Source organism: Plectropomus leopardus, chromosome 19, assembly GCF_026936395.1.
Source record: "Plectropomus leopardus strain MGB_pleo_1.0 chromosome 19, ASM2693639v1, whole genome shotgun sequence".
In the NCBI taxonomy this organism is placed as follows: Eukaryota; Metazoa; Chordata; class Actinopteri; order Perciformes; family Serranidae; genus Plectropomus; species Plectropomus leopardus.
The window spans coordinates 8,137,267-8,192,711 of record NC_142194.1 but is presented as its reverse complement, the minus strand read 5'-3'; the positions used below and the strand labels follow the sequence as shown (position 1 = coordinate 8,192,711).

General features: G+C 38.7%; 5 protein-coding genes across 8 annotated transcripts; 1 reads left to right on the top strand and 4 right to left on the bottom strand.

Moving 5' to 3' along the window:
- Positions 1–319: 319 nt before the first annotated feature.
- On the bottom strand, positions 320–9,086 carry prph2a (peripherin 2a (retinal degeneration, slow)). Its single transcript, XM_042507727.2, has 3 exons — positions 8,118–9,086; positions 5,440–5,686; positions 320–1,702 (listed from the first exon to the last, which is right to left on the bottom strand). Exons 1-3 carry the CDS (start codon positions 8,696–8,698, stop codon positions 1,496–1,498), a joined length of 1,035 nt encoding a protein of 344 aa, XP_042363661.2. The 5' UTR covers positions 8,699–9,086; the 3' UTR covers positions 320–1,495.
- Positions 9,087–11,866: 2,780 nt separating this feature from the next.
- Positions 11,867–36,992, bottom strand: LOC121958648 (uncharacterized). Of its 4 annotated transcripts, none has more exons than XR_006106862.2 (8): positions 36,535–36,857; positions 33,647–34,936; positions 33,319–33,429; positions 33,042–33,158; positions 32,897–32,954; positions 31,782–31,861; positions 25,425–25,560; positions 11,867–11,937 (listed from the first exon to the last, which is right to left on the bottom strand). XR_006106862.2 is itself a non-coding variant. In XM_042507726.2 (6 exons), the coding sequence occupies exons 1-5, from the start codon at positions 36,542–36,544 to the stop codon at positions 32,926–32,928; spliced, it is 1,557 nt and encodes a 518-aa protein (XP_042363660.2). In that variant the 5' UTR covers positions 36,545–36,857; the 3' UTR covers positions 25,425–25,560; positions 32,897–32,925. The 4 variants fall into 4 exon arrangements, 2 of the variants coding, with proteins under 2 accessions (XP_042363660.2, XP_042363657.2); XR_015775058.1 differs by lacking the exon at positions 11,867–11,937 and adding an exon at positions 36,909–36,992 and having other exon boundaries at positions 36,535–36,626; XM_042507726.2 differs by lacking the exons at positions 11,867–11,937; positions 31,782–31,861.
- tbcc (tubulin folding cofactor C) lies at positions 13,026–21,262 on the bottom strand. Its single transcript, XM_088070367.1, has one exon. The coding sequence runs from the start codon at positions 15,233–15,235 to the stop codon at positions 14,213–14,215; it is 1,023 nt and encodes a 340-aa protein (XP_087926493.1). The 5' UTR covers positions 15,236–21,262; the 3' UTR covers positions 13,026–14,212.
- bicral (BICRA like chromatin remodeling complex associated protein) lies at positions 20,366–30,073 on the top strand. Its single transcript, XM_042507718.2, has 10 exons — positions 20,366–20,504; positions 20,628–20,693; positions 21,303–22,565; positions 22,651–22,699; positions 22,802–22,842; positions 23,032–23,081; positions 23,175–23,320; positions 23,460–23,554; positions 23,648–23,750; positions 24,504–30,073. The coding sequence occupies exons 3-10, from the start codon at positions 21,342–21,344 to the stop codon at positions 24,989–24,991; spliced, it is 2,196 nt and encodes a 731-aa protein (XP_042363652.2). The 5' UTR covers positions 20,366–20,504; positions 20,628–20,693; positions 21,303–21,341; the 3' UTR covers positions 24,992–30,073.
- A 1,204-nt stretch (positions 36,993–38,196) lies between the features above and the next one.
- Positions 38,197–54,150, bottom strand: LOC121958546 (guanine nucleotide-binding protein subunit alpha-13-like). The gene is made up of 5 exons (XM_042507536.2): positions 53,807–54,150; positions 50,941–51,167; positions 45,680–45,730; positions 43,870–44,070; positions 38,197–41,735 (listed from the first exon to the last, which is right to left on the bottom strand). The coding sequence occupies exons 1-5, from the start codon at positions 54,087–54,089 to the stop codon at positions 41,364–41,366; spliced, it is 1,134 nt and encodes a 377-aa protein (XP_042363470.1). The 5' UTR covers positions 54,090–54,150; the 3' UTR covers positions 38,197–41,363.
- Between the last annotated feature and the right edge of the window lie 1,295 nt (positions 54,151–55,445).

Below are 55,445 nucleotides of genomic sequence, written 5' to 3'. Positions count from 1 at the left end.
TCTTGCATCCTCAGAAGCTCATTTCAGAGCTGATTTAAGGCACAAAAATATCAACATGTGCAGGAAATAAATAAAATGTTGGCCAGAAAAGTCGCTTGCCAACACATATACATTATTTTGTTAGTGAATGCATTCTGGTGTTTGACCCCCCTCTTCCTCCCTTACACTGGACATGTGAAGAGTCATCCGATGTCCATGTGAAAGCAGTAATGCCATAATTGCCCTCATCCTATTGACTTAATCAGGAACCCCGTGGCACTCACAGCATGCCTCGCCTCTTGATCTCAGGTTTGTGTGACTGAAGGTCAAGACGTCCTCGTTTCTCTGTCGAATCTCTAAAATCTCTTTATTCATTTGTACAATCGTCATAATCTCTTTTCCTACACAGACTCACAAAAAAAAGAAAAATAGGAAAAACTTTACATGGATTTAAATAAAAGATTTAGCTTAATTACATTATTTTTTTAAAAAAGTTAAATTTTTTGTCATCATTTCTACACTATGTACAAAGACAGCAACCCAGCTGGTTATACATACATGTGTGTCAATATACAGATACTGAATGCACGAGGGAAACACCACAGAGGACCTGAGATTACAGTACCGGGGTCAGGAGCCAAGATTTAGCTGCCAATTTCAGTCATCCTCCACAGGTTTGGAGACGGCCCTGTCTTTCTCTCCAGGGCTCACATCCCAGTTCCCGTGCCTCGCTCTCCGACCACGTGCCGCAATATTCACATCTACTCATTCAAATCATAATTTGACTCCATTTCAGGAGCTTATCCTGTCTTCATTGGGGACAGCTGTGGGCTGGAGTACAAAAACAGCTGAGTATGGGGGTTAATTTGTTTGCTTTTTCTATACAATGTAAACATAAACTATTTGTTTTAACTTGAAAGAAGTTATTGTCCTGGCTGCCTTAAATTTTTAAGTTGATTGAATTTGAGAAGACAAGTTGAGTTATTTAAAAAAAAAACCTCAACCTGTCTTCTCGAATTCAGTCAACTTAAATATTTAAGGCGGCCCAGACACTTTTTTTTAATCACAACAAATAGTTTATTTTTAAAGTGTAAAAAAAAGCTACAAGCCAAAGTACTGCAGACAGATCAACGAGGATAAAACACTGCATTTCTTGATCTGTAAATTGGGCGGCGAAATCATCTGAAATTTATCAATATATTCACGTGTCACTTTGAAAAAATTCAAACCGCACCAAGTGTTAGAAACCGTTTGTTTGAGATGGATTTGTTTGGTTGGGGAGAAACCAAATTTAAAACCATAACATAACTCACCCTACACATCACCTCTCTCTATGTTTGAATACATACAGTTTAGGATTACAGTCCATTTGAAAGGTCCATTTAAAAGGCGTTCAGAGCCAAATATGTGTGTGTCTACATGACGAATGTTGGTAGAAAAACAGTAATCTCACACGTCCCCCGTCCTTTCCTCTTCAGGTGTGGGAATGGTGTCAGTTTTTGCAGGAGGGGCTCGCTCAGCTCACCGTGGCGACCGCTGCCTCGCCCCCCTCCTCCACCTTGCTGCCTTTGCCCATGGCCTTCATTTTGTCCATGATGTCGGTGAACGTCTCCTTCACCGTCTTCTCCAGGATCCAGCCCTCGCTCTCGCTCTCGGGGTCCTCCGGGTTGGCCAGGGTGGACTGAGAGCTGTCGACGTACTGCAGGCCGATGGTCACTGCAACCTGCAGTTTATCAATATCAATGTCAATCACTGAAAACATGATGAAGAGTCCTGTGTAATCATGACATAAGAAAAAGGGGAGTAAAACTCCAAAGGCAACAAAAATATTAACTGCTTATGGTGTCACATGACAAAATGAATTGCAACATATAGGTGGAAAAATACTCATAAACAATGCAATTTACTGATGTTTGACTAACTAAAATTCAATAATTTGTCAGAATATTAGTGCCAAATTGCAGAAAAAAATGGAGATATTGTGGATTTGAGAATAAAGTCATAATATTACAAGAAAAAAGTAATTATTATGAGTAAAAATCTGAATATTACAAGTAGTAATAGATGAAAATAAAGTCATACTATTTCAAGAAAAATAAACATAATATTACAAAAATAAATTCAGAATGTAATGATCATAAAGTTGCACTATTTCTAGAAGAAAATGCATAATTTAATAAAAATAAAAAAAGTCATAATGTAATGAGAATAAAGTCATACACTTAAAAAAAAGTTAATATTATGTTAACCAACCTTATTAGTCATAGCACAACTTTTCCCCCACATGTATTAATTTATTCTTGTAATACTATGACTTCCTCTCGCAAAATTATTATTATTATGATTTTGTTGTCTAAATCTAATATTTTTCATTTTTTTCAAAGAGATTAATTCAGGACAAATAAAATCATATACATGGTTTTCAAAGTAAAATATTTCAGTGTTATGAAGTCAATAGGGTTCATAACATTCAGGTCAATTTAAAAAAAGACTAAGATTAAAATTGCTCAGATTCGATTGAATGTTTAGCCAAAAATTCACCTTGAAAATGTTCACAGAGCAAAGTCTGAGCTTCCTGGAACAGGACAGGCAGTCGAGCCTTAATACAATAAAACTGACCTCTGTCCAATCTGTAAGTCATGTGACCCAAAAAAACATTGTCACCCAGTGATGAGAACCAGAGAGATTTATGGCGCTCCAGTAAGTCGTGCTGTATATGTACAATCTGACTGCTGTTCTATTCGATTTTTGCAACATTAATTTTTAAATCTGAATTTAAACAAATTTGAGCAATCTTTATCTATTTTTTTCTAAAAATTGGATTTAAATTTGTGATCAGTGACAAAAATATTTGCAAACTGAAAAATGTCATTTGCACAAGATTTTCAAAGTAAAATATTTCAATGCTGTGAATTCAGTGGTGCTTTAATTTCAATGTCAAATATTCAATGTGTGGGTGCAGAGCAAAAAGTAGAAAAAATTAAAATGCATACAAAAAAAAAACTTCTTTACTCATCATCTAAACTCATTATAAATGTTAAGAAGTAATTTAAGACTGGTGACTTCAGATCTGACTGAAAGCTCAAAGATCCAGGAAGTGGGTCTGTCCTCCTCACCTCCCGTATAGATTAACCCATTACTCCATCTCTGAGCCCACTATGTGTGTCAGCGTGGAGACGCTTGCATAACCGCCCCTAAATCTGGGATTCCTCCGACTGTACGTCTGATCAGCTTCCAGGCGTGTTGCCCTAATACAAGTTTTTTAGAGCAACAGTTGGATTGCTGGGAGATATTATCTAAAACCGTCTGCTCGGGGCGATGCAGGGACACACCGACACAATCGCAGACGTCAAAGAATTATCTGTACGTGTTTGTTGCTTTTCTGCGTAACGCTGCTCTGATTCTTGACAACAACAACAGCAGATGTTGGCAGTAGAGGCTCAGGAGAGAGTTGACGAGAGGCGAGGTGCCATTTGGCCGCTATAGGATTAACATTTGGGTAGAAAGTAGCAGGTGAGATGCAGCAGGTCGGCCGCACGTACGTACTTGCCAAAGGTTGTGCAGGGTAACCCGAAAGTAGGTAAAGAGGATCGAGTTGTTTGGGAAGAGGATGCGGAGGTGGAAAGGAGGGAGGTGATGGATGCGCCAACTGGGTCAAGGCTTTGCATGTTGATACACAAGCTCTTGACCGAGGCCATCACAGTCCTCACCTGACTCAAAGCTTTACCGAGCCCGCTCTGCATTTGTTAAAAAATAGACGAATATAATCAAAGTCTCCACTCATAAATGGTTGCTTTTTACTTTCATTGGCAGAAGGAAAAAAAACTTTCTAAGAGTTTAAGACATATGTGATCAATTTTGTAACACCATAAATAATTTAGAAAGATAATCACGATCCAAAACAAAAGTCATGTGGAAACTTAAAACTGTTTTTGTAAAGTATCCAGCATGTGTGTAAAAATATGTGAGCTTACTTAAAACCATGTCGGAAAAATATGTCTCAAATCAGAGTATTTCTATGTGTATTTATGTCTTAATAAATACTCTTAAACTGTCACATTTTACAGTAGATGACAATACCGGTTTTCTAACATGCTCAGTGCTCACTTTTTTGACACCACAAACCAAAAAACTACATCAACGCATTCGGTTGAATCCTTTCTCTCTGATAATAATTTTATGTTGATGACTGGATTCGTGGTTTTGGCGTAAAAAGGATTTGTAATTGTTCTGTAGAAAAGCTCAGGGTAACAATTGTGCCAAACCAACCAATTAGTCCTCATCCTTCAAGTCTTTCCTCTTGGAAAATCAGATAATACTGCTGGAAAACCCATTACTGTTCTGTGGTGGTTTGATGTGTTCACTGGAAAAGAAAAATTCTGGAGAAATTTATGGGGAAAACAATAATGAAAAAAGTGTGCTCCTTTTCCTCAAAACTGAGATAATGGTCTCCTTACCTCAGGAAAAAAAAACAAACAGTCTCTCTCGGGTTAACTTATGACCATTTGTAAAAGTCATCTTTAGTAAGTCTGTTTTTGAGTGTCGAATGGGCTCATGTTTGCCTCACTGGAGTAAATAAACAACCACTGCAACTCAAGTACAAGTGTCTTTCGCCTTCCGGACTCAGAGGGCTGAAAACGAGCCCATTACGACCATAACGTGCCAAAGAAGATGCCACACTGGAACCTCGTCTCAAGAAGTGACACAAATGTAAGATTTCTGCTTTGCAGGAAGGCTTTTCAAACAGCATCTTACAAGAAAAAATGCTTGAATTCACTGGTTTGTTTGGCCAATGTACATCTGGTTCCCCACCTCCATTAAAGTGCAGCCGGACTGTCTCTCATGAAGTGGATGGGACGGTCCTGAACAAGACTTAGTCATCTATTTCTAAAGTTCTCGACTGACTCGACTGAATCAGTCGGCCCGTTCAGATATGGGTTAGAAGCGGGCTGCTACACCTGCGAATATTTTCAGAAGTGCACCTGATTTCAGGTTTCACTTTAAGTTTTTCTGGGTTTTGGTACCAACAGTGTGTGGTTAAGTTAAGAAAAAAGATCATGTTTTAAGTTATAATAACTATGCTTGTGATGTGACAGACTTTTGTACATCAGTTAAAATAAGTCAATATTGACTTTTTGTTTCAAAATTGACACAAACTGCAGTCTCCTCGGTGAAAGTCCTGTGTTTGTTTGTTTGTTTCTCGCTCTTTACACTAATTTTATGTCACCTGACTTACTCCTTTGCTTCCGTCATAATTAATACAGCCACTAAATACTAGCAGGTACAGCAGGTCCCCTCTAATCCATATCTATGAGGCTGATAACCCTGATAACGCCCATTCAATCAAATGATAAAATTTAAAGTGATCGGGAGATGAATATTATTCTGAAACTTAAACTATGAGGTAGAAAACTATCACATTTGCATGATTATTTGTGTCGATGCATCGCCGGCTCTGACCTCCAGCATCGTGACCAGCACCACCAGTGCTCCGATGGTGTTCATCATCCCTCCGTAGTAGGACAGCATGGCGTCACGGCAGCCGCGCTTCCACACGTTGAGCTCCTCCGTGTAGTGGTCGTAGCTGTAGTGGGCGGAGTTGTTGGTCATCTGGAACTGGATGCAGGGTCGGGGGGAGCTGGGGTTACAGCAGCTGAATGGGACTCCATCCATCAGGTACTGGCCGTCCACGTTGCTCCCAATACGGCTAAGAGGATGAGGCAAAGTGTCACATTATGATGGGCTGAAGGTGAAAGTGAGCTAAGCTCAGAGGTCAACGACTATATTTGCAGCATGTGTAAGCTAAAATTACCTGAAGTATAATTAGAAATGTTACACTTTTCTTTTGGCATATTTTCAGTTACTTCATACAATCAAATCTAATCAAAATAAGCATGAAAACAGGACGTTTTTAGGCAGCATGTACAGGCGTTGAACTGTACAGTATTATGCAACATTGTTGCCTCAACAATAAGCAATATTGAAGCGATCAATCTAACAGAGACTGAGCATAAAGTGAACATTTTGGGCTTTACAAAGGTGGCATCATTGCAGAGCTGATGAAGTTGTATGAATTGCTTTTATTGCGTTACTTTGTTATTATTCTTTTTTATTGTGTAGAGCTTGGGGCAACACTCACTGCTGGTCAGTAACTATCAATAGTTTGCGGTGAGCTATTGCATTAAAACATAACTGATTATGCTTACGGAAAAATCTGTTATACATGGGTCTACACATCACACAAGCACGATAAAAGTGAAATCAGATTTTACTTAAAGGGCTTGACCCAAATCTTGAGATTGATTGATGGTTGTAGGTCAGTGGAAAGACACGATTGGATCAGTAAGCACCGAGGAAGTCAGATATGGATCTTTGATTTCTAGAAACATCAACATCTCATTAATCCCAAAATAACGCCCCAGATAAGACATTGGTCGACACACATATCAGACAGGAAATACTACAAGTCAGAGGATAAGGATCATTTCTGAATAATAATCAAGACATTATCAATTACAAAGGTGGTTGTATAGATATTTTAGGCTATTTAAGTAGGATTGTGGAAAAACTTCACTATTACCTCCCTACATTACTGTCCAGTATTGTTGTTATCACAACAGCCATTTTTTATTCCGATTTTAAAATCCTATCTAGGAAAAAGATGCAGTAACACAATAATTACCATAAGGTGTCTTAAAAAGGATGTCCTCACCTGTGCTGAGTGGTGAACACTTCTAAGAAGTAATTTTTACAATGGAAAAATTACACATATTAGTACACAAGGATTTTTTGAAATAAAAAGATGGACACCACTAATGGAGGTATTTGGAGAACATTGAGATTTATAATTGAAGGAATATAATCTTACAAAGATACTGAACTGCAGGCATGACCCTGAACTAACTGAGACACAATATACATTTTTTCTGCTTTTTGAATAATAACATGTATATATTCCTATGTATGTGTAAGAATGTATAAGAATAAATGATGAACCCTGTATTTTGAGGTATTAATGTTATTCGTTTGTCATTTTCTGTGTTATTGTTTTTTTATTTATTTGTTTGGATGTATTTGTATACATATTCCCATGTTGCATGTTCGGACAAATAAGACCCTACATTTATTTAGTTTTATTTACAGAGAGCAATAACCAAATACAAAAATTAAGTTTTTTTTCTTACATTTCTGGCCACAAATTGTTTAATTTAGAAATTCAATCCATGGATGGTTATTTTTATTTTAATTTGTTTTGATCTATTTTTATACAAATCCCCATGATGAAGTGTTTGGATACATAAGACCTTATATTTTTTAATTTATTAATTTACTTTTTATGTAGGAGTGGAAATGAGAAATAACCAAATAAATAATTTTTAAAAAACCAAAAATTTCAGGTTTGCATTGTTTTATCGTGCATTGCTGTCCATGGACTGTTATTATTATTTTAATTTGGTTTAATTTATTTTTGTACATATTTCCATGCTGTATTGAATATATAAGACCTAATATATATATGTTCTATTGTACAGTGCTGTCCCTGGAGAGTTGCCAGGTCCTCAGCTGATTGGACAAGACACTGATTCTTGAAGGACAAGGACAGTGTAATCCTTCAGATTAAACACTAACTATGAGCCAACGCTCAGACCGGTCCTCTTCACATCATCATCACAAACCAAACTGGTGCTTATTGCTGAACAATCACAGCAGATCTGACCAGCGTAGATCTGATTGTCACAAAGAGGCCACACATCACAGGACGGGAACAATGCACTTTTAATCCTGCTCGGGGCCTTTTTGACCTTGTGTATCTTTTTCTGTACATAATCACCTCGTCAAGTCCCTCCTCCTTATCCATAAAACTGCCTAGTAACCTCCTCCGTACTTGCAGCCCACCGGTGCCACGTCCCCATTGCTGTCACCATTTCTGTGATGGTAATCCTCAGTGGATGAAAGTGAGTAACGCACCTGCTGACCCACCTTCGCCTTAAATCCACTTATACTGAACTCTAACTTTGTATGGACAACCCCTGAAGGACCCCACCTTGATACGTTCAGGTTCAATGACAACCTCTTTAAGCCACCCCGCGCATTATCACCTAACTTTTGAAGGTTATCATAAAGGATTCGTCACTTACTCTTTGACTTCTTTTGCGCTGAAGTCCAGGTAGCGGTTGCTAACCCACTGAATCTCAAACCAATCTCTGAAGTTGTCGTTCCCGCAGCAGCGAAACTCCATCTGCATCAGATCCAGGGTCCTCTTCATGTAGCAGCGTCCCGGTGTGTCCGTGTCCTTGTAGTACTTCATGCCGTTCCTCAGCCCCTCGGCCAGCGTGAACTGCAGCGGGATCCTCATCAGGAAGCACAGCAGTGCCGTGATGAGCAGCAGGCCGTTAAAGCACACGCAGAAAACCAAGAAGGTCTTCAACATCGGCTTCCACTTTACGAACTTGGTAGGATCCAGGGAGTCGTAGCAGACTTTGCCCCCCAAGGCGTTGATGCCGCAAGCTATTAGGCCCATAAATATGAGCAAGTTGGGCAAGAAGTGGCTCTCGTTGTTGTCCATAAGTTCTGAGCGCTTTCGCAGCTCGATCTTAAAGAACAGGCCCATGCTGAAGACCAGCACGCCGGCCATCACAGCGAACCAGTACATGAACCAGACCGTCTGAGCGAGCTTTACCCGCTTCTTCAGGTCGAATTTCACCAACATTAACACCATTGTTCAACCTGTGATGTGTCCTTGCCTATGAAGAAAAGGAGTCAAATGATCGGCAGGAGCTCCAAGGTGTTCCTGAACGTTCCCTCTTAGCGATCGGGGTCTCCTCTGGTCCAACACGCGAGGAAAGTCAGCTCAGCCTGTAATCCATCCCACGGCAAAACAGCAGAGATGAAGAACCCAGGAGGACCCGGGAGCAGCGCAGGTTATTTCTTCAAAGCTATCTCCTCTCCCATTGTGACAAAAAACACCTTTAAATTTCGCAACTTTTTACCGGTTTTTCCCACCTTAACACACAGGTGAGGCTAATCGTGATGTTCCGCTCTCCTGGAAGAGGTGGAGGATTGCCGAGGATCCTCATGATTAAACTCAAAGTTGCAGTACGTCATGCTAAGCCCCTGTAAGCAGCCTGATCCAATTTGCCGAAATCCCTCTACACAAGATGAGCCTGATCGTAAGCCGCTGCCAGGGGCCATAATTGGTTTGAGCGTTCACGTGGTCATCATGGTCGCTGTGATCGAACACGCTGGGAGCTTTAATGGCATCAAGCCTGACAGAACCATTTTTCTCATTCACAGGTAGGGGTCCACAAGTTCAGCTCACACCGGATATCTTCACGGTGGAGCTACTCAAGCCCATTTAACTCATTCACAGGAACAAAAGAGCTCTCGGGCTCATACAACCACTCACGAATGATGGAATATGGGATTAATTCACTTATAAATACACCAAAAAGCACAAAACTCAGACAAATTTGCGGGAAAAATACAAAGTGACAAATTTTCCTTTAAATTTACAGTAAATTACTGGCAGCTGAAGTTGCCAGAATCCTACTATGGTTTTACAGTATCAATACTGTAAATCACTTCAGCAGTACACTATCATTAACTTTATTACAGTACTGTACTGCAGAATTTGACGTTTACAGCAACATTAGCTCCAAAGAGCATTAAGATTTATAGTGTTTTACTGTATTTTGAAAAAAAAAAAAATCTACTATATATTCCTGGTAGAATATGGACGTGTTTTTACAGCTATTTGTTACAGTTTAAATTTTTTGATGTATTACATGTAGTTGCCATCATATTGCAGTATTGTACAGTAGACTGTTCGGTTTACAGTGTAATACCCATTAAGAATGTTTTACTGTATTTTGAAAAAGCTACTGTAAATTGCTGTTAGAATTTGGACGTATTTTTACAGCAATTTGTTAAGATAGCCATAAAAAAAACATCTTACAAGCCAATAAATGCATTTAAGTGCATTAAAGTCCAGTATTGACATAATCAGGACCATGTACTTAAAGTACTAAAGGTATAAGTATCCTATCTAGGAAAATCCAAACACCCACAAAACTCAAAATTATGCAAAATAAATCAGAATATGACTTAAAATGATAAAAAATTAATTTTTGGTCAATCGACTAATTGTTTCAGGTGTACTTGTATTAACTGTCGGGTAGTTTAATTTAAAACAAATCATCAAATTTATCAAATTTTTATAACTTTTCTTATACTTTTTATGCACAAATCCTACTTTTTAAAGTAACTAGTAACTAAAGCTGTCAGATAAATGCAGTGAAGTAATGAGTGAAATATTTCCCATTGAACTGTATTAGGGTAGAAGTACAAATTCAAGTAGCTATAATTTGTACTTAAGTACAGTTCTTCAGTGACAAATAATGACAAAACAATACGCTCAGCGATAGTGAAACTGAAAATGTAAGTGAAAGAAATTTACTTTTCCTAACAAAACAAGCATTCCCATGATTCTACGGTAAAAAAATAATCATTTACAGGGTTATGAGGTCATTTTAAAGATAGTTTTAGTGCTAAGAGATCTCACTTTGCATGCCTTTTTGTACATTATGTGTGCTTAAACTAATACTTACTTTACTACACAAGTACTGTATACTTTAATACACAAGTTGGCTCAGTGCCATGTGAATATGTCACAGTGAGGGAGGGGGGGCACCAAACCAAATCCTGTTTAAGGGCCCTGAAAAGACTACTGCAGGCCCTGTTTTATTGTCTTATTGTTGTTTGCTGTTTTGGCAGACAAAATCAACACTTGTGTTCAGCACAAACATGAGCCAGATACTAATGTGGACCAAAGCCAGGTCTTTCCCAGAACCGCCTCTACTCTGAATCCCTAAAAGTTCACTGTGGCTCAACACGAGAGCTGCAGCGTCGCTCTCTGAGGAGCATCAAGCTGAGTGTTTGTTGTTCCTGCTACATGCTCTTACAGTACTGAATGCATAAACCTGTTTTTGTCAGCCTCAAGTGAGTTTCAACACAAGTGCAAGAATAATTGTTGGCTTTGTGTGTTTCTGCAAACCACGGATTTGTTACATTTGTGTGTTGTGACAGCGCTGTGGTTAAAGTGTTGTTTAAGCACAGAAAACCACTTGGGTTAGGAAAACATCATGTTTCGGTTTAAAATACCAGCTTTTGTCACAACAAACACAACTGGTCTATATATTCTGGGGCTGCTGAGCCATTCGGTCATATCAGCAGGAATTAACTCAAGCAAGACAAACATACGTGGTACCCTAACCCTAACTGACCGCTCTTTTACTCAAGTCTATTTTGGCAACATAGCAGCTCATCTTTTGGCCCAAGATTAACACCTACTAAAGATAATATTAGCTGCCAGCAAGAAAGCTGTATCGTGAAAATGGAAATAAACCGAACCTCCAACAAAGACTGACTGGATAGATGTCGTTACTACTATTCACGGGATGGAAAGAATAACTTTTTTTTAAAAAAAAAACTATTATTTTGATGGGCTTTTATTGCTTTTAATCGATAAAACAATGTGAGTGTGAAAGGGGGAGACATGCAGCAAAGGTTCGAGGCTGGACTTGAACCTGCGGCCGCTGTGGTGAGGACACCGTCTCTGCACATGGGGTGCCGTTCGATCCACTGAGCCACCAGGCAGCCCAAGAATAACATTTTTATTAAATTTACGGACTGATCATTTATGTGACCTCACAAGATGATCACTGAATATTTACCATATAAACTGGCTTATTTATCCATCAGTGCAATCGCTTGTATAAAGACAAAAGTGTTTGTATGTTTTGCACTGTTTTCAATGTCCTTTTGGAAAAAAATTATTAAAAAAACAAACAAAAACGACTGGAAATATGCTGACGTGTCATTAAAAATACCTGCTTTTGTTGGTTGTTGGTCTGCGGCGTGCCAGTCGTCTTCGCTTTAGGTGTCACACCACCCCTCCACCTTTTAAAGAGAAACTCAGTTAATGTACATATCTAAAAATCACTTTAAAAATGTTGATAATATATGTATGAAATGCACAAATGTAACATATCCGTAATGAATGTCAACATTTTATTCTGTTGAATAAGTAAGTTTTTATACCTGCATTTATGTCTTCTTAAAATCCTGTTAGAAGGTGATATTTGTCCTCAGTTACTTATAATCACAATTAAGAAGTTTCCTCTGTGTTATACAAACTACAGTGTTATTAGTGTCAGTTCACAAACACACTTTCTTTACTTCCTGATTTTTATTTACGCTACATAAACGTGCCAAATCCAACTTTAGCCCTTCCGTTTGTTTACATTGGGTCAACATTACTGTGATGTTTTTTAAATGTTTTTTTTAATGTAGAAGTCTTGCTTTGTCTCATCTCAGTCTGTTTGTGTCATAAGTCTCCTTTTAATTCCAAAATAAAAGTGTCCATTTTTTGAGAAATACTGTATAAAACACTATAATGTGGTTGTAAGCTGATGCAACTGTTCATGTTCAACCCTCTGTGGTCACTCATGAGTGGAGGCTGGTTTCAAACAGATGAAGTTTGACAAAAAAGCACCGTTTTCATGAGAGAAGTTATAATTGTCGACAGATAATGACAATTATTGAATTATATTAATTTATCTAGGTTTTCAAAATACTGTGCTTTTCATAGATGCTTAAAAAAGCAGGAATCAAAGTGAAATATTATTTCAAAAATTCAAAATTAAATGGATATGCCAAAAATGTCTGTGTTTTGTCATTTCTTGAAAAATTGACAATTTTATTTTTGGAATTAATTAGCAATTTCGATAACGCACTTTGTCTCAGAAGCTTGATAACAAATGGAAAGACTAACTATTCAAATAGTCTTAATTTTGATTTATCTTGTAATGTAAATGGTAAATTTTGTTATCTGGTTGAATAATTTAACTTTTTATTTTTTGTATTCAGAATTGTGTGAACTGTGTTATGGATCTGCTCTATATTAATATATCAGATTTATCAGCAGGATCGGTATATTTGACAGAAAAAAATGAATAAATTAAAAAAATAAAACACTAGAAACGAGCTATTGTTGAGCAGGAATACTTTTAATTTGCATTAGTTGCATTCTGTCGGATCAGAGCAGCAATTTAGACTTAAAGCATCAACATCTGTCCTTTGTTAAACGCTGTTAAATGTATTAATTATTTGAAAGGTTCTTTTAATGATACTGTAATTATTATATGACTGTTTTAAGGTTTAAGTGACCATAAAGTTAAAGTCATGTTTCACTGCTTTTTTTGAGATTTTTTTTTTTAATTTTTCCTCTTGGTTTTAATGGTTATATAGGCAGAATATAGACCTACAATGATCCAACCAAGAGTTTAACCCTTTAACACCTGGAGCCACATCAGTTTTCTTGTGCTACAATAAGACGCCTATTAAAGCCCAAAACCCCCAAAAGTTGGTTTGATTTCGTTAAAAAAACATGGAAAAAAAAACCAAAACAAAACCACAGAGTAACAATTTATCAGAGGTGACATGGAAAAAAATATCTGGGGGTTATTGTTAGATATTATCCCAAAACAATGGGAAAAAGTGTCCAAACAGCTATATTTATAATTCTCTTTTTTCAAAATTATGTTCCAGAAAAAAAAGGGGGTGGGCGGGTTTATCACTGTCATTTTTTTTTTTTTAATTTTCTTGTTACTCTACTAATTTACTGCAAATTTTGGGGCCACTTCTTGCTGCCTGTCGCCCCGTCTCCCATGTTTTTGACAGAAATGAAACAATTTGCTCAGGTTTCAAAGGGTTAATTCTGCCAAAGGAGCTGATGCACTGTCTCTGCTGAATCCCACTGTAATCTGATAAAACAGGTGGATTTTTATTCAAATATCTCAACGCAGCTTTAACCCTTACATTCAAAGTGCCCTTATGTTCAAAGCTGTTGAATGCATTAATTATTTCTATGGCCTTTTTAATGATACTGTATTTTTATATGACTGGTTTAAGGTTTAAATGGCCATAAAGTTGAAGTCATCTTTCACTGCTATTTTTAAGATTTTTTTTCCATTTTGGTTTTAATGGTTATATAGACAGAGGTCTACAGAGAAGTAGCAGTGTGACACAATCAGTGGACAAAGTCTGCAAAAAAATCCCTAAAATTATTCTGACATTAACTGGCCTATTGGGGGCAACTGATGTTTGTGAAAAAAAGGCTGGAAATGTTCATTGGGTGACTTGGTTGATATTTGGCAAATAAAAATGTTTAATTCTAAGGGTCCCAGCTGGTTTTCCTGTCCGCCTCAGGAATGACAGTCCAGTTCGGGGACGGCGTCCCTGCGGCAAGCCAGTTAAAGTCGTCCACCTGGCTCCAGTTGTTTCGCTCCTGGTCTAAGCCTGACACGGCGAAGTCCTCCTTCAGGGTGGGATAAGACCAGGAGAACGGGGCGAAGCTCACCCCACGACAGTCCTCTATGATGGCTCGGCTGGTGACGTGCAGATACACCTGAGTGTCCGTGGTGTTGTGTGTCCGCAGCTGCTGACAGGGGACGGCCAAAGTGCTGTTTCTGCAGTGGTCTAGGAACACGGAGCTGGACACGGGGCCGCACAGGATCTCACAGCTGTCGATGTGTTTCAGGTGCAGCGTGCTGGGAGAGCCAAACAGACGGACCTTGCAGTTTGTGAGGTTTGTCAACAGGACGTCCCGTTTCTGGACCTCCTCGGCTGTCTTTGTCAGAGACACATTGTCCATGTTGGAGAAGCCGCACTGCTCTGAGGCTGAGTCCACCTCTGTGCTGCCTGGATCTGCAGGTGCAGGTGTGTCTGACACTGGCGCAGCGGCTTTATCTGACGCTTTAGTGCGCGATTTGAAGGCAAACCTCTTTTTGGGCAGAGCCTCCTCTCTGACCTCCGTCAGGGAGCTCTGCAGTTTCTGGAGAGCAGCCTGCGCTTGTCTCAGCTCGTACTGCGTCAGAAACAACACGCTGTCATTGAGAAACTTCTGCAGCTGAAGCGTTTTATTGGTCGCCTCCTCCAGTTTTTGGGACACCGCAGTCCGCTCAGCTCCGGAGCAGCTGGACAGCAGCTCCTCGATGGACGCCCGCTCCGCGTTGAAAGTTGTGGAGAAATACTCGCCCTTCTCCTCCGCGACAGTCTGTCTCTCTTTGGCCTCCTTCCTCCGCTCCGCGTCTTCTGCTCTCGCCTGGTGCCGTTTCTGGAGCCGCTCTTGAATCCTGACGGCGCCGCTTTCGCCGGTGAACCCGGTTTCCTGACTCATTTCAGCCATCGCGTCCATGTTTTTACTCTGTCAGATGTTGCGGAAGTGATAGCGACACATTTTCTTCTTCGCGACTGTTGCAAGCAAAACCTAAAGGTGCTTACCGCCACCTGCTGTAGCGGGTATGTCACGACAGCTGAAAATTTAATCTTAAAAATAAAATAAAAGCAATTTATTTGGGTAATTGTAACCCTTTAACCCACCAAAATAAAAACATGTTAATCAAAATACAGATGGTAATTGTTAATAATTGGTGAGCTCAACAATGTAAATAAATTTAAATATAGTTATATATGGTTTGTATAGTTTATATATAGTTTTGTATTGTTTATATTGTTTCAGAAAATTAAATGTACCTTAAAATGGAAGTGAGTCAATTATTTTTCAACAACTGGTGGAGAAAGGGTGGGGTTTTATACGTTTGCACTTCTTCCCACTCATTTTCGTGTTTGTTTACATGTTCATTCTTTCCTTTTTTTTTTTAAAACATGTTTGAGATAAAATTCAATTCACTTCAAGGGTAATACAAAGTTGCGGTTGAAATTTTTGCTAAAAATCAAATAAAACCATTCTATTAAGTAACCTCTAACTCACCAAATAAAAAAAATCAATCAAAATAAAAGTGGTAATTGTTGACGTGCCTATCTAAAATATTTTAATATAAAGGTTTATATATATATATATATACACACACACACACACGCATACATAACAACCCTCCCAACAGAATAGAGGGATAAAAGGTTTAAAATAAATACAAAATAAAACAATTTTAAGTTGTATGCCACTCCTATAGGCCAAAATTTAAAAAAAAAAAAGAAAAACACAAAATTGCTCATAGGATTACGTGGGCCTATTTATGCGCATACAGGGTAATGCGCCATAATGGTATTATAAGATTTAATAAGATGGCTATTACTGGGCAGACACACTCAGTGACCCTTAGTGAAATCTCTTCTTTAAACTCACTTATATCACTTGGCTTTTCTTTACTCTTGGCATATATTGTTTTTTTTGTTTTTTTGACATGTACATGTTTTTAAAATGTATTGTTGTTTTTATAGTACAGCACTTTGTTACTTTTCTTGAAAAGTGCTGTCCTGTCTAAATAAAATTGTTATTATTATTATTATTATTGTTGTTGTTTCTAAGCATAATTAAATGTAAGTTAGTGTGTGATGCCAGGATTTGGACACTTCAAATTTAGTTTAATAATAATACTAATAATAATACTAATAGTAAATGTTAGGAAATGAAAGAAGTAATGATGTGTGCAAAATATACCAAATGTATTTGTTATTTTGAGATTGTGGAGGCTACTATTTTGATATATGATAAACATACATAACAAAACTTCAATTAACTGCCATATGCACAACACAAAATTATCATGATTTTATTTTATAAATTTTATATATAACATCATTGATGGGTTATGCACTATTTCGGTTTTTTTTTGCTATTTATTTGTTTTTTTCCTTGTTGTGTATATATGGACAAGCGTGCAAGTTTGTGGCAAAAATGTTATTATTTTGAGTAAAATAATAGTAATAATAATAATAATAGTAATTATACATATTAATATTATTATTATTACTATAGTACTACTATTATTATTATTATTATTATTATTATTATTATTATTATTATTATTATAAATCCTAACCCTTAAATTGACATTTCTTTTAATTCTTTACAGCACACACTTTTTATGCCCTCTTTTTGTAATCCTTGTTTAAACCCACCATTTTAGGTATTATAATATTACATAATGTCACATTTTATATTTATATTTATATAGTGTGTGGTAGCATATCAGAAGGGGGGAAGAAAAAAATATTAAATATAATGACAAAAATGCAATGTGAGTGGGATTTCAGCCAACTCTTCTAAACACATTACAAACGTATACTTTTAATTATCACCTGAGTATAAAAAATGTGGATTTGTGGCACAAGCTGTATTATTAAGATTTCTATACATTATATTATTTATACAGATGTATATTTATATTCAGTCTATGATTCGTAGGTTACTAGGCAACATTTTCATATACAGTAACTATGGTCATACCTGAGCAACAGAAAGGTGTGGCACACACTCCAGAGGCCCGCCCTCTACCGTTGGTAATGATTAAGTCTAATAACATTTATCCGCTATGCATTACAGCAGTGAAACACATTATAATTCATATTAACATTTTTAAAAATGCATATATTAATTACTTGCGGCTGTTTTTATAATTCCTATAATAATTTAGAGAGTCGTATTGTACCGCCGTGGACTGGTGATTTGGGTTGCCTTGTTCTGTGCACTACCCCAACAACCCGTGCGGTGATGGCGAGGAAACCCCGTTGACAAGGCACTGCTTTTTCATGACGGTGAGTTTCCCTTTGAGTGTATTATAATTTTGTGATAAAAATTTCAAGGAAAAAACACACACAACCTCCTTCCTCCCTTCCTTCAGGGAGGGAAGAGAGTTTGAGCGGAGAGAAAAATCTATCCGAGACAGAACAGGGACAGTGAGAAAAATATATGAGTGGGAGAGGGAGAAGGAGGAGGAGGAGAAGGAGGGGGGAGCAAATTAAAAGTTGCCAAATGGAGATATTGGGTTTCAAGAGGAGTGAGACAGGAGTAAAGGGTTTGCCTCTTTGAGTCGTCTTTATGTTGTGCTAATCGGGATAAATATGTATGGCTCGGCACGGTTTAGTCCTCCGGCATTTTCGACGAATTCCACCCGACGTTTTCAAAATAGGCGTCGTCGACATCGCGGCTAGCTAACCAGACCAGGCCGGTGTTTATCGGTAAAATGTCGCGGAGCGTCCTGCCCGGAGAGCTACCCGACCAGAACACGGGCTGCTACAGAATACCCCGATCGAAACGCGTCGGTTCGGGTATATGGAGACAAATGTGACGTTTTTCATGCTGGCAGATGAGCCACATAGAGGACAAATGAAAGCCTCCCCAACAGAGAAAGAAAGATCACGTCAGCGACGACCAGCCACAGGCTGGACGACGGGCGTTTTGTGCTGCTTGAATGCGATTATCATTCTGTCGATTCAGTCTATTTTTGGAAATAAAACTTGCAAGCTGTACATTAGCTGGCTTACTAAACCAACGGCGGTACCACACGGCACCAGTAACAGCACTACAGCAGGGACTAGCTTGGTCTGCGTCGAAGCATGCATGCTAGGGCGGATTGCGGAGACGACGAAATTGAGCTTTAAAATGAACAAAAATAGCCAATGACTACGGGAAAGATGGCTTTATACTAATAATCGTGATCAAAACTGAGCATACATTGGAAAATACTGTGCTTTTGGGATACTTTTAACGCTCTTTTTTTTCCAGCATTTGCACTTAAGCTCTGTCGTTGTTTTTCAAAATGTAGCTAACGTTCAAATCTATTACGTTCGAATTCTAGAACGGTGCCGTAACGATGGTAACATGTCGGAATTAACGGCCGAGTTTTTGTTTATTTGTTGCCTATTTGGTTGTTAAAAGAAATTTTATTTATTTTCATACAAACAGTCCACATTTTGATTTTTTTGTGAAATAAAACGCTGCTGTTTTAATAGTTTGGTTTCCGTTTTTTGTTCGTAAGGTTCAACTTTACTTTCTCACTTTTTAAACTTTTTTTTTTAAAACATTGTGTCCACTTGAAAAGGACAAAAGAGCCTCACTGCCTGTGATAGAATATCCCCTCTGACTAGATAATAACGTCCATTTGGAATAGATATGAAATAAATTACAATATCATGTAATTTACTTAGCTTAATCAGACTTCTTGGTATTTAAAAGTCACATTGAAACCAGTAAAAGGAGCCTGTTTAGTGTAGCAGCACTGTCGTTCTTTGTTCTCCCTGAACCAAACATGGAGGCTGGACGTGGCTCTGTTGTAAAGACAGCCTATGGCATGGTAACAGCCATTTTGTAGCATTGCAGTTGTAACGTTTTGCACTTACCCAGAAACACAGCCTACATTTCTCCAACATAGCACAGCGTAACCCACACTTTAAAAACCAAATGCTGAATTAGTGACTAAAATAGTTTTAATTTTCTGTCATAAATATTCCCACACCAAAATACAGCTGACATGATGATATTGAAATACACAAAGTAACTTGATATATATCCAAACACTCATAAGCCATTACTCTGCTGGATCAAATTGGTGCTCACAGGCTTGTTTTTGTCCCTTTTTTTTAATAACGTAGTACAAAAAAAAGCTGCATACCTCTACTGGCTGACAACATAAAGCCAACAGTTCTTTCAGTGTATTAACTCTAACAACCATTCAAGGTATAAATGGAGCAGGGTGGAGTTATTTACACTCAAATGGCCATTTTCAGTCTGTGCAGACAACCAATGTGGGACAGCAGAGGAGGTTTAATGGGTGGGAGTTTGTGTGTCACAGACAAACATCTGTAGGAGGGGATGAAGGCCATCCTGCCTTGTACTGAGCTCCCATTGTACTCAATAACATATATGTCCTCCCTCTTTCCAACTCCCCATTTCACACCCATCTTTTTCTATTTTTCATCTCACCTTCCTCCATCTCTAACACTCTCACAACCTTGTTTTTGTCACGTTTAATTTTGTATCATCACTAAATGTAGTTTCTCACCCTGCAGCCCACAGAGCAAAGGGTGTTAAATGACTGAATCCATGCTTCCTGCTGGAAATCTGTGAGTGATATGTCCTCAATATGATAAAACATATGCTAAACCTTCACAGCTCACATACTAATACTGCAGAATAAAAGCAAAAGTGATCCATTGAGGTTTATTGTCATGATTAATGAAGCTACTGGTCATTGCTTCATGCTCATTTAAACATGATCTACCCTATTGTAAAACATCACCCGTATCCTCACTTGCTTCATTCTATCCCAATATCCCCCCATACTCTCTCAGGTGTCATGGATGATGAGGACGATCGCCATCTTCTGGATATTTTAGGGTAAAAACCCCCTTCATAAAACTGGCAGTTACATTATGGATACACTATCACATTATAAATGGCTACACAGCGGGGCCACGCGTTTGTCCTTAAGTTTGACTTAAATAGAATATTTATAGTCCTTATTACAAGTATTTAGTTGTTATCTTTTGTTGAATTAGGGAGGATTATCTAATTCACAAGAGAGTTATTGGAAAGTATTTACTGATAGGACAATTTCAGTAATTTTTATACCATACAAAAGTGAAAATAAATCTTCTTCTGTATCATTCTCAGAGATGTGGATGCATTAAATGACTATCTCCATGGCAGCAACAGCAAGTCTGTGAGTGACTGTTTTGCAATGTATTGACTGTTATTCCTTACCAAGCTTTTTCAAATGGTTATTTTCCCTTTTAATAACACTGATTCTCTGTTAAACTCCTTTTTTTTTCTTTTTTTTTTGCAGATTGAGGAGGATGATGTAACAAATGCAGCTTATGGGTCAGATGGATCCTTCTTTTCTAGTGACACGGTGAGTGTAGCTGACATAACCTTGATTCAACATAACAAAAACAAAACTGACAAAAAATGAATTTGTTATATTCCAAATTGTAGATATTGACAAAAATTTAAATTTTTAGCAAAATGGTTTCATCATTTATCAGTTACATCAGTTATCAGTCTCAAAAACTATTAATTGGTATCAGTATCGGCCCTGAAAAAACACCAATATCAGTCGACCCCTGGTAGAAACTCCCTATGTAGATATAAATGGCTCATTCTAAGGTAATGGAAAGATAATGATTCTTATTTTTAGGTGACTATACGCTACACTCAAGATAACACAAATAATATTCAATTTCTGCCAATATATACTCCCCTTAATCCTACACTCCAGACCTTTAAAAGTGCAGCTTTTAGTGAAGAAATCTGAGAATAAGGGGAAATACACCCTTGGATGTTATTTTGTAAGGGTCAAAAATAGTTAACTACATGATAAAACTAAGGTTTAGTTCCCTTTTCTGTTTTAAAAAGCATCACAGTTGTGAGAAACGGACCTACAGGGAAGCCCGTCTTGTATGCAGCTCACACGCTAACAGTTTCCTACTTTGTGCTCGTTCTCTCTAAATGCTTCATTCAGGCCGGCTCCAACGCTGGCCTCAAGGATGGCTCTTCTACAATGGGTGAATTCGGCGAGGATTCAACAGGGGCAGGCCTCCAGCTCTCCAGCAGCCTCTCATTTATCGAGGATGAATTGGGGTCTGGGAACTCCCCCGGAGGGGTGGATCTTGGGGGCGAGGACCAGCCCTTTGACATCTTACAGAAGTCTCTCATGGAGGCCGACATCACGGAGCAGACGTTGGCCCAGGAGGCCTTACTAGACTCCCAGCCTGCTCCCACTCTGGTGCAGGCTCCTGTTCCCTTCCCCTCCCAGCTGGTTTCTGGGGGTTACGGAGGGGGAGTGGTAACCACGGCGACAGCTGCGTTCCCAACAGGCCAGTTCTTGCAAGGGGTGTCGCAGCTGCCCAACGGCTCCGCCCAGCACATCCAGGTGTTGGGCTCGTTTGGGGCGGGCGGCGGCGTGATGACTCTGAGCAGCTTGGAGAGAACTCCTCAGCTTGTGTTGAGGGCGGGGGCGCCTGTAGCGGCAGCGGGCGCCGCAACAGGGGGGCAGGTGTTTGCGCCGACCCAAGGCCAAGTCGGTTTGCCTTTTAAAAACATCCCCCTTCAAAACATCATCATCCAGAGAGGCCCGGGTGGCACCCAGACTCTCGTCAGACCTATTCAGCCTAAACCCCTTCAAGCTGGGGCTCAGACTGTCTACAGCCTTGGTCTGCAGCCCACTCCCACCACCCTCGCTAACGTAGTTAACGCTAACACTGTTTCTCCGGGGGGGCAGTACACAGCCAATGGCTCCATTGTGGTGCAGCCGCCCCTGGAGCAGCAACAAGCACAGGCCCAGACAAACATACCACCTGGTCAGTTCTTGCTGCCCAGCTCTCTGGCACTCACGCCGGCCACCTCCATCCACAACGGCCCCGCTGACCCCAACTCAAACGCCCTAATTACCAGTCAGAACGCGGTGCAGATTGTCGCAGGGCAGAACTTCGCTGCACAACCAGGAGGCCAGCTCATATTGAATCAGGGAGTAGTGAGCAGGAGTCAGGTTGGAGGGGGCGTAACTCAAACATGGACCGGAGTGTCTTGTGCGAACCCCGCCCCTGTGCAGACGTCGTGCGCTCCTGGGCGGCTCACTCTGGTCGGCCCAGCGACGGCGGGGATCGGCGGTCAAGGCCAAGTGTCGGCGAGCCCCGTTCAGCGCCTTCTAGTGACTCAAACTCAGAATTGCACTTCTCTGTCTCCTTTAGCTGGTACTGTGACGCAGGAGCAAGACTACAGACAGGTATCAACACAAGTCGCTGTTGGTTTTCACCAGTTTTCTCTTTTCTGAAAGCTGTTATCTGACTGACATCGCTTTCGTTTTTCAGAATTCCTCATCACCTGCCCTCAAACAGGTGCAGCTCAGCAGCATCCATGGTAACAAACTAATAAATTGTTTTGCTATCAACGTATGATGTATCTAAATTTAGTCTGCCGCCCTTAACAAAGTTACCTTGGTGTTTGTATGATCTCTTTTAGGCATGACAACCATAAGTCAAGATTCAAAGATGAACTCTCAGGTATATCACTCATCCTACACCCTCTATGTTTTGCACGCATACATATGGAGTGTATTTAAAGGGATAGTTAAGTGGGATTGTATGAGGTTTTTATCTGCGACCCCTCTTCAAAAGATCCGAACTTTCCCTTTAAGGTTGATTTTGATGATAGGGATGATATTGGTGGTATTATGACAATTTTCTTTTTAGGTCAGTGCTCAGAAGAGACCTGTCCCTCCGCCACTTACAAGAGGAGAAATGTGAGTTTTTGACTGTATTATTACAATAACTTTTTCATTTATTGTCGTTTAACCATTTAACGAGCCTGTCTCTTTATTCTGCCCTCTCTGCAGGATTTTACAACAGTTGAGGAACGATCATGCCGGAGTTCAGACTCCAGATCAGCGTCGATTCAATTCACTCAACGATGCACTGCAAAGACTCCTCCCATACCACGTGTTCCAGGGGGCTCCACCCAGCCAGGAGGAGTTCTCACAGGGTACAGCCTTCAGTTTACTAGCTTTACCCTAAATCTGCAGGAAACTGCACCCCCGGAGTTTATGCATGTATTTGCAAAAGTAAATTAATGTTTGCAAGATTTAGTACCTGCATCCAAATTGAGTTTTATGTTTTTACAGTTGATGAAGAGTTTGAGGTGGTTGCAACTCAAGTGCTGATGAGGACCCACGCCATGGTAAACAAATACAGGCGGCTACTAATGGTGGAAGCTGAGGTAGGCACGCGCATGAGCAAATACTCGCAAGCACACACAATTTCATGTAATGACACGCACAGGGCCAACAGGTTGACTCTCCCTTCCCTGCAGCGTTCCAGTCCGTCATCAGAAATGGTGATGATCGACAGGACCTTCAACCAAGAGGAGCGCAGCACCCTGACCCAAGACAAGCGCATGGTACTAGTGGATCCAGGTAAAAAAAAAAGAAGGAAGAATTCAGGCCTTTGCACACCAAGTTAGTGTTTTTGTCTTTTATCTGTCATCGCGGGGGTCCCATGCGGCGGGTTTTCACCTGTCTGTGCATATCTGACATTTTCTACAGTGCAAGACGAGGATGGGCGGAGAACCATGCTGTAGACTTGAGTTTTTGATTCATTTTGAGAGAATAATGTCATTTTTTTTTTTACGACAAAGGGGATATTGTATTACAGAAATATACATATTGCCAGCAAACTATAAAACAGGTGAGAGCACAGGCAGCCTCTTTGGAAGCCGGAGACAGTGGTTACTTAGGAGGCTGCCGGTGCTCTCGCCTGTTTTATAGTTTGCTGGCAATATGTATATTTCTGTAATATAATATCTTCTTTCGCTTTAAAATGCAACATTATTCTTGCAAAATTACAACTCAATTCTTGTAATATTACAAGTTTATTCCCATAATATTTTTTCTCAAGATATTACACCTTTTCTCTCATAATATCACGACTTAATTCTCGAAATCTAACATTTGTTTTTCTTCAACATGTCCCTAATCCTCCGTTGTAATCAGGAGCACTACAGGAAAGCTACAGAATGATATAAAAACTTACGGAAATGAATAAATAAATGGAGCTTCCCTTTAAACATGCAGCAATATCAGACAAAATATTACACACTTGGTGCACAAAATCCTTAATTTTTCTCACAGAAATGTGCTATTAAACTCTTCCTCTCTTCTGTTTTACAGACAGCTTTTTGGAAGACTTCTGTTGTGGAATGAAATCCAAACTTTTCCAAGAACCCTTCCCCTCGCAGGCGTCATCCAGCTGTAGCTGGAATCAGTCAGACAGAGGCTCTACGGAGCCGCCTTACAGGACAGACTCCCAGCCCGGGTATGGAGACCCGGGAGGGGGTGGAGCTGCAGGACCAGGTGCAGCAGATAGACTCCACCCTCCACTGTTAGAAAACAAGAGCGTCCTGGAACTGAAGAGATCCCAGCAACACTACGGGCCCAGCAGCGCCAGCAACAACAGCCTCACCGCTGCCAACAGTTATCCCCAAGGTAACCCCTCAGCTTTCCCGGCGACGTCGAGAGGACAGACGCACTACCAGGTGTCTCACCACCTGTCCTCCCACCCGATCCAGCCCCAGTTCCCCCCGCAGCTCACCTCGCCCCCTCACCCTGACACAGACTCTGCTCTGGAGGCGGCAGTCAACAGCATCTTGGAATGTTAAGACTGAAATCATCCCTAAAGAATTGTTTTTATTTCTTTATTTTTTTGTCAAACTCTCCTGACGTAAGATGTGTTGCATTCCCTCAAAACCCTGTGTGAAGAGAGGTTCACTCTTCTTTCAGCTCCGGCCATGTAGCATGTATTTAGTCAGTTTTCTTTTATTTTTTGTGGGGGGGGCATGACATTGGAGTGAGTGACTCCGGAAAGGTGCCAGGTGAATGCAGGCACTTAGATTTACCTATAAAGATCCGGGAATGTGTGCAATGCAACAGACTCACAGACGGAAAGTGTTTCGTTTACTTTTACATTATTTTAAAGGGGTAGGGTCCACAATTTCAGTAGCTTGAATTTAAGAGTGTTCCTCTCTTCACACACACATAATTATTAAAGGGATAAATCTTTTTTTTTTAAGTGGGGTTGTATGAGGTACTTACCAAACGTTAGTGTATTACATACAGCAGATGTCAGTCGGTACACCCCCAGTTTGGTGAAGCAGACAGGAGTACTGACACTGAAGCTGAGCAATGTACTGGTATGAATGTGGTCTGCAGCAATACGAATTTTAGCCACCTAAAAAAAAATCAATATCAGTTTTAGAGTACGCTATAATAATAATAATAACATAATGATGCATTTTACAAGAAATGATATGACATAGTCATACGTTACAAATGAAATGAAAGAAGAGAGAACAAAGTTAAAGTAACACAAAAAAATAAGAAAACAAAACATAAATTAAAAAAATAAAATAACAACAGTAATACTAACTGGTTACTTTTATTTTGAATAATTTCTCCGCTTTACTGTAACACCAGACAGCAGTTTCGAGTGGGGAGATACAGCTGTTATATTACTCTCTTCAAATCCACCAGACTTCATGGAAAAAAACTGTTATTTAACATCACTGAAGATAGGAGCTGATGGTCTACCGCTGCCTCAATTTGTTAATTTTGTTTGTGTTATTGCATGACTTCAGCAGAGAAATGGTTAATTCAGATTCACATTAACAAACAAACCAACTTATAATGACAGATCAACAGCTCCAGTGTTCTGCAGGGTAAAATTACTATTTTGGTCAATGGAGTCTGGTGGCTTTGACGAGAGTATAGTTGGGGAACTGAGGCTGTTAATGTTTTCCCTGTTGGAAAGAGCTGTCTGACAATAAGGAAAAGCCAGAAATTAATCTAAATATAGCGTACACTTGAGCTGTTATAGAATTTATAGGTGGCTATATTATATTTTTCTGCTGTACGTCTACACAGCAGTTTATTACTTAGCTTTTGTGGTCACTTTCCAAAACTGGGGACTGACATCTACTGTATATAAAACACTGACACTGGGTAAGTATGTCATACAACCCCACTTCAAAAAATCCAGACTATTAATATTTAGTGCTGATTTTCCCCACTTCCTATGCTGAAAAACAGGGACGAGGAGGGACAAAACGACGACTCTGTGCCTAATCCTAGGTTTTTATTTTGAAGTGTTTACATGAAGGAGCTCTTTTCAAAAATATCCACTGACTCAAGTTCCTTCCTGCATTACAAACATGCACAGCACACACACACTCACACGCTTTAGTACAAGTAGATTCATAGTTCTGAGGTGTAGAGATACATTTAAATAGACAAATTGCACTACTGTCGCTTATTTCAGGAACTATATGAACACGTGGCTCTCGTCAATATCCGGTGTACGCTAGGCTAAACAGAATGTGAATATTTGGAAACCGAACCAAAATCTATTCGCCTGCTTTCAGCTGCCTGCAACAAGGATAACCTCTTCATCACACTAGAAACCAGTCGCACAGACAAACTATATCGTAGTGTTACTCGGCAATGCTTCTTTTCTTGTGCTCAAGTCACATTTTCTTTGGCATTTTTTTCGTTTGTACCTTAAAGGTATGCAAGCCCCGACACAGGACAAATACTCATCTATCATTTCACCGTGTGTTTGTGTCAAGGGGAGCTTAGTCCTCAGATTGAGGAAGATATGTTACAGTATGTTCCTTTTTTTAATTTAGATTTTCATTTATTTTTAGACATGACATTAGAAAAGATGTGTTTGTTTGTTGTGACGTGTTCCCCGGCTCTGTGAAGATCTACAGTTTAAATGATCCTGGAGGGTCGCTGATTGTATGTTGGTCTGCCTTCTGCAATATAATTATATATTGATCATATCTATGCTTTACCACCGTGCGATGTCGATCGGTGTGTGTTAATCTGCATACACGCACGCTGCTTTATTTGGTTGTTTCATCGCCATACTCTTTATTCCCAAGTGTTCGCTCAGTCCCCCAGGGTGTTTTTTTCGGTTTCTTTTCACACATTTCCTCTTTTTTTCCCTCTCAGCAGCGCAACCAAAACTCAAAATAGGAGAGAGCGTGTCCTCGTCCAGAATCCCCCGTCAGATCTTTATGTCTTTGTGTCGGTGACAACGGCTCTGCAGCGCTTCCTCTGAAGCTGTTCCCCTGAAGCTCCCGCTGTGCTCTGGTTTTGTCTCAGTATTATTGAGTTTTCTTTTAGTTTTTCTAGAGACAAAATTTTACTCGCGGGGATTTTTCACCATGATATAAAAAGTAAGGGCTGGGCGATATGAAAGAAAATCAAATATCACGGTAATTTTGACGAAACACCTTGATATTGCGATATTTACACATCGAGACTTTTGAAAATCATCGGTAATGTGGATACAATGACTAAAGGCTCATTTATGCTCAGTGTTATGCCTTCTGTTTCTGTGCACGTTTCCTGAGAGCTCGCGGGCACGGACGAAACTTTAGGAGACAACAAAGACATTTTTAAAAATGGCAAAACGGAACAAATCAGTAATATAGAGAGAATTCTTCATCCACATGTTGCCATAAATTCAACGGCCTCACAGACTACGCGGCCTCCGTTTAAAGTGTACATTTTTACGACCTCCTCCACTGTCGCCTCGTTTGTTGTTTACGCCGTCTATTGGCTTTATCTCCCCATCAGAAAGGTCGCATGGAGTTATGAGGGGAATAATGTTTACAACAAAACTGACAAATCTATTTTCGTGCACAAAGAGAGTATAAATGAGCCTCAGTGCTGCGTTCACGTGGAATCAGGACAAGAAACCGAATATCATTTAATGGATGATAGCGGGACGGTAAAATTAGGTGATGCTGGCGGAGAAAAATGGTAGCAGAGGATGGCCTCCTGTTTGAATTTGTAGAAACTCCAGCAACATTTGTAGTATTTAGAACAGTTTCAATCTGACAATTATTTTTCTATTAATCGGACATTACTAGAAAATTGCCTACGTTATAAATACTTAATAATTTAATTCAATATACAGCGTTTCCCACCAGAATCTCTAGGGCTCAGCAAATTTCCTATTCGTATTTTTTTTTTTTTAGTCCTGTGTGCATGTGTTTGTTTGTTTTTATCATTCTGTGTCGCCACTCTAAATTTGGACATTTTTACATGTCTGCGAACGCATCGTAGACAAAAACTCGAGTTATTTTTATCTCTCAGCAAACTCAGTTTGAGCTGCAGTGTGGATGATTTATCAGTTGAAAATCTATCAGTGGCAGCACGTGTTCAAATCGGAGCGTCCTGCCACAAATAAACAAATGTGTGGGAAACCCTGATTTGGTGTCACCATAGCAACATATGTTAATGCATATTTCATTCAACCTTCCTGAAAATATAACAATAATCACGCACATCTGAAAACCATTTAAGGCAGGTGCCGGACCAAAAAAACAGCAACAAACAACATGCAAAAAGGTCGACACACTGTAGCTCCTTTAGGTGCAATTTGTTAGCACATCTACAGATTTCAAAGTAATGCTTTTCTTCAGACTCGAAACATCACTTGTGGATGTGCCAACAAATTGCTCCATGTTGTTCATTTTACCCTCCTGCCAATCTGTCGGACTGTTTGTTTATTTTTCTATGCCGTGCAGAAGGCGTTTTCTGTCTGCCGTCTGCCTGATTACACGTAAACGCAGCAGAATTAGGTAAAAGACAAATAACTGAAGCGCTAGAACAGTATGCTACGTTCAGAAAATGACGGCAAGCGCAAAAATGACAAATTACAGTGAACATGAAGTGGATAAAGGGCAAATAATAGAAGAGCTAGAACAGTATGCTACGTTCAGAAAATGACAGCACTTTACTGTGATGCAGCCTTTAAAATCTGCAAAAGACAACATGTATGATATCCAACATCTAAGACAATATTCGGTCTGTTGTCACAATGTCGATATATTGCCCAGCCCTATAAAAAATAATCTTAAATGTGCCCTGGTATGTGTTTTTGGGGTGACATTTTTACAAATCTGCACTACGGTTTAAGCAAGAAAGCTTTGTTTGAGTGATTCTGGATAGTGTCACCTCTCTCTTATACACGTCTGTGAAAAATGCTACAGGAGCAGACTGAAGGCCTTTTAAATGGGGGCGACGGAGAACACATCTGTGTCATTTTTTTTTTGTTTTTGGTGCCAGTGGCCGTTGCAGCCCGCCTGTATCTCTGCCTCTCTACCAGCGCACACTGAGAAAACTATAGACATGTACTTGTCATGTGTGATTTGTAATTTTGCTCCTTTATGTGGCTGCTGCAAGACTGTGTGCCTCTTTAGCACTTATATCCACAAGAAAGTTCGTTTTGGACTTGCACAAAGGAGGGACGTGCTCAGTGCTGGTGAAACGTCGTGTTATCTGGATGCATATCAGTGTCTGAGGGCCCGTTAGGAACATACTGTGCTTTTTCTCCCCTTTTTTTCCAGTGCAGAGATGGGTTTTTTTCTGCCTCCCTTTTCACTGTTGTTTTGTCTCACTTGATTTGTATAGTTTGTTTTGTACAAAAAATGAAAAGTGAAACACAAAATATTTATAATTTTTGTATGGAGAGAAAAAAAGAAGAATGTACAAAAAAAAAGGAGATTATTTTTTATTGTGTTGGCTACGAGGCGACGTCAAGAAAACTTGTTACAAAAAATACTGTCATTTCTTCATTTGTAGCTCATGTGTGTTCACTACAGCAGTGAGGAGAGTCGACAATAAATTCATTTTGAATACAACAATAAACTGGTCCAGTTTTAAACGAGAAAGCTCCTTCAGCGTCCTACATTGCTATTCTGTGAGTGTTCACATGCTGGCACTGACGGACTGAGCATGCATAATAACATCATGTGACGGGGTGGGGGGGAGCATTTGCAAAAGAAAAACAGATTTGTAACCCTCTGCTACACTGATATGTACTTTTAACGGAAGTCAGGACTTTTGAATTTTATGTTTCTCTACATCTGGGCTGCCAGAGTAATCAAGTATTTTAATCAAGCTAAAATCTGCCAGTGCCCTTTAATCCCCCCATGGACCCCAGCACCAATGCCTCTGCACAAAGCAGCTAAGAAAACTCTGCATAGCAAACATTTGAGTGCCCAGCCCCTTTGGCTTTGGTAACACGACACAACAATGACACCTAGTGGAGCCCTTTGCAAACACACACGGACACTCACGACAAAAAAAATCACAATTAAAGCTCATTTTCAAGGGTTTTCTAGTTATTATTTGCCCTTTTAAAGCTATATAAGTATGTAAATGTATTGTATTAGTTATTAATTATTAACCTTTTGGGTACTTTTTTTATTTAATAGTTTTCTTAAATAGTTTTTACATCTCTTCTTGCACTATAAGGACTGTATTTTTTAATTTCGTTGTATTTGTATAATGACAATAAAGACATATTCTATTCTGTTCTTAATATCATAACCACAGGCCTTTGTTTCAGACGCCCTGTGCAGGTGCAATTCAGTCAAAAATGAAAATGTGCTGGTATGAGAATCACACTTCTTCTGGTAGTTAAAAGAATAGTTCCACATTTTAAGGGAATTAGCTGATTCACTTTGCAGCAGAGTTAAATAAGAAGCTTGATCCCGTACTCTTATAACTGTTCATTAACCCTTTGAAACCTGCAGCAGGTTGGTTTGATTTCATGCGATAACATGGGGAAAGAACTTTGCGAGAAATGCCCTATAAATTGCAAAAAATTAGTAAAAAGTGACAAGAAAATTACCCCAAATTTAGTTTTAAAAAAAGAGGGGCAGAGAAATAGAAAATTTTATATACATAAATTAAAAAAAAAATAGGGAAAATGTCCAGACAACTATAATTTGTAATTATAATAATTTTATATTTAAAATTATGTCACAGAAAACTTTTTAAGGACACTTTGTTATTTATTTTAATTTTTTTTGCTCTGTGTCAAGGCCATTTCTAGGCGCCCAGCAGTTGCCAGGCAACCAGCAGAGTCCATAAGCTACTGGTGGATTTGTATGATTTTTTTAAAAATGAAGAGGCGAGGTCCCTTCTCTCTCTCAGTGGACCAACATGGGACCTTTTTTTCTGAAATTATATGTACGGTAGTCAACGATGGGAGTAAATTAATTGTTTGATCCCATTTGAATTGTGCTATGAGTTACATTTATGATGCAGTTTGTCGCAGTATACCGTCCTTTTATATTTTTTAAGATACCAGTTTTAAAATGTACTGTTAAAAAATTAAAACTCAATAATTGTAAATTGTAAAGAACCATTATGTTATTGAGACATTTCAGTTTTACTCCACTTGTGCAGCATATCCTGGTTTCTCTCTTCTCCCTGCATTTTATTTACTTGTTGTGCATTTGAATTTATTTTGACATTATTTTTGTATTATGAGCATATTTTCTACAACTTTTAAATTGAAATTCTGGAACATGAATGTGCTCAATAAAGTTTAACTTAACTTAGCTAAGTACAAATGCAACGTTATCTTACCTGACGTGTTTTATCCAGAAACTCCTGGTCTTTCTATCAGCTGGGAAGCAAAAAAGACCTTTTGCCCGTTTTAGTACATCCTGCACGAAACAGACAGACATCGTAGCTTCAGCAAGAGAGAAAGCTTCGACGTCACAACTCGTGCCGTCGTAATTATGTGTTTTCATAGTCTCATGATTTTAAAGTTTTACAATAAGCTGCACCTTTCTAGACTTGCAAAATTATATTTAAATTATATATTCTATTATTTTAATTACATAGATATTTGTTTCTTTAATTTTACATTTTTTAAAATTATACTTTTAATTTACAAATTTGATAGGCATATAAATATTATATATATATATAGCACAATGCATACAGGGCCAAACATTTATTTGTCACTCGCTGTTGACTACCTTCACCATTTTTTTCTGAAATAAGGTCCCATGATCGTCTAGCGGACGGGGAGGGACGCTGCGTCTCGATATCTAAAGGCGTTTATTATGACTGTTATTGCAATATCAGTGTGGTTTTGGATTTAAGAGAACATGATCATTTTTAAATCATTATTCTAATTTTCATTGAAAAACATTAAAACGATTAAAGCGGGATTGTTGTGCGGATCTGTACCAAATTAAAGATGTGTTCTTAAGTCTGAAGTATATCATGTTTAGACAGAGACGTCTAATTTAAAATGGTATTTTGACACATATTTCATCTTTGACAAATGCTGAGCCTCCTGCGATTTGAAAAGTTGAGGCGGTCACACTGCAATTTTAGTTAAATTTGAATGAACTTTTTAGCCTTAAAAAGGCAAATCGTCTTTTTTGTTAACCTCAGTTTCTGTGATAAACAAACAAATATTCGGTGCTTTAAAGTGTGCTGGTTGGTGGATTTTGGACTGAGCCACGCTAGCTGTTTCCCCCTGCTTCCAGTCTTTATGCTAAGCTAAGCTAATCGGCTGCAGGTTGTAGTTTCACGGGCTGACGGGGAGAGCTACCACGATGACAAAATAACAGTATCAACTTATCAGACATAAATACCGCGTCAGTGTTTGGATGAATTGTGCATTATTATTATTATTATTATTATTATTAACAGAACAGATGCCTCAGGCTGCTGTTACCACATACAGAATCACGCCTGCTGGAGCGTCTTCACGTTAGTGGTACTTCCTCCATCGATCTTGCTCTGCAGAGACAGACGCGATCAGTGATCTCCAGCTCTGTGTTGCACCTCATGACACGAAGCAACACTGAGAGTTACTCACACACTTACTTAAATGAGGGTATCTCCAGATGTAGCTGAGCACACAGTATCCCGCTAACAGCATGCCCACTCCACCGACACCTCCTTTCTTCACGTCGATGTACCTCCTGTAGTACCACTGCCAGCCTGACGGACGCACACAGGAGGAGAGCGAAACGTATGTTAAACTTAATGAAAACTTGCAGGAATAGTTTTGGAAATAGGGTTATTTGAGTCTTAGCTGAGAGTAAGTGTTTCCTTAGTGATACATGTGTTTGGATTTGTGTGAATTGAGTCTCTTAATCACCTCTTTGCACCATTTCTACGACTTCTCTCGGATGGCTCGGGGTTTTGCAGGCCAGCCACTCGGGTAACTCCCTCAGTCTCACCTGTCCGAGACGCCGCTGCGTCAGAGCGCCTAAAAGTCACGACAACAATAAAGCATCAGCGCACCGAAGCAGATAAATACACACTCAGAACATATTCTCTTTCAGTTCTCAAGAGCTGGGTATCTAACTTCTTACATGTTCAAGTGAACGAGAAGTTTGCCTAAAGTTAACCTGAGTTTGCATCGTGTAATTTTCTTCTTTCTTAAGTCTGAAATATCTAAAAAGTTTGGAGGTTTGATGTCTGACCTTTAGTTCCTTCATCAGCCGTGTTTGGTGTCTTCACTTCGATCTGCGACTTCCATCCATCATCGGCTCTCAGCGTCTCCGCCCTCGCCGCCGGCAGAGGGCTGGAAAAGTTTGTGAGCGGCGGCGATAAAGTGAGGAGTCCGGTCACCTTCAGCGCCTCATTCAGGCCGACTGTACCTGGAGGGGGCGTGGCTTTGCTCACCTGAGACGATGCATGGCCAGAAAGGAGGGGAGCTGCAGGGGAGGTTAGGTCGAGCTGTTTTAAAGCGACTAAAGATGCTTGTTTGGACTCTCTCTTCACTAACTGAAGCTCCTTTGGTTGTGGACTGGTGCAGGTCAGCTGGTCTGGAAGAGTTTTAGGTTTTATCAAGCTCCCTGTTGGGGGTGGGACTGGACTGAGACTGGTACCAGGTTTGATTTTGCTGCTTAGATCATCAGTAGTTTCAATCTGCCTCAAGATGCTCTGCTTGCTGTATTTTTGGGTGGTTTTAACTCGGCCTAAAGCGGCTTTAACGTCCTGGAGAGTAACCCGTCTTGAATTCGACGGCATCTTTTTCACAGTTAAATCGTCAACTTCCCCTTCGCTGTCCAGCCATAAGTCGTCTCCCACACGGGATCTTTTGTTTTTTTCTTTGACTTCAGAGTCCAGGGAGCTAGATTTCGTCGTATGAAGGGATTGTGCAGCTTTCTTTGTCTTTGACGCCTTCGTTTTGGGTTTGGTGTCTGTGGACAGAAACGCAGGATGGGCGTTGTCTTCTATTGAGTCTTTTTCTGGATTAGTTTTGGTCTCGGCTGTGGTTCTGGTGCTTAAAGTGTCCGCCACATATGGAGTTTGGTCCTTTGTGGTTCCCTCAAGCGATCCCTGGGAAACCTCTTTGGACTTTGCAGCTTCTATTAAAGCACGGAGACTTTGCTTTTTGGGCTTGGAGACGGTGGGAGACGGAGATAGAGACGGGGAGGCGGGACAGGTGGAGGAGGGCGTGTTAGTTTGTTCAGACAGCTTCTGTTTCTTCTTCTTAGTTGATGGTGGAAATGATGCAGAACTCGCTGACTGTGTTTCTGCTGACGTTGACACCACAGACATCTTTTTACTCCTCTTTGATTTTGGACTTTCGGTTGTTGACTTTGCTGTTGATTCGGACAGAGCTGTGGCCACGTGGGAGGATGATGTCGTCTGATTGGCGTTGACATCATGTTTGGTTTGGGGTGTTTTGGAGCTCGCTGCTGCCTTACAATGCGGCAGATGACTCTTCAACCTTTTGTAGGTTTTCCCGCAGAATGGGCAAACCTCTGTGAGGCAAAACAGCGACAGAGTGTGTGGTTAAAACGAGTACAGCCTGCCACTAACACCAGCCAGTGTTTAGATGTGGTCAAAATTAACTAATATTTAAGTTATCAGTTAATCTAATAATCATTTTATTGCTCAATTAACTGTTTTTTCCGCCATGCAATGTTAGAAAATAGTGAAAATGCCTTTTCCAAGCATCTGAGGCCAATACCGATTATTAGTAGTTAATGAGACCGATAAATTGTATTTATTTTTTATTATTTTATAATATTTGGAACTGATATGCATTTAAAATAAAAATGAAAGTTAATAAATGAAACATTTGAATTTTTTTTTTAGATTTTGAGGCAAATTAACTCTTTGAAATGTGAGCAAATTGGCTTTGATTTCTTATTAAAAAAATATGGGGAAAAGGCAATAAGCAACTTTCCAAAATACCAAAAATTAATAAAGTATGGCAAAAAAATACCTGAAAATAAATTTAGAAAAAAGTGGAAAGAAAGAGAAAATGTCCAGAAAACTATCTTTATAATTATTATTCTAATCATAATTTATAAATATGTTTAAGAAAAAAATATACTTCTTTTGGTTAATATTATTGTTTCTTTTTTACCCCCCCACCCCTTTTTTGTTGTTTATGCTTATTTTCAGGTCACGTTCTTGTACGTTTTTTGCCAATTTCTTGAAAAATGTTTGGTCCATGTCTTGTTGCTCATTGCTTTCTTCCTGTGAATTTGCAAAAAATCAAACCAATTTTCTCAAATTTTAAAGGGCTAATATAGAAAATAAGTGACATAAAATTATAGTTTAAATTTTCAGTAGTTTCTGCTTTAATGTGGCTTTTACTCTCCTATACATCCCGTTCATGTTTAAATCAGCATTTAATTTCATTTTAATTTTTAATAACTGAGTGACCAAGTAGTGAAAAGTAAACTGAAAGAAAGGTGAAGTCTAGTAATTTGGGGCAGTTGTTGGTAGATAATCAATAAAACTATCTAACTCTTGAAAGACTACTTTGAGTGTAACTTGTTATTGTTATTTGTCATATTTCTACAAAGAAAACATGTCGCCAAGAAAATATTTTAGAGACTTTGAACGTTCAAACTCTTCAAGAAACTGTCATTGGGCTTTTTTTTAAAGACTTAACTAAAAGTATTGAATACATACAGTGTAGTAAGAGTACTATTTCCCACTGTATTGTAGTGGAGTAAAGCAGTAGAAAAACAGAAATACTAAACTAGAGTACAAGTACCTCAAAACTGTGCATAGAGAGGCTATTGAATAAATTAACTTACTTTCTACGACTGTTTTCAGCTTTAAATAAACTAAACTTAAAATACCACAAAAAACTTCAAATGACCGACTTGTATATCAGTAAAGGGGCATGTACACGGTATACTATGTACTGCATGGTGCACATTTTAAGGGCTGACCTTGTCATTGAAGTAAAAGTACTCACAGTAGAGCCTATTCTACTGCATATTCTACTGCATTTCGCCACTCAACAGTGCAACGAGTCCCAGTAAAAATAATAAAACAGACACATAAAAAACTGGTGTTTCTGTTTTTGTGAACTTTAAAACAATGTTGTGAAACTTACCAGAGCTCATTTTTTGCACGCGCCTGTCAAAACAGCCAATCAGGTTGAAGCATGATCCGGAAGGTTACAACATTGAAGTCGTCACAGCGAAACTACAATGTAAAGTGACAAAAATACCACTTTCATACAGAGTGGTGACAGATTTTACTCACTTTAGTTTAGCAAACACGTTTTTACATTCCGGGTCGGAACTGTTACTGTTGTCGGTAAGGACCCTTTAGGTAGCGCGTTGGGAGCCTGTGTGTAAATAGCTAAAACAGCTAAGCTATCTTAAAATTATCTCTGTTTTTTTATTATTATTATTTTAAAACCTTATTTCTAAGTGATGGGTTATAACGGGGCTGTCTGGTACAGTGCAGCAGTTAATTAAATACCTGTACGGTCATGTCTGTTCAGTAGGTGTGGCGCAAAATCGTGTTTCTCTGCTGCGTCGAAAACTGAGATGATTCACTCCTGCCCACTTCCGGTTTCGCGTAAATCCCCAAACAAACCAAAAATATTCAGTCGAAATTACCACTAAAACCCTCGACATATCCGTCACACTGATATTTTTAAAATTTTCCACAATCCAAGACATTAATTGGATTAAAAAACTGTTCTAGGCAGCGTTAAGAGAATTTTAGTACATATCTTTTCCCTCACGAGCTAAAACTAGCATGTTTTATTAACCCCTTGAAACATGAAATTGGCTTGATTTCTTTCAAAAACATGGAAAGTAGGCAGTGAGCAACTTAAAAAATATTAGCAAGAAAATAGTAAAAAAAAATTAAATAAAAAAATACAAAAAATGTACCTGAAATTAGCCAAACAAAAATGAAAATAAAAGTAAAAGAGCCAAAACAGAGATTGATGTGAAAAAGTGCTATAATAAAATAAAAATTATATATATATTTAAATAAATAAAAATAATTTCTTATACTTATAACAGTTACAGATCTAGTATTTTTTACTGTTATTTGAAAACTTTCTGATGATTCTGTCTTTTTTTAATTTGTTAAAATGGTAATTGTCTTTTCACCTTTTCAATTTTCTTTTCTTTTTTTTTTTGCAATTTGCCCGATGATTTCATGCGAAGTTGGTTATTACCTTTTTCCCATGTTCTTGGAAGAAGTCACACTAATTTGCTTCATGTTTCAAAGGTTTGAATGCTCAGACAAGGCCACATCTCATGGCCTTCATCAGAAATTAAGAGTTGCTCAGTTATCCTAAAGATTTATTAATCAAGTATTGTGGTGTACAGGGAAAGGATTATGGGACTGTAAATAAATTATAGTCCATAAATTATTTTAAAAAATGTCTCTGTGCATAGAATACAATACAAATAAATACCACTGGGTTGGGTTTTTTTAAAGAAAGATTTTAGAGAGGACTTGGTTCAAAATGTACTAAAAGGAGACTTATATACATTTTTATATACAGTTTTTTAAAAACACAGTGGACCCTGCATATTTAATTGTTAACTTATATTTGAAATTTTATCCAAATTATTTTAGTTTAAGTGAACTTTTAATTAGAAAGTTTTGAAATTTAGAAACACAATATTTGGTAATTAATACATTTTGTAACATATCCACAAAATACAAGTCTTTTCTGGGTGAATGTTAACCATGAATAAGCTAAATATTCATTGATAAGTATAATTGAGAAATTAAACAAGCCTACTTTCATTAGAAAAGTGTATTTTATTGATAGGGTTAGAGTGGCATGAGACTTGGCACAGGAATGAATTTCAAGAGGGTGATGAAAAAAAATTAAACAAAAATACATCTAAATCAAAAAAAAGGTCATCTTCATTGGAAAAGCAGTGATTTGAAAACACATTCAGAATGGAGAAAAAAATACGCCATTTCTACAACCATTTACATATACGGAGATAAACCTGAATATTATTTACATGGCAACAGATTACAGTATGTACAAAGCCAAAACTGGAAGCAAACTGAAGCTCACGGGAGCTTTTATTTTGGGAGAAAAACTGCCGGTGTGAAAAAGTCCCAAGAAAGCGTGGGGTGATTTGGCAGAGAAACACAGATTTGAACAGTGCCTGGAAGTCGTCCTCTAACAAAGATTGCCCCCAAAAAGAATACACTCGCTGACAAAAGTATTCAACTCCAGCAGCTTTTTTTGTCTGCTTTTTTCAACAAATTCAAAATGTTTTTTTTTTTTTTTTTCAAAAAGGGAAATCCTAAACAGCACAAAATGGCACATGAACCTTCGACGGTTCTTCAGAGACGCCTGGAGTCCCGACTCAGTGAGTTACAGCTTACGATGTTTGTTACAGTATATTCAGACAATCTAGAGCAAATCTCTGTACATCTATTAACAGACATTCATCATTCAGGCAAACGGAGGAGGTGCGTCCCTTTACATCTAATCAGAGATGAAAACAAAGACAAAGACGAGGGGGGATTCTGGGTTTAGGGGTCAAAGCCAGGAGGATACAGTACCAACCACCATCAGCTAACCGTACTGAAACCTGGCTGAGTCTCACCGCTCTGCCACCCAGATTAAAATTATTCAGTTAGTTCACCGCCAACATCAGCATTTCCGCTGGTTTTAATTCAACCCTGAGAAAACAGTGGACTGCATGTTCACGTGCTGGCAAACCTGCCTCATGTGCCAAAAAAGAGCCCCAGTAATGAGTCCTAAAACCCGGAAATGACTTAGCATTTTAGCACTCTGGTTCCCTAGTCTCAAAATCAATGGTTTTTTTAAAATAGTTTTTTGGTTTGATGCCTGAAATAAGGTCTGTGGTTAACACCAACTAAGAAGACTTTCATGTTTTGTTTTACAACATAAAATAGGTCAGTAAATACCCAACTTGCAAACTTTGAAGCTTTTTTATGTCTTAAAAAGACGGTTGCTAACAGGTGGCTGATTGAGACAACAGAACGTCATGAAGCCAAACTGCGCCAAACGCGGCTCTTCAGCCTCGTAGAGGTGGCGACGTGACCGTGGCGTAGTTAGTTTACAGCCTACCGTTATCTTTTTACTTCTGGCAACTGCATTTAGGCTTCAACAATCCTGAAAGCGGTGTTCATTTGTGAGGATTTCCTTGCTGAACAAACGTGTAAGTATCATGAACATTTGTTAACCACAGAGCTTATTTTCTGCAATATTTCAAAATCCAAAGCAACGATCCCATAGGCTTTTTGACAAGGGAAACAGGGCGGCATTTTATCCCGGGTTGGCCTACAGAAAAAACGTCATCCCTGGGGCTCTCTATTAAGGTAATTTGGTCCTCTAAATCAGTGGTTCCCAACTGGTGGCTAGCGGGTCCATTCTTGTCAGTTAGTAAACAAGCTAACGGTGCTAAAAACGGATTGTAATTGAGCAACAACATTTTTTTGCCAACATTAGGAATCAAACAAAAATCAGAGACAGAGTTGTATTAAATTACTGGGCTGTAAATTCATTTCTAAGCAGGTCTCTCCTCTCCTCCTCTGTGCCGGTACCTGCATGTCCACAGCTCCCTGTCCCAAAGAGTGCTGCGAAAGTCAAGAGCACTCACTCCACAGCAAAATCTGGGGACCAAAACGCCCCCAGAAGTGCGCTGAATAACATGCTGATTGGTAAAAAAAAAAAACAGAATAAATTAAATAATAAAACTGAAATAAATCAAAAACCCGACTGCTTGACTTGAAGCAATCTCAGTCAACTGATGATTCAAATCTCTGACTTTCAAGGGGTCGCCTTATTAAATTTTGTGAAATAAAACTGAATATGTGGTAATTTATCTAATGTGTGGACCTTGAACTAATGGCTGAGGAGAAATCTGGATCCCGTGGTTGGGCCAGTTGGGAACCACTGCTCTAAACACCCCAAAACGAAGGACAACTTGCATGTTAATTACGTGCTGAAGGCAGCTTAGATTGGCTTTAATTATACAGAGGCACAAATGCAGGATTTAAACAGTGATTAGGTCTACATAAGACATTATATGGAGAGGCATTGGAGGTTCAGTCTCGCCGCTGTGCCCTTTTCAAGCATTTTTCCTCAGACAAGGTGCCAGTGCTGAATCATTTTTCCTAGTCAAACACTGAACCGTTCGGAGCGCTTTCGCCATCAGTGAAGTGGTGATTGTCCCAGCAAAAATGGCTCTGTGCCGGCACTCAACCTGCTGATGTCCGAGTCATAAAAAAAATAAAAAAGTGATGACTGCAGGGATGGGAAAAGGGAAGACCGGTGCTGCAATATGAAGAATAAAAGAACAGTTGTACAGTCTCCAGATCATCTGGAAGTTGGCAAACCTTTCTATAAACTACGGAAACCACGTTCACAAAGCGGTGGGAATAATGGAGTGATTTTGGACTTGATGAATTCAGTGCGAAATCAACGTTAGCGCAGCTGGTCTTGGTGCAATCTGACTGTCTGCTTGTTGTTTTAACAGCTGTATTTGTTGCTTGGAAAGTTGTGTATCTGGTTAAGAGACCATGAGTCCGGGTTCCACAGACAGGTGCTGACGTTGGCGCCAGCACCGGCACCTTGTGAGTCGAAAAGCTGCAGCGAGTCTTGTGATGTGAGGCAGCGCTCAGGCCAGACGAGAGAGTCTCAAGACGAAGCAGGGAAGATCAGATGTTCTGCAACATCCGAAACCGCCTGCTCGTCTTTCTTTATTACCACAGACAGTCCGCCCCGCTGACTCGTCCCCCTACCAAACCCTGAACTAACAAGAAGGCCAACTCTTCAAAGAGGAGAGTAAAAACTAATATAAAAACGGCTGAAGAAGACGTCTATTGGATTCTTCTGGTCTCTCCCAAGTCCTCGTCAGGAGCGAGGGGGTGGTTTGTCCCCGTTCAGGTCCTCTGACTTTCACACGTCGACAGGGGTCATTGGAGCATGAGCTGTTTGAGGTTGTCGTGCAGGATGGTGTCCTTGACGTCCCGAAACACCAGCCTGATGTTCTCCGTGTTGATGGCCGTGGTGAAGTGGTGGTACAGCGGCTTCTGGGTGGCGTCGCGTCTCTTGGCCCGGAAGCACTCCACCATGAACGCCTGGACGTCCGACAGGTTGTGCTCCTGCCCAGTGTACTCGGGAAAGTAGTCCTTGAGCGGAACGCTCTGCACCTTCTCCTCCAGCAGGTCCGTCTTGTTGAGGAAGAGGATGATGGAAACGTTGACGAAGACGCGGTTGTTGACGATGGTCTCGAAGATGTTGAGCGATTCACGCAGCCGGTTGGTTTGCCTGTCCTCCATCAGCACCTGAGAAAGACAACGGAGGGATTAAGTACAAATACTGCTGCTGGTACTGTTGTTATTGTACTAGATTTAAATGAAGTAATAAGAAAAATAAAGACAGCTGCAGACAGAAACTGATGAAGTTTTAGCAAATACAGCTGCCTGTAGTTAAACCTTCTTTTTATTCTGCATAGCACAAATATGCATGTTACAGTGCAACTTTTGGTACAGAATATTCAAGCTTTTATTGTGTACTCCCTGTGAACCACGTCTGATTCGGTTTACGTCTGCACACCACGACAAAGCAATAGAAAGCAGTGCCATACCAGTGTTAATGGCTGCATAACATGCAACCGTACACATTTGTTTTCTTAAAGTGCAAAATGTTCCTTTTTGAGCCCCAAATGATTTATCGACAAGATTATTGTTATCACAAATATTTCTGTATCGGTGTTTCTATTGGCTGAATAATAACGGCACATCGCAGTACAGAAATGCCGACAATAAGTCTGCAGTTATTAAGGACCAGTGTCACCATCACACAGTCTGTAAACCAGAGAGCACCGACAAGCTTATTTTTACATTATAAATATTTCCTTCCTAAAATGCAATAACACAATTTAAAAGGTAAGCAAGTTATTTTTAAACCTGGAGCCTATATTCCTCTTTTTTGTATCTAAATGACTATTGAGAACGACTACAACTACTACTTTTTTAAATTAAAAACAGATGTGATTGTACAAATCTGATCAATTTCAATGAAAATAACTCACTGACAATAAGTCAGTACATTATGTATTGTCTTCACGGTAAAGTAAAATGCGGTTCAGATTTACTCTTTTATACAAAGATGGAGGGATTTGAGGGTGACAACGATAACATTATTTAAAGTTTTTTAAACCATAATCGTGTCACATAAACTAAAGAGTTTTAAAGGATCATTTTCAACCTAGTGACCAGAGCAGCTCATCCTTTTGGCCAAATGTTAAAATCTTTTACCTTTCCCATTAAGTTTATGTTCTGGATTCACTCTGATCATGTCTTTATCACATGGAAGTATTTATTTAAAATGTGGCTGACATATTTTATTGAAATCTGACAGAAACTTAAAGAGACACTTTTTGAACCTGGACTTATTTTCCCATGTTTTTGTGTCAAAATGACTAATTGGAACAACATTTTTAAAATTGTTTCAGTATTGAGTGAGACGGCAGCAGTGACACAGACTGCAGCGTAATCATTCAGGGCATGTTCGCATCGTCAAAACACTTTCACTTAAGGTGCTTATTTTTTGTCACTGACAGGCTCATTTTATCATTCTGTCTGACGTAATTACCATCGCCAAACCCACAAGACTCTGTTAAACAGTAATTTTATCATTGTAGAACACACTTAGTTCAAGTTAGACGTGAAAGTACGCCGTCTCTTTACACACTTACAAATCAACAGTTTATTTAAATGCAGGCTGCTGGATTTGCCATTGGCAATTTAAAGGCCGTTTCTGGATAAACAAAATGATGGCGCTCTTTAACTAAATGGCGTTTCTCTGTAGGGATCATTTCCGTAAGAAACGTAATTAAACCAAATTTTGTTGTTCTGATTAGTTACGTGGACACAAAAACATGGAAAAATCAAAAATCTTTATTTTATTTTAAGTATTAATGTTGTGTAAAATGAACACTAGCTGATATATAAATATTTTAAAATTTTTAACTTTAAAATATTGTTATCTGTATTGCCCTAAAAAAATCTAGTACGGGTTAATAATTTATTTTAACGATATTTGACCATTTTTACTGTTGAGACAATATAGAACACACTGAATCAGACCTACGGCCAATGAGCTTTTTTCCATTCAAATGTATCATATTTGTGCATTAATAGCACTCTTTTTAATAAAAAAAATACTTTTTAACTGTATCACAGAGCACAACCTGCACATGTGCACAAAATAACCGTTTTTCTGAGGTAATCTACACATGTGCGCATATAGACACAGCAATAACAACTTATCAAAAAGTCACCAAACATTATCTGCTACAACAAACTGATTAATGAGCCACTTATCAGCCTATCAGCAGTGTGTGTGCTCGCTCGTGTGCCGGAGAGACGCCGTGGCCAGCCTTCGGCACAGCGGCATGTTTTTTTTTTTTTTTACCTGGTCGTATTCAGAGGAGGAGACGAGGAAGAGGATGGAGGTGACGGAGTCGAAGCATTCGAACCAGCGCCTCCGCTCCGACCGCTGCCCTCCCACGTCCACCATCTTGAAGGGGACGCTCTTGATCTCAAAGTCGTACTCGTGGATGCCCTTCGTGGGTTTACGAGCCAGCAGGATGTCCTGTTGACTGGGAAGATAGTCCTGGAGGAGAGACGGAAAAACACAGTCAGAGAGAAACTGAGAAGAAACAATGAACCAACGAGAGCATTTTAAAGCTGAAAATATAGAATTTGCACTGAATTAGTCTAAAATTAGGAGATCCGTCTTCACCAAAACATTATTTTAGGTCCTCAGGTAATCTTTCATGCAAACTTTATTTGCACAATGAAAGTGGATACTGACTGTAGGAATACATTAATAAAGGTGACGCGTTATCTTGTCAAACAAGGCACATTCGACGTCAATCGAACGTCGAGGACAAGGCCTGAAAAAGTTAATGATCTATACAGAGACAGCACATTTACGACATCTGATCACAGCCGCGTTTCTAAACCTTTCAGCAATGATTTTTAAAAAGCCTTTTCATAATGATTTGCCTCATTTCCGCGCCTTATTTAACTCGTTTATACAGGGCAGACCTGACGTAGCCACACATTTACCTTTCGTGGCTGTGAGAATCTTAAAGTTTTAACATTACAAGGAAACAGTTTTATTTAATATTTGAAAATGCAGAGTTTTTTTCCACTCTCCATTTTAGGCAAGAAACATGCAAACACGTAACATAATCCTGGTTTCTGTTTGATCAGCACCGCCTAGTTTTACAATTTGATCTGAGTTTGAGTGCGAGGGGCGGCTCACTCAGCTGATCCGCTTCCATACGTCCGTGTTGCCGAACATAAGAAAATGCTTAAATACAATCAGTAGTTCAAGCTACAGCCGTAGAGCCAGTATCCCTTAAGAGTTTGTTGAAGTTTTTGCTAAAAATCAACATTTTCTCAAAGTGAAAACTGTCTGAAACTCCACTAAAAAAATATTAAATAATCTCATAAGTGACTGTCCAGTGTGGCAATAATTACTGTTTTTTAAAAAAAAACCAAAAAAAAAACCCAACTCATTTTTATTTATTCATTAAGTCAAAAATGAACAAACTGACAGTATTGCTCTTGTTAGTTACATGTTCTTAGTCCGGAAATAATAATTTGGCAACCACAGTGGTACAACTAAACCACAAATCACTACAATGTAAACATATTACAAACAAAAAGCACGCCGTGATCTCTTACAGCTTTCAACTTTGTCGTTAACCCTTTGTAACATGTGCTCATATGACACAATTTCTAACATAGCTTCTCTCCATTTTTCAAAATCTGAGGATCGCTCGAGCAGCTGTGACGACTCCTACATTTATCACAACAAATTATTATTTTGATACATTTGGCACTTCTGTTCAGTCCCCATAAGGCACAGTCTTGGTGATTTAGGTACCGTCGTACCCAACCACTTCCCTAAGTGATCCACAGCTTTTTCCCAAAATGGGTTTAAAAGTTGACATTCCCAGATTGCACGTAGAATAACTGATCTTTTTTTAATTATAAGCGTATAACATCTACCTAGAGCCCGAAATCAATTACAAAAACGTTTAAAAACTTGCATTACTGGATAAATATTTAAAGGTAACGATTACATGGTAACATTTTGCCAAAATGTAAATGCTCGTCAGCTATCCTGTAAGTGTCTAGACATGTTGCAATATGAACTATAACATGAACACGTCTGATTTTAACAATCAGTGCAGGCAGAAACAACTTACCAGATCGCCGAGCTTATCCAGATTATCCAAGAAATACTTCACTGACTCACCCTGCGACAGGACAGAGAGGAATTTCTGTTAATTCTACACAGTTTATTACATCAGTCATAAACAGAGACGTTTGCAGCGCATGTTTAATCGCCGTTATTACTGCATTCAATACAATACATGTGCTGCTGTTGTAGATGCAGGACAAAATATATCTATAGCTGCCACACACACACACACACACACACACACACACACACACACACACACACACGCAGGTAATCTGTTTTCCCTTCCAAAACTGTGTGTTCGCCCGAGAGCTGCTCTGAGCAGCAGAAGCAGGATGCAAAGTATTCGGTATTGCAGTAGACGCGTGCTAGTAAGTGTGTCTTTGATGTATACAGGAGTGTGACTCAGTCTGTGTGTGTGTGTGTGTGTGTATGTGTATGTATGTGTGTGAGGTGTTTTTTCAAGACCGTTCTGCTGCTGTTCAAGTGCCTTTAGTGCAAGCCCAGACATGAGGCGGCCGAGACTGAGGTGCATTCCTTTATCTGTGTGTGTGTGTGTGTGTGTGTGTGTGTGTGTGTGTGTGTGTGTGTGTGTCCTGTGCTCAACATAAACCAAAAAAGCAAAACAGATTTTCCTCGCTTCCTGTGACCCACAGTGTCGCTACCGTACCACGCTATACCACGCTATAGCTTCTTTAGGGGCCTGTTTTGCATCTATTTTGCATTAAGGATGCCGTAAACAAACACAGTTAATATAAAATTCAAATTTCATCAGGCGTACTGTTTGTTTGGGTTGTATTTCTGAGTGTTAATGCTGTCCATTTTCTCCACTGTAAGCTTGTGCGCTCACCTTTGATCTTTTAAAAACTAACCTGACCTGAAAAACCTGTGTGTGTGTGTATGTGTGTGTGTGTGTGTGTGTGCACACGTGGGAAGTGTGTGCAAGGCTAAGATTACACAAGGGAGGAGCAGCATGGCGTGGTGCTAAACTGAGAGCCCAAAAGAAGGAAGAGCTGCTTTTATGTGAAGCTAATTTTTTATTTTTTGAGGGCTGAAATCTGAGAGCGACTGCCGGTTTTGAAATAATCAAAAATCAGTCCGACGATAAAAAGGAGAAGAGAAAGAAGAAGAGCTCTCCCCCTGCCCGTTATAAAGCATGGCGAGTTTATACAAGCGTAAAAGCAAAACTGAAACATAAGATTGCATAACAATGTCAGTGTGTCATTTGGATTGTAGACGCATGACGCTTCAGAAATAGGCAGATGTAGCGAGTTTATCGTCCTATCAAAAGGACAAGTCCTGGAAAAAAAATCTCAGGTGAGAAGACAAAGAAAATGTTGGTGGGAGATTTTAGAGAGCAGCTCTGTGAACTTTACACACAGTGAGAGGATCCATGTGTGGTTTCACTCTGTACATGTGTTTTCAATGATAATTAACAAGCACGCCAGAGGGCACGCGTGATTTGTGATGCAAATACTTAAAAAGGGCATGGTCAAAACACAATGGGGTAGTATCTGCTGGCAGAAAAACAAATTAGCCCCCGCAAACGAGAAGAGCAGGGAGCGTTTAAACAGATCCCAACAGAACTCTTCAGCTGCATTTGGGTTTTAAGAGTTATTGTGTGTCCTCAGGTTTTTAGATTTAACTCACATTTAGACCTAATATCAGCATTTTAAACACTAAAAAGGGCTGCGGTTAATATCGATTCATCCGGTGATGACTTTTTCAGTTAAATGTTCAATCATTTGGTCTGTAAAAAGTCCGAGAAATATCGTGGAAGACGGGAAATGTCCCATCCTCGGATTACTCGTTTTGCCAAACCCCTCCTATAGTTTCTGCTAACTATAACTCGAGTCAAAGAAAACCAGAAAAGTCTCAGTTTTGAGCGGCTGGAAACATGAAAGGCATTTTTGATTGATAAAAGGCAAACAATTACCAAAATATTTGCTGATTAATTTTCTATTAATTCATAAATAACTTAAAGGTCCAGTGTGTAGGATTTAGTGCCATCTAGTGGTAAAGTTGCAGAACTGAAACTTCTCCTGTATGCGTGTAGGAGAACTATGGAGGCCGAAGCGAAATGACCCTATATCGAGTGTTTGATTTGTCCGTTCTGGGCTACTGTAGAGCAACATGGCGGACTTCGTGGATGAGGACCCGCTCCGTATGTAGATATAATTGAATTATTGAAAATAATATATTAAATTTCTGCCAACAGATGGCCCTAAATCCTACACACTGGACCTTTAATCAGCTGTACAGTAACCAGTATGTATGTTTAGTAATATTTGCTGTAAACCGGAAATATGATAAAAGCCATAATATGCAAAGAATAAATTAAATGACATCTTCTACTTGAACTTCCAAAACTCAAAGGTATTTTATTACTAATGATAAAAAACACACAAAAAATATGCAAATCCGCTTTTGAGAGCAGCAAATGTTCGGTGTACGTGCTTCGTAAATTATTAAATTATTAATTTATTATCACTATCTCTGTTCTTTGTCTGTTGATGGACTATTATACATTTTCTGTAACATCCCTGATGACAAATTTAGAGGGTACAAGACACATATAGTGACCAAAATTGCTAAAAAAATAAAAATAAATACAATTAAGAATTCAATAAGAAAACGATTGACCAGGGTCTCTACAGGTGTCAGACACTTAAATGCTTTTTAAGACCATTTAGAGATAAATTTCCACCAAATTTAGGACCGATCAAGGTCACCTTGAACTTTATTTTAACAAGGTTATAATGACCATACACATTTATTTCTCAGTAGTCTCTTTTCTAAGATACAACCAGTATACAGTATTAAAAATGCAAATATTTCAGAATAAAACAACCTCATCAGGCTTAAGTTGCAAATATTTACTGTGACCTCTATTTCCACTCAGCATGTCTTGAACTCTCTTAGGCAATCTGAGATTTACAGCACTAATCTTCTGGTGTATTTGCACCAGGTAGCATTAAAGACGCGTCCAAAGCTCAACGCTGATGGTTTGAGCTACCTTTTGTTATGGTTGTATGGTTCCATGTTTCACACTAAATATCGACTTCAGTCAGAAGAAAATTTTTTTTTTTTTTAATTTTTTTTGCTCTTGGGTTAGGTTAAATACATTTTACCAACACGTTTGCTCAATTAATAAGGAAAATATACAGTATTGGGTTCAGTGGTTTAAAGGCTTGTCACATCAGAAATGTGGACTTTCACACAGAAGAGCCTGACAAAACTTTGACAAAAATAAAATCAAGATTGATAAATTAAATTAGATAAAATGTTTATGGTACTTAAGACCTCAAAAATTCAAATTCAGTAATATTAAATGACTTTTAAGGCCTAATATTTATTAAAAAAAATAAATTTAAGACAACTAAAACCTTTTAAGAACCTGCAGACAGCCTGTTTATGATTTGCAGTTTTTTATTTTTTATTTTCTCTGATAGTAAATTGAACATTTTGGGGGGTTTTGTATCGATGGTCTGACAAAACAAGCAATCTGAAGATGTCAGTCTGCTCAGTGGGAAACTGTTTGGGGTAAAGCTGCACTGATTGATTGTTTAGCTGTTAACTATCGATTGATAACTGATAAACTGTCTTGAGTACTTTTTAGGGGAAAATAAAGTAAATATTCTCAGATTTAAGCTTCTTAAATGTGAATATGTTCTGGTTTCTTTACTCTTCTATGACAGTTACTCTGAATGTCTTTGAGTTGTGGACAAAACAAGACATTTGAGGATGTCACCTTGAACATTTTTTATCATTTTCTGAAACTGCATGGAGCAAACAACAACGTTTAAACGACAGATTAACCGAGCATGAAATAATCGTTAGTTACAGCCCGAGTATGCTGCAAAGAAACGAACGGTTATTTGTGTGTCCTTGTACTTTTGTAACTCGAGGCGTGATACTCTAACAACGCCGAGTGTGAGAGTTTGTAAGCATAAAGCTGTTTAACTACAGATCAACATTCCAGCTCCGATCACTCTTATTCCCCTTTCTGTCTGCAACACCAACAAGCTGCGAGACCGTTCAACAAAACGCCATTGAGAGCAGTTCAGCCTTATGCAACTGACAGGAAAATGTAAATTTTCTGGTTGCGTCTCATTACTGAACTCGGAGAAACTCGTCCCCTACACTGCACCGCTGGAAGGCTGTATGAAGCTCATAACAGGACCCGGCAGCTCGCTGAAGATTAAACAAATTTAGTCGCAGAAGGTTGTGAAAGTGACACCGAACGAAACAAGGGCACAGGAAGGTCCCAGTGAGGACACGTGAGCGTGCTGGCGCCCACAGCCGTTATTCTGGGGTAAAACGTCAAAGTGTGTTAAAACATGCATGCTGACAGCCAAGACATAAGGAGCGGGGAGAGGTGTAAACAGGAAGCCGAGTCAATCACATGTCTGACCGCTCGACGGAGAGAGAGAACCAGAGCAAGAATCACAGGGAGAGAGGAAAGGGAGGATGCATGAAGACCAAGTTTCACTTTCTATTTCCAGCACTGTGTCCCGCCCTTCTCTCTCACTCAAAAGTCCAAAAAACTATTTTTCTACAACTTAAAGCAAGCACATTTAAGACTTTTTAAGACTTTTCTGATGCCACTCAGAATTAAGTTTCAGACCAAATACCTAACAGCTGAAATTGAAGGACAATTTAATTCTGCCCAAATGTTGATTTAAACAAACTTTTTTCTTTTATCCAGTGAAAAAGTTGGGTTTTCTATGTCAAATGCCGTAAAAATAACCATTCTGAAGGTGAAACACATGGAAGACAATGGACAAATTACCATAAAGGTTTCTATTTTACCAACAGAAGTGGAAAATATCTGGCATTTCTGGATGGTTTTCTGGACGATTTTGTGTTTCTCACACTGCATGTGAGAAAACACCTCTTGGATGAGTTTAAAGAAAATGAATTTATTAAATTATTTAGCAAAAAAAAAACCAAAAAAAAAAAAACCAAACATCTAACAAATGTTTTGAGATTTTACAAGGCAACTTTAATAAGAAAAAAATATATAATTTTTAAGACTTTTGAAACTTCGATTTAAATTTAATACCAATTAAGGCCTCATTTTTTAGATGAATGAATTCAACGCCTTTTAAGACCTGTTCTGCAGGATCCCTGTCTTAATAAATTTGGTTGCGGAGAGTTGAGCCAAAAATTGGGCCACCATAATCTTCCAGAAAAGCTATGTCTGTGTGTGTGTGTGTGTGTGTGTGTGTGTGTGTGTGTGTGTGTGTGTGTACATCCACCTACCAGCTGAAACTCCCTACGACGATCGTACGCGTTCTGTATACCCGAGTCCGCCCACAGAGCTCTGATGGCGGGCAGGTATCGCAAGAAAACGGACGTCTCCAGCTGACCGTTGGCCATCTGAGCCGAGCGGGTGTCGAACGCCATCAGGCTGTCGCCGTGCGTCTGGTTGTCCGGGTCACCCCACGGGATGTGCAGCTTCTCCCGGGCGTCCACCAGCACACGCACACCTGGAGGGGAAGTGAGGATAATCACAATAAGAGAAGGTTGTGTGTTCAAATCTAGCAGGAAACGTGTAAATGAAAGTGGAAGAAAAACTCGAAGAGCAGCATGCCAACCAAAAATACCAGGTGTCCTAAAAACCTGTTTTATCTGACGAGAGCTGTGAAGCAGAAAGGAAGAAAAAAAGCTTATTTTAAGGTGTCACAACCTTAAGATAAACATATTAGCACTGCAGGATATGCAAAAAAATCATATTGTGATTATTTCTACTGATATTGCTATGTGAGTTGCAATTTTAGTCAGAGTGGTGAGTTTTGCATTTCATTTTAATTAAAAAATAAAATAAAAAAAATACATATATAAAAATTAGAATTTGATTTTTGCTGGGGTCGACAAGGTTCCCTCACATTTTAATGGACAACATTTCAAAACTTCTCCATGACTTTTCAAGTTTTTTTTTATCATTTGCTACCATTATTTAAACATAATTTCAGCGAGCGGAGAAACCCAATTTTTTTTTTTTTTTACCCAAAAAATTTTGGGTAAAAAAAAGAAAAAAAGAAAATGCAACCTCCAAAGCATATTAGAGCTACATTACATGGTCAGTTACTGGGAATAAATTTACTGTTATGTTACATTACTGCTGTATCAATTTCATTACACACAACAAAAATTCCATGACTTTTTTTAAAACTTTCAATGATTTTCCAGACCTGGAAAATGTCATTGTGAAACTGTATGACTTTTCCAGATTTTCCATGGCCATAGGTGCCCTGGGTCTAAACCAAACAAACATTTTTCTTTATGTTTGGATTATAATTTGTAGGCCGGGGCATCTCTGTAGCACTGCAGTGCTTCATTATTAAATGTTTGGATGCTGCACTTTGCCACAATGTGATTTCAATCATTTCTATTTATTAGCAAGTGCTAAGTCCCATATTCTGAATATTACATTTTCCAATGATGTAAATTTATTTAAAATAGTGCCGCCCTATACCAATGTCCATTTTTCACATAATTTAAGTTCTTAAAAAAATAAAATAAAAAACGGTTTCAAGATATGTTTACATTCCTGTCAGGGTCATGTAACTGATAATAAAAACAATTATTGTGTAATACCGAAAACTGTAATACTTAATGAGATGGTTATCTTGCCGTGAAAATGTCATACCGTTGTAACTTTAGTTTGAAACAACGTCTGTGATAATTATTAACCTGAAAAAAACAAACCCATGTACACAGAGTGGACACAGTTACAGCAACACAAAAAAACATTTATATTACATTTTATATACTTCTTTTTATGACACATTATTGATAAATTTTAGATTCTGCAATTTTGAGATTGCACTTAGCCATATTGCAGTTTTGATCATTTCTATTAATTGTCAAGCTCTACGTCCCATATCACTAATATCTGTGCACTTGCAAATGATTTACAGTAATTGAGGGCTGCAGATATACCACTTTCCAGAAATATCGTGGTATGAACATTGACAGTTATCATATCGTGCACATTTACTTCTCCAAGGTATGGGGAAAAAAAAAAAAAAACTGGCGAAGAATCTCACTTATGTATGGACATTTTCTCCTTCTTGACTTTTTTCCACATAATTCAATTTTTAAGGAGGGTTTTAATAATTATCCAAATCAATATTATAAGTAGTATTATTAATGATAAAAATACCGTGATATTTCATGAGAAAAATATATCCTATATATCGTTATCATAATCGATATTATTAGTAATATTACTAATAATAATAGTATCTTTATATTTCATGGGACTGCTATCCTACTGTAAAAATGTCATCAATATGAATCACTCCTGTGATAATAATTGACAATAATCAATAATCGATAAAAACAGTGATAATAATACACCAAATGGTGCAAAAACAAACACATTCATATTACTTTTTTTTCAAATATCGGTAACTTATAATCGATACGGTAGGTTTTTAATTATTAACAATGTCAATATTATTAGTAGTATTATAAATGATAATAATACAGTGATATTTCATGAGAAAAATATATCGTTAATTTTACCAATAATTGATTAAGGAAAGTGCTTACAATATGAAATCCTAGTTTCAAAATTACATTTTTATATATTTTTGCGACTTATAAGCCGTTTTCTTTTTACCAAATCGAACAGTAAATAATTGCACATTGTGTTAGTACAAGTACTGTGAGTTACCCATGTACATGTACATACATATATTTAAATAGTTATACACATAGTGATCCCAGCAGATACAGAGTGGACAAACAGGAACACCTTACAGCACCGTGGTGGTGAGTTGCCCCTCCATTAGCGACATCATCCCTGTGTTACAAATTGAGCAACTAAAGTTGCCGATGTCTACTCGAAGCTGTCGGCTCGTGTTTGACTGTGACACGAATCTAAAAAGTTAAATATTTTACGGTTTCGCGGCTATAAACTCTTAAATCGGCTACTTTTCAGTAGGGACACGGTTGATATGGGTGTGCCGACAGCAGATGTAGACTGTTTATGTCCTCTCAGCCCAGCGCTGACAAACAGATGTGGAAACTTTCCCATCCATTTTTAACCGCCTTTCCGCCGCAGCACCGCGGCTTATCCGCCGCCCCTGGGTGTACCTGCCGTCCGCAGCGAGGTTACCTTTGATAACGTTGCTGTAAATCGTGGCTCTGAAGTCCTCTCGGGCTTGCTGGTCGAAGTCCTGGCCGTGGATGATCCGCATTTGTTTGAGGAAAGTCGACTTGCCGCTCTCGCCAGCGCCGAGCAGCAGGATCTTCACCAGCCGCTTCACGTACGTTTTCTCCCGGGAGAGACATCTGTCGATCTCCTTGGACTTTCGGAGCTGCTCCACCTCGCCGCTGTTGAGCAGGCAGACGGGTAGACAAACTTTTAACACGGACCTGGTCGGCAGGAAATCCGCCATGTTCGCACAAACTTCATCGATGCTAATTTGATGCGCGTTCGCGGGGCGCAGGCACGAGACCAAGCCCCTTCCCTAAACTCAGGAAGTAGCACTGCTGACTGTTTACCGTCAGGAGGACGCCGAAGTTCGCTTCACATTTGAGGTTTCAGAGTCAGCAGCTAAGGGAAAAGTAACTTTTTTTAAATATAAAAATTCATTAATTAATAATTAATTCATTCATTAATAAATACATAAATAAATATATATATATACAAGGCACGACATGTAAGACAATTTAGCCAACAGAAATTATGTAAGAAATAATATCAAAATGTTTTATCATTTTTGAAGATTCAGCACTTTTCTATCATTTATATTGGGAGTGAACACGTTATATTTTATTTTTAGAAGAAATAATGTCACGTAAAAAACATAAAAATATAAATAAATAAATAAATAAATAAATAAATAAATAAATAAATAAATAAAATTAAATTAAATAAAATTAAATAGGTAATCAGTTGTAGTCTGCAGTTTTCTGTAGTTACACTAGGGTTTCTTAAATATTTTAATTTCATCATAAGCACTCAGGAGAGACTTTTTTTGTTTTTCATGTCTTAAAGATGAACCTTATGTATACTACAAATACAAAAACAATTCCCAGTGTGAATTGCTTTATTTTTATTCTTAATAACAAAATGTTTGGGGGGCCACCAGGCACTCTATCATGGGCCACATTTGAGCTTAATTGCTTTACAGGATTTATAAATGTGAAACTTTGTTTAAAATAACCTTTTCATAACATTTTAGCCAAAATAACATTTAGCCCATATGGGATAATCTAGCTCAGTTTTGACCTGCCTAAGTATAATGGTTTTTTACAACCCTTAACCGCTCTCAGATAACCTAGTCCAGTTTTGACCTGTAAATGTAGTGGTTTTTGATCTGGACCTGGTCTTTAAAAGTGAGTTTCAGACATCATCGGGGCTTTACTTTAAAAAGTCTAACATGCTTCCGCAACAGTAAACGCCGAGAATCGGTCGCTAAGTAAAGTAGGTTACTTTTCCCTTAACTCTCCCCTTAACTGCTGAATCGGAAGACATGAATCGGAAACTAACTTCAGCGTCGTGATCTCCAGTCACCTCATGCTCTGCTATTTGTGTGTAGTTGACTCACACAAACACGACATTTTATCCTTTGCTTCGTAAGTCTCAACGCACACATGTTTAACTATTTTTGGTCTTATGATGTTCAAAATGTCAGTTAAAGTTTGGATTTTAACTCTACAGCCTTTGAACAACTCAAACTAAAACACCCAGTTTAGTGGACAGTAATTTTTATACCTTTTACAGTGTTTAACTGTCAATATGTAATATA

What these genes read in the sequence shown, in the direction of transcription:
- bicral (XM_042507718.2), top strand. Translation starts at nt 21,342, where the DNA reads ATGGGTGAATTCGGCGAGGATTCAACAGGGGCAGGCCTCCAGCTCTCC. An exon ending in GCAGCTCAGCAGCATCCATG is followed by an intron (nt 22,700 to 22,801) that starts GTAACAAACTAA and finishes GATCTCTTTTAG; the next exon opens with GCATGACAACCATAAGTCAA. An exon ending in CCACTTACAAGAGGAGAAAT is followed by an intron (nt 23,082 to 23,174) that starts GTGAGTTTTTGA and finishes CCCTCTCTGCAG; the next exon opens with GATTTTACAACAGTTGAGGA.
- LOC121958546 (XM_042507536.2), bottom strand. Translation starts at nt 54,089, where the DNA reads ATGGCGGATTTCCTGCCGACCAGGTCCGTGTTAAAAGTTTGTCTACCC. An exon ending in GTCGTAGGGAGTTTCAGCTG is followed by an intron (nt 45,731 to 50,940) that starts GTAGGTGGATGT and finishes GTCCTGTCGCAG; the next exon opens with GGTGAGTCAGTGAAGTATTT. An exon ending in TGGATAAGCTCGGCGATCTG is followed by an intron (nt 44,071 to 45,679) that starts GTAAGTTGTTTC and finishes TCTCTCCTCCAG; the next exon opens with GACTATCTTCCCAGTCAACA.
- tbcc (XM_088070367.1), bottom strand. Translation starts at nt 15,235, where the DNA reads ATGGACGCGATGGCTGAAATGAGTCAGGAAACCGGGTTCACCGGCGAA.
- LOC121958648 (XM_042507726.2), bottom strand. An exon ending in GGCTGATGAAGGAACTAAAG is followed by an intron (nt 33,430 to 33,646) that starts GTCAGACATCAA and finishes CGTGACTTTTAG; the next exon opens with GCGCTCTGACGCAGCGGCGT. An exon ending in CGTAGAAATGGTGCAAAGAG is followed by an intron (nt 33,159 to 33,318) that starts GTGATTAAGAGA and finishes TGCGTCCGTCAG; the next exon opens with GCTGGCAGTGGTACTACAGG.
- prph2a (XM_042507727.2), bottom strand. Translation starts at nt 8,698, where the DNA reads ATGGTGTTAATGTTGGTGAAATTCGACCTGAAGAAGCGGGTAAAGCTC. An exon ending in AGCGCAAAAGAAGTCAAAGA is followed by an intron (nt 5,687 to 8,117) that starts GTAAGTGACGAA and finishes TCATCCTCTTAG; the next exon opens with CCGTATTGGGAGCAACGTGG. An exon ending in TGCTGGTCACGATGCTGGAG is followed by an intron (nt 1,703 to 5,439) that starts GTCAGAGCCGGC and finishes GATAAACTGCAG; the next exon opens with GTTGCAGTGACCATCGGCCT.